General features: G+C 39.2%; 1 protein-coding gene and 1 long non-coding RNA gene across 2 annotated transcripts; one reads left to right on the top strand and one right to left on the bottom strand.

Annotated features, from left to right (window-relative positions):
- Positions 1 to 18,806: 18,806 nt before the first annotated feature.
- On the bottom strand, positions 18,807 to 54,589 carry LOC102695669 (heparan sulfate glucosamine 3-O-sulfotransferase 3A1). Its single transcript, XM_015355898.2, has 2 exons — positions 53,549 to 54,589; positions 18,807 to 20,734 (listed from the first exon to the last, which is right to left on the bottom strand). Exons 1-2 carry the CDS (start codon positions 54,148 to 54,150, stop codon positions 20,089 to 20,091), a joined length of 1,248 nt encoding a protein of 415 aa, XP_015211384.2. The 5' UTR covers positions 54,151 to 54,589; the 3' UTR covers positions 18,807 to 20,088.
- Positions 54,590 to 54,677: 88 nt separating this feature from the next.
- On the top strand, positions 54,678 to 60,314 carry LOC107078437 (uncharacterized). The gene is made up of 2 exons (XR_001479371.2): positions 54,678 to 55,153; positions 60,102 to 60,314. It is a non-coding gene; the product is annotated as an uncharacterized lncRNA (long non-coding RNA).
- Positions 60,315 to 72,089: the final 11,775 nt, after the last annotated feature.

Genomic DNA, 72,089 nt, shown 5'->3' with positions numbered 1-72,089 from the left:
CCTTCAGCTTTTGTATGTGTTTCTTTTTATTTGCTTTTTAAAAAACAATGGAAAAAATGCTAAGCATTAGTACTGGTCAGGTCATTAGATTTTATTCATTTTTAAATGATTTCAAAACCAGATATTTTCAGCCATAAACTGGGGTTAAAGTGACAGCCTCTTTCATTTTATGTAACCTCTTTGCTTGCATAGTCAAACAAGTCTTTTACTTCAAAATAGATTTATTCAATATAAAATCAGTTATGGCTAAAGTATCAAGGTCATTCTGTACTGCAAAGTACAGAGGTGTTTCTTTCCATTGCACAGGACATCACATACATTGCTTCATCTAAAATGCATTGAGGATTTGCAGTTCATGTACTAAAAAATGAAGTGATCGCACGAGAAAACGTCTACTGGTATACTGTCTGGTTTTTGTATCATTCAGTTTGCGTTTTGCTTCTGTAAAGCAGGCAAAAGCACGGCTTTCTATTGAACTTACATGCTAATCCATTCCCCTTATGTTTTGCCAAATACCTGCCATAACTGTGATATCCTGCATGTTTCTTTATTTCCCACACATGTGGCTCGCACACCACCAGGAGCTCAGATTGTTTTCACATTGACTCCCCCCTTTACCCACTTACACATCCACATGTAGAAAAGTGTGTGGGGTGGGCCTAAATGTGTACAAAAATCCAGATGTGATATATGCAAGTGGAGATGGAAACATTCCCTCATGACTTTGTCTGTCTACCAGCGCTAACCACGATTAACTTCTTTGGGCTGCACCAATGCACCCCCCTTGGCTACCAGCCATCTATCTAGTCTGCCTCTGTCTGCACCCCTGTTCATAGCACAAGCACCATTCTGCACCTTACTCTCTGCCTGTTCGGAGTCCTTGTCCAAGCACAATAGACAACAGCCTGGCAGTTTATAGAAATGAAATGCACTTGTTATTTCTGCAAGACTGTTCAGCCTTATGAATAGAAAGAGAGACAACAATAAGGAACTGGGCTGTCGAGACAAGGGCAGTAGCTGGTATGCCAGTCTAATGGCGAACAGCAGTTGTAGAGCTGGAACAGTGTGCAGGCAGGCTGTCGGTTCTCACTGAAGAGATGGAGCATACTGTATACAGGGTAGGGGGGGGGGGGTTTGGCCGGCCATGGCTGACTTCAGTCCGCTTCACTGAGCCCTGGGGCTGCGAGTCCTGAAAATGGAGACGGGGGGCCTTTGACCTGGCGGTCACCAGTTCATCCCCAGCCCTTGCAAGTAGTGCACACTGCCCTTCTCCACTGGGGTCCTGTCACAGGCCTCCGTGGAATGAGTTATAGTCCTCTCACCTCTGTGTATGGCTTGTGTCTGGATCATCAGAAAAAAAACTTGTCAATCGATAGCACCAATTTATACCATGGAGAGCAGATCAATTTGTCTGAGGGAGAGGGGGGTGTATCATAGAGGAGGGAATAAAATTTCTGCACTGTAATTCACCAAATCTGGATCATGTTTGTTTTTCTTTCAATCTGAAAAAAGTGCAGCAAATGATTTCCCATGCAAATTTGTAAGGAAGCAATATACTTTATGAGTGCTCTGTGTAAGCAAAGAGAAAGCTGAAGTATTTACTCAATATGACACAATTCACAGTATTTACCCAGCTCGATCAAAGCTGCCAAGTGTTGGAGAGCTCTCTGGAATTGCAGGTTGACAGATAAATAATCAATCCACACGTATTACACATCTCCTGCTTTGGTGTGGCAGTACCAAAATTAGCTGACAAACCATAGAATCTTACCTTGTATTTTTGGTATGTTGAGACCCACAAACTTGCCACAGAACGCTAAGGTTTTACCATCGCATTCTTCAGATATAAGCCTTGTGTTTATAAGTAGATGCTGACCACTTTGAGCTCACAACTATTAATAAATGGTATCTGCTTATTATAGATCATCTAGTGAAAATTATTAAAATTTGTGATGTTCTCAATTACAAACATGTTTTTTGAAGAATAAATGTTTAGCCTCCAAAACTGGATTTTTAATGTCATGCACATGTTCTTCTGTGATACAAGTACAACGTTTGTACAAGCTTCTTGCTACAAGAGTCTGCCAATTAAGGCATGCAGCACCACAGAAGCTCTAATGTAACTTGGAAGAGAGAGCACTGTGGAACTGTGTTCAATGGACAGTGGAAAACAAAAGGCAATATTAAGCAGAAGTCCTAAACAGCTCACACAATGGGGGTCACCGATGACAAATAGGCATATTGACGAGTCAATAAGAAACATTAACCGCAGAGGGGCTGATGTCATGGGTTCAAGTTTCAGCAGGTGAACTGCGTCTAAGACAGGCAGTTCACTGCCACAGGAAGAAGAGATGTATTCCCCATGACATTTACTCTTGCTAGTTATCAAACCAAAATTAATTTTTGTTTTGTTGTTTTCTAAATACATTCGGAGCAGTCTAGCTTCCTGGAGTCCAACCTTAAAGTTATTGGTTATTCCAATCTGATACATTGTGAAGGTCCTGTTATGGATGTATATCAAATTTTGAAGAGTAACCTTTTCCCTTTTATTTAAAAATACCCCCCCCCCCTGCACATGGCTGCACGACTCTCAGTCAGTTTTGCAAAAGAGAAGCTGGAGAGCAAAATACCCTCCATTCTTTCAAATGGGTTTATTCAGCGCGTCTTCAGAGTACAGCTTCAACAGGGGCAGAGTGTTTATGGAAATGAGCCTGTGTGCTTCAAAGATTACAATGTGTCCCCCGAGTAAAATTTGAGCTGGACTACTGATTGCACTTTGCATAATTTGCAGAGTATCTGGTATGTGTTACTACAAGGGTGATCACATTTAACCTCATCATAACCCGTGTGAAAAAAAGAACCTTCATCCAACACAAATGCCTCATTACCAGGGCTATCACGTTAGATGCAATAAGCATATTTATTTCACAAAGGCGTATTTATTTAAGGTTGTCAATAGGAGCATTATTAACCCTCAGTAACTTATTTAACAGGATGGATGGCTGCAGCTGATTCTCATAACTTTTGAAAGGCTGACACATAAAGCAGATTTAATACAAATCATTTGTGAACTGTTACATGTCATTTCTTAACAAGGCTTATTCAGGGTCAGGAAAAGAACTAATGGAATCTATTTTTTTCCACTGTAATAACAATATTCATAATTATAGTTTAATTCCCATTAAATACAGTAAGTTGTATTATTACCAACCCAAGCCAGCAAAAAGACTTATGGTGTGTGGGATGTAAAAAGTACAAATCAGTCTTCAATTTGCAGTTGAAAATAAAGATAACACTAATTAACTGACACCAGTTTCCACATGAATTTGCCTAACAGCTTTTTTGTGCATGTGCATGTTTGTTAAACTCATTAAACTCAATAAACCCTATTTTAATGTGCAAGCAGAAATGCACTGGGTGAGTTAGCACCAGAATGCCATTTTGTTTCTATTAATAGAATTGCTGGTGACTTGTTCCTATCCCCAGACTAGCTCTGGCTCGAACGCTTACAGAGGAGTTGAAATAAAAATCGGAACTCCTGGGCCAGCTCTTTTGAATGCAGCATATCTGTAGATCATGAGTTTGGGATATTTAAAGACCTTTGGTGTATTTCAGTGCTTTGTCTGAAGAGGGACTGTAGAAGAAATGTGTGGCACCCGAACTTGAGAGACTGTTGGGCGCTGATTTGGAGAGGTCACATGCCAGTAATCTGTAAACAATTTTGGTTTTTAAGCGCAGGCAGAATAGAGAATTCATAATGTGCTCTTAGCTGGAGCAGTGTGGCTCCAGAGTGTTACTCAATATACCAGCAGAGATTTGGCAAATCTGAATCATTCTCTTTAAGATCATTCATGTTCATTGGCTGATGCTTTTATCAATGACAACTCTTAGTCATTAGAGTTATCTATTTTTTTAGATACAAGAACAGGAACATTTATAGAGCTGGGTTTGCTGAACTCTAAGACTAAGACAGTCGAGTCCAGAGCTGAAATCGGTACTCCTCACTGCCACCTTAAGACCTGAACAAACAACTCAGATATAAGTGTATGTTTATTTTTGCTGCTTAAAAAAATTACATTTTGAATCCAAGACATTTACAAATGAATAAGAAGCTTGGCATTTTGATAGTTCTCTCAAGAGTGCACTATATTTTCTTTGCCACAGATTAACATTTCTTTAGTTAGTTACCACAGGTTGTACCATACCTGTCTGTTTTACCACAATTTAACAACTGCAATATAATACAGCAAAGTGTTATAAGGAAAGATAAGATCACTTTATTGTCCATATACAGTTTCTTGTATTAGGAATTTGTCTTATCGCATACCCCCAACTTGCTCTCCATGAGACACACAGACACGGAGAGAAGCTTGGGCTCAGAGCACAGGGTCAGCCATTTATACAGCGTCTCTGGAGCAGTTGGGGTTAAGGGCCTTGCTCAGGGGCCCAACGGAGTAGGATTCCTCTGCCGGCCACGGGATACAAACCTGCAACCTTCCAGCCACAGGCGCAGAGCCAAAGGAAGTGAAAATAAAAACCAAAACCTTCAGCCATGAAGAAAAACCTATTTAAATATCACAATGAGAACACGAAGAAATAGACATCAAAGTACTATAAATCCTTAAAGAACTTATGTACTCAGAGTTCATAGAATATCTTACAGCATTTATTTGCAACCTAAGAAGTATTTGATCAAAGTATTTTTCAGTGTATAAAGACCCTAGCAGCTTTAGATTATACACAAGTGATTATTTCTCCAATGGTAATGGTTTATGTTTCACAGCTTTCTTTCGTGTGCTGAAACCTGTGCCCAGAACTTGGGAGAGGGGATTAATAGAGCAAATCCCCTATAATGGTAATGGGGATCTAGTCAAACTGTAGCTGCTGTTATCCCATGAGCCTTTCAGAACAATGGAAGAGGATTAACTCCAGGACACTTGCTCTGCAAGCTTTTATCACCCACGGAGTACACACTCTTCTGAACTACCTACTAGACCTGGACTGTAGAGAAAAATATTTTAAAAAACAGCCCATGGACAGCTACCTCACGCTGTACAATAGACTGTCAAAGGCAAAGCTGAAGCATTTTAATTTCCATCCGCTGTCTATCCACTTTATCCACTACAGGGTCACAAGTGAGTGAGAGCCAATTCCGGCAAGCAACAGAGGTGTGGATATCCAGGAATGGCTGCCAGCCCATCACAGGGCACACACACTCATGCCACTTTTCCAATTAACCTACCACTATGTGTAGGGATTGTGGGAGAAATCTTGAGCACCTGGAGGAAGCCCACATGAACATGGGGAGAACATATTAACACCACACAAATAGCACCCCAAGAATTGAACTCATGGCCCCAGCACTCTGAGGCAGCAATACCAACCACTGTGCTACTGTGTCGCCACAATTTAATTTTATTTCACCGATAATAAACATAGTTACTACAATGAAGTAACTTGCTTTCACAGGTAGCTGAGGCTCACTTCTGTGGTACAATAAGCAGAGTGATCCCATGAAGGGTGTATGGCCTACTGAAACAAGCAGTAGAGTGCGATACTAGGCACAGAATACAAAGCACTGCAAATGAAGAGCAAAATAATATGATAAGAAAAAACAGTCATGTCTTAGAAATCTGCCAAGTGCGATTTCACTGTGCAAGCATCAAACAATTGCTAAGCTGTTGAAATGAGTGATCTAGTGGGGAAAAAACTAATTAAAGGTACTGTCACTACACATTTTTTCATATTTTCTTGATATTGAAGACGCTTTCTCTAGGATTTTCAGTTTATTGGCTTTAACCTCTTGCCATATGTTTTTAAACCCATCGAACCTTCTTCAGCAGTGGCTTAACAGATTGGTAACCTACAATGGCGCTGCAATTATAATGCACTCCAGCACACTTCGGCTATCTTTTCAATGTTAATCCGCATTTTTGCTGCGGCCTTTTTCATAAATGTACACTGCACAGTAACTGTAATGACTTTAAAGAAGTCAACAGATGTTAATTATTCAATAGCTCCTTGAAAACTTACACACTTCATTAAGTTCTCCTTACATCTGCCGTTAAAAGCCCAAAATCATTTCCAAAGCTGTTTTAAAAAGCTCTGGGCATCTGTTGCTGAACGTTAACATCAGAAGACATGTGTTTTCAAGATACAGCTTGTATATTTCAAAGGCAATGCTCAGTATGTATCTCTTATATGAAAAAAGAGATTGTCAAGGACTTGCTTCCCTTATGCCTAAGCAGCATTTGCTGCCAAGCAGCTCATTTTGTTTCCAAATACATTTCTGATCATCTTGTCCAATGACATTGTGTGTGAAATGAACTGTTTTGAAATTTCATTAAACAATAATGGATTAACGTATACCACCATGTTAGAGAACTGCAATCTCACAATATCCAATGGCCAAAGACTTTCTAGCAAGGTTTTACACTGAAAACTGCAGCCTGGGATCCTGCCTGCAAGAAGAATTGAATTTTACTACTTGAAAAGATGTACAACAATGAGACGTTTTGCTAGATGTTACAAACAGAGACCACACATACAGTACGAAGCCGATGATGTTGGAATGATGGATGGCAAATTTGTGTGCCAAGACTCAGATCCTTCATGGGACTGTTATTGAGAGATCTTTCTGAAAATCATGGAATTCATTTTGTTTTCTGTAGTTTGGGCTACCTGACAGATTTCTCCATAGATGAAAAGGATAGAAGGGCAAATCAATTACAGGTTATGGATGCCAGCAATAAATACATGTAGAAGTCATCATCGGCTGCTCATCCTGTTCTTGTGGAGGTCTGTGAAGCACTAGTGTATCTAAGTGCTCTATTAGCAGTATCACCATTTCAAATATGTCAGGTATTCCCCATCTTTAGAGAATCATCACATTCTGCTGCATCTGTTAACACAAACAGACCAAGAGCAAGAGAGTGAGAGAGTGGTGATTTGCACACCACGGACTCCAGTTGATTTGCTAGTGAAAGCATCCTCAAGCAAATAGACACAGCATTTGTAATTGTTCAGCTTGCAGGTACAGTGAAGTTGTCATTTTTTGACTGACCCTTACAAATGAAGCAGGCATTTAAGGTTTATTTTTAGCATTTTTACATTACTTTCCTCCTAATGCTTTCCTCCTCTCTAGAATCAGGTTTTGAAGCAAATTCTGCAGCAAACTCCATTTGATTTTTGACAAGGAAACAATGAATACAAAGAAATATTCTTATATAGAAGATAAATAAAATAAACTGTAAAGTAAAACCCACATTCAATCATCAGTTAATAGAAAGCATGGTTTGATGTATTAAAGACTGTGCTCCACTGACATTTGCACAAACGGAGAGGTCTTGTGCTGCTGTTCTACAAAAACTCCAAGTTGTATAAATCACAGAGCTGTAATGTGGAAGGAAAGCAAATGTAAAAATTCTCTACCAGCATCAATCAAAAACAAGCTGTCATAAGGTTAAAAGCCACTAAAGCACACAGACACGTATTTCAAGTCTCTAAATAGAATCAGTTCTCCCATAACTCCATTAAAAGCCAATCAGTCCTTGTTTTAATCATTTAGTCTTCAAAATGAAAGGTTGCGTGTGTGCCTGACTGTCTACTCAAGGAGGCAATGGTGAAAGTTCATTTTCCATCCGAAACTCCATTTTCAGGGTGTGCTGTAAAAGACATCGCAGAAACCAGGTAATGAATAGTTGAACGGCTTATAGTTGAACGGCTTGGCTTTTTCTGCATTGTAGCAGAAGGTTTAAAATCTCATTAAGATCAGCTTCAGTTCTTCGGGTCAAACAACATGTAGCAAATGCAGAAAACATACTGTATCATAAAATTTGGTTGGTAGGTTTGTTACTCATGACAGTTTCCACATGCAAATCGCACCCTTTTTAGTGTGATATAGTAAGCTTACATAGCATTTTATTTAGAGTGTGCCAAAAGGCCTTTTTACTATTGAACACTACTAGATTTTAAAAAATGCATTACTAAACTCATGACATATAGTACTTCATTGCTAAACCTGCATCCTGCTAAACCTGTATCCAAAAAACTGTTCAGCCCTGAGTCAGTGACCTAGACCTAGATCCCCACACCAAGCACTGTGAGCATTTCCACGAAAGACTGCTGGACACCAAGGGTGACCCCCAAAGAAATGAGCTCACACTTAACTTGCAAAATGTGCACCATGACTGCAGCCACCCTTCTGCTGAACTGCCTTTCAGCAGCCCCACTGGAGTGTGGACGGTTTTCTTGTAGCAGGAAGTGACCTCAGCTACTGTGTGAATGAGGGAAACCATACAAGCCCAAACCAATGGAGGCCATTTGTTCCTCATTAACAGGAACCTATTGGGTCCAGGCTAGCAAGTCATTTGTCATAGTTGTCACAATCAGGTGATCAGCTGGGGCAGATTGTTGGCAGGGGCTATTCTCTGCTGCTTAGACTGTGCTGATAGAGATCATACTGATGAATACAGACTACAGAGACGTCCACTGGAAAAACAGCAAGTTTCGTTTTTTAGACAAGCTAGTTTGCCGGGCTAGATTGATCACTAAGTAAACACAGCCTTTGCGGACCTCAGCTCTGGGGAGTGTATTTCTCTGCTGTACAGGACTTCAGCTGTGATAGCCTCCCTCAGCTGGTGAATAGTAACTGAAATGTGCTTTGCTTAAGCATTCGGGCACAGCTGGTGGAACTCTTGAAATATATAAAAGTATAATGTAACCGTTAAACAGTGATGCAAGCTACCCTGAAAACCTTCCAAATTCACATATATACAGACTGACTGCTAAATAAATACACAAGCCTAGTTCATTCTAACCTGAAAAGCCCTGGTTAAGAGTTTCTCATTCTAAAAGTGCGGAATGGAAGGGACTAAAAAAACAAAATCTATTTCATCAACACGCACTGCCAAATTTAAAAGAAATGAATGCTTGTGCAGCACTACCAGACAACGCAAGAAAGGAAAACGAACAGTGTTTTCATGTTCAAAAGCTAAAAGAGGAGATCGTTTGCCATGTTCAACAGGGGCCTGTTACGGTCTAAGACGTCCGACATGATGCTACAGACTTTTAAGATCTTCAGTAGTTTGCCTTGAGTCAGGTACCACAATACTCCTTAACATTGCACGGCTCCCAACAGAACTTTCTGTTGACTTAATAGCCTGGTATATCAGGTGGCAGAGACAGAGGAAAGCTGGGGGCTCCTGCTCAAATATGCACAAGTCCTGAGAATGACCCCAGGAGGGTACGGACATCCAGATGGCTCATGAAACCAGATCCACAAAAACACAATAGACACCACTTGCTTAATGAGACTACGAGCTTGGAATTGGGCAACCAGGTAAACCCCCCAGACCCCCCTCCAGGAGGGCAGCTACAGATGACAGCACTCCCTGGGTCACCAGCTCCAGCACAGGTGGCTTGACATTTCAGCTGCTCACATGGGCTGCAGTACTTCAGTGAGTCAAAGTGGCATTCCCTCAAAGTCAGGGTTTTAGTGGGGTCAGAAAGAGAATAAAGACCGCTCCTACTGTAAAATGAAGTTCTGAAATTATAAACATTAACGTTGCTTGTTTGAGGGAAATCTTCTGGGACCCTTGGAACTAACTCAGACTGGGAAAAAGCTAGAAGAGGCACACAAAAAAAAAGTTTGTTTTAAACATTTTGTGCTTTTCCCAAGCCAGATCAGTAGGCCAGTAACCGAGCTAGATCAGTAGAGGCTGGTAAAAGTGGAACAGTCATGCGAATGGAAAAAGACAGTGAACAAGACTGAAAGGTTACAGATGGAAAGAAAATGACCTGCAGGTGCACACCAGACTGAGCACAATTAATGAGCACAGATATTATAGCAATGAAACGAAATAGGTGACTGCCAACCCACTGAAAGTGTTTTCAAGGGTGAAAGTCACTGAAAGGAACTGAAACAGTTCAGTCAAACACTGCAACACCAGAAACTGAATTGTCTGGGACTGTATGAACACGAATAGGCTTCTTTATACAGTACATACAGATTTTAATTACATTGTTTATGCATGAAATGGAAAGCTACACAATGTGTTCAATGTCAGATTTACTGATTATGTGCTACAGAAAAAATATCTTTTAGATTAGTATAAACCACAGATATGTAAAAACCACAACCATTTTCTTTTCTTGGCATTTGAAGTTAAAGCAAAAAGCTCAAGACCAACCCCACATTTTGACAGTACTAAAATAAACTAACAGATGAGATTGTTTACCTGCATGTTACACTGCCATTTGGGTGTGAACTGTTAGATGAGAAAACTATTGTCTGGATGTGAGCTGGGAAAATACATTCCCTTTCGGAAAAAGAAAAAAGTTCCCATATTTATGATACAGATGTAGTGTATGAGGTGCCAACAGTCAAACCTAAAACAGAACTTTAAATACAGCTTCTGGGGAGGGTGGGGGGTTGCATTATAATAAAAAGCATCAAGAGCATTACCTTCCTCTATAAATGTAAAGACACACAAATTGAGATTGCAATGAAAAAGCAGACATTGACATTACATAAACATCAACTTACGTTTTACTGTGTATCAGATTGCTTATGTCAGCCATAACCTGTTGTTACAGAGGCATGGTCACTGTATATTCTTACAGAACCTAGTGCTGTTCATTGATGGAGATAAAACTTGAGCTTGGCAACATTATGGTTTACAGATTCTTGAATTTAGCATTCTGGTCTGGAGTCACTGTAAGTGCCAGCTATGAGTGCTGAAAGCATTTAACTTCTGTGCATGCACTTCACATGGTATCAAATCAGCACTGTATATTTGAACAAACCTGTCAAAGCAACACAAAGTAATATACAAGGACAAATTTTAAATCCATTCCATGTTAAAACACACTACACATGCCACAGGAAAGCATTATCCAGTTGTGAAAAATGGCCCTAGCTCTTATCAGACTGCATGGGCGTTCATCAGTGGTTCTCTGTACTGGTCCTGGAGCTGAAATGATGATGAACAATTTTCTGCAACACACAGTCTCTGTTTTGCATGCTGTGCATCCAAGAAGGCTCTTTATGTACTTAAATGACAATCCGATGGCCTCAATTATTAATAAGCCTCTTTATTGCTTACGCATGCTTGGGTGACCCTGCATTGTACAATTATTGCTCATTATCTTGGGTGGTAATCGAATCTGACAGCACACAAGATGGTGGACCCCGGTAGACCAATAGGCACTGGACAGACAGTGCTAAACAGTGGTCAACCCTGTACATGAAAGACTACACATTCATACAGTATGTACAAGGCAACCCTAAGTCTTCACCATGCACATTAGAGGGAATCACTGTGTTGAGAGACTCAGCTCAACCTTTGTATTACCTAGACTCAGAGTGGGACACTGAACATACAACTCCAGATCAGTGATCTTACAAAAAAATGAAAGACCATAATCTTCTAAATCTGAATACATAAATCATCAATCTATAAAACCACTCCTCGTATTGGAGAAAGCAGTTAGAAAATGTACTGGATAGCCAAAACCACTGCCATGTCATATTGAGTCACAGGAAATTGTACTAGGTCTAAGGAAATTCATGGTGGTGAAATAAACACTTATGATACATCCTGTGGCATTCTTGTACACTGAGTATCCTCACAGTTACTTCTTAATAAATGTGGACAGTGTAGCTGAATCCAGTGTTGAACCGATACAGGACACAAATCTTTCAATGAACAATAATGAAGACAGAGTGCAGAAGTTACTTATTTTGTCTTTATTGGAAGCACTGCAATAAATAAATAAACAGCCCATGAGATGAAAAGGCTTCCTTTTACAAGGGTGCTTGGAAACAGCGCTGTCAGGCTGTGAAGCACTCTGCTTATGTTTGAGCTGTGCTACGAAAGCCACCTGATTTCCAGAGGGAAACCAGAAACAATGACTCACTGTCTCTCAGCTACGGAGTATGCCCCGCTGAAGTCATGTAATCAGGAACAGGTTAATAGAAGGCTCCTTATTTATTTATAAGGCAAATAGAAACTACGCATTGAATAAGAAAAATTGTTGATTATTTATTTAAAGCTATTTGTGTCGGGGACATAAACTCATTTTTTGTTTAAACGAGACAGCTCTCTAATTTCATTACAGTAAGACACCATTCATCACAGCCTCATTAGTTCAAGGTTTAGGAGCTGGTCATGAAAAAGGAACACTAGACGGGTTTGGGCAATGTGCTGAAAAATTAGCTAAAAACAACAAAAAAAAACATTTACATCACATGTGATAGTTTCGAATTTTTGGTTAAACTAATTTTTGGGAAAAAGGAAATATCTCTCAGCACGGAGAAGAATGTTTTTTTCCTGTCAATTTAGACATGGATTTGCCTTCCTGGGTTTGGCCTTGCTGGTGACTTCAATTAAGATGAGCGAGCTAATCGTAACCATGAAAATTGCAAAGATCGGTGAGCAACACACTTTCAGCCTTTTTCTTCATCATCCAGTATCAAAAGAACCGATGCCCGTATGCTTACAGAGACATTTGTCAACAGGATCCAGAAAACATCACAGATAAAACCATTGAAAATGTCATCAACTTCTGATTCCCTCGCTATGCCATAATGGCCACCAAATTAGAGCCATTCAGCTGGAAAAGGTTGCCCCTCTGAGATTAGTAGTTTCTCCATTTAACCCCCTTGAGAGCTATGAATCTCTGATAAAGGTTGCTCTGAGTTTGTGGTTAAGTAGTTTCAAGCTTACAGAGGGGGTTATCAGTTCACCTCTCTGATCACAGTATGTCACAAGTGCAACTTGGGGGCAGGGTTGCTTGATTGATTGAACAATTTCAGCCTCAAATTGATGGAACCTCTTGCAAATTGGATCCAATAGCATTTGCCATTCCTTACAATATATTGCTATTCCACCAGCAACACACAATGAGATTTGGATGTAAAAAAGACTTAAACCAAAAGGCAGAAATCAACCTAATGAACAGAAGTCTTTACTCTGTTCTGGACAATGAAACTGAGAAAAATAACTTACAATTACAATACCAATACAGGTAGAAGAATATCTTTATAACAATGCTTTACCATGAATTTCTGTCAAATCCGTAAGATACATAGATGGATCTTCGGGCATGTGGTAGTGAAAGTAAACAAACAAAAGTAAACATTCTTCTTAAATGTAATTGTAAGATTTTACAGTATGTGTAAGCAGGATCAGGTCATCATTCATATGAAGGTGTTACTTTGTACTGAAAATAAAAGAAACCCATTATTTTGTCTTCTCTCCAGGCCTTAAAGACAGAAGTTAAACTTTCAGAGAAAAGAGGAAACAACATCACCCAGTTTTAAGCACAGTAATTTCCAGTATTTCATGAACTGCAGCAGTCTTGTCAGGACACAGGCCACAAAGCATTTAACTTTGCCCCTAGGGTGTGCTCAATCTATCTATCCCATAGGCCTCTGGGCCCACTTGTTTAGACTCCTGTCACCCTGCTTTTCATCTGAAGGAAAAAAATAGCTTTAAATGAATAAGCCTTTCATCATCTGTCAAGACTAATTAGCACCCTATTAAGAATAAACTGTTCTCTCTCTCTTTAACTGGGTAGGTTATGTCTAGACGAAATCGTCATGCAGAACCTTAAACATTTTGGTGGGAGCCAAGTTTAATCTGACGTTCTAGGTGTATTTTGAGGGGTTCCGCAGCCACTGCCTTCTCCAGTGTCTACGATCAGGAGTTGTGTAGTGAAAGGTCAGGCTCCCTGAATAAAAATTCAGCTGTTTCTGTCCACCTCTGCTTTCACTAATCCCATCTGCAGCTGGTTCAATTCTCCTTTCCTGTGCCACACACTGTACCTCATTTAAGTAGAGGTTTCACAATGACAGCAAAAAGAGGTGGGGGCAGGCTCAAGAGCACGTGGTCCCAGGTTTGAGTCAGGCCTCAGCTGTCTGTCTATGTAGAGTTTGTGAGGTGTCCATGGGGAGACCATCTGTGAGCCCCTCTATCCTGCCTTGTGCCCTATCCTTCCAGAACTGGATCTGACATTGGCTATTTTTTAGCAATTGTATGAAATTTTGCTCTCCCTGATAAGAAACTCTGTGATACGGAGAGGGTGGTATGGTTTTATACAATTGCTTAAAATGCAAAGTCCTTTTGCATCCTGTGACAGAGTGCTTGTTTTTTTTTTCTTTCTTTTGATGAATAAGAAATACTCCAATTTTTCCCTCTACCCTTCTGGTATGTTTGAGAGTGTGTATGTCATGCAAATGAAGTGTGAATGATACTTACCTTTTTTTTGTTTCCCTAAAATCACTGCAGTGTTTTCCCCAGTGGAGTATTGTATTGTGTTGATCAAGATGGCCACCAGTCACCTTTCCTGTTTGTAGTATCCCACAATGCTCCCACAAATGATCTTAAAGGGAAATGTGACTGGTGAGCCATCTATAAATAACAGATGTAAGGTTATTTGTTTTAAGTGGATATATAACTGTTGCATGACTCTGTTAAAATGTATAAGTTTTTATGGATGGTTAAATACTTTATTTTGATCAAATTGCCCATCTCTGTTAAATGTCTGTTAAAGAACGTGACTGAGTCCCTTTAAGAGGATGGTCCTTGGAGAGGAGGGGCTACAAAAGGGACTGGGAGAGCTCAGTATGGAGCTCAGCCTTGGAGGGAAGGTGTGTGGAGAGTACTCCTGTGAGGGTTTTTTTTTTGTTATCCCTATTTTGATGCCAATAAGTCCAGTTTTGTTTGCATTTGAAGACTGCTGTTTGGGAGTTTCTTTACTTTTGAGCCAAACCTGCTCGCTTGGCAGGTGACACATCCCTTTAAAAACATCCTCAGGTTTTAGATACTGTTTTTCTGCCATGCGAAAAGAGATAAACCACATCCTGAAGCTGACACAAGATACATGAGGTTTTGTTCAATATGGGAACGTTTTGGAAGCTGAATACTATGTTCTGTGTTAAAATATTAGGTGTAACTATCCTTTTTTGACAATGAAGGTACAGTAAAATGAAAGTAATCCTTGCTTAAGTGTGTGTTTCAAAAAGCAGCCTTCTAATAAAAAGTCTGTTGTTAGAGAGATATTAGAATTACCCACTCCTATATATAGGCTGACCCTTTTTTGACTGTATGTCAGCCATTGATAAATGAACATTATTATTAGATTTCAGGGCTGGCTCGTTTGTCCCTTTGGCTAAGTCATTGTACTGTAACTGGCGTAGAAACGCATGTTTGTTGCTGATGGGATATGTATCGTTTACATGTTCCGCAACGCCAAGGCTATATGTTTATTGTTGCCACAGTACTACTTCAGTTTAATATAAACCTTCATGCAAGGTGAGGTACAGTATGTAGCTCCTAATTTTCTTAGTTCTCAGTTTAAGCTTTTGTAATTTTCTTTCTGCCTGCTTTGCCAGACAAAAAGGATTAAGTGGTCTTTCTTGACATCCAGGAAAAACAGGTCTTGGGCACTCCAACATCCTGCTACAGCCCAGCTTCTTGGACTACAGAGAGCCCCGGGGTTTGGAAAGCAACACAGTGTGGAAAGACCACCAGCACACAAACATTCAAAGCACTTTTCTGACCCTCATGTCTCAGAGTCGTTATTAGACAGTACATCAGCCCTGGTCCAAGCAGAGTTTTACAAGTAAAATAGTGGTAAAATCAAATCTGATAACTGGGTACCTTAACTCTTTGAAAGGCTCGCAAAGATCTGCTAAAATTCGCAGTTATTTAAGGCTTCAAGGTGGGCAAAATTCATTACACAACTAAAATCTGTTTTTACTCCACCACGTCATTAGCGCAGTTGTTGTTGTTTTTTTAACGCTACAAAATACCTTTTAATTGTGAAGCAGGAAAGTGTTTCAAGAAAAACAACCTCCAACGTACAGGAGCTCGCTTTCTTTCTTTCTTGGGTCGTTTTAAGAACCCTGCCGCGCAGTATACGCTTCGCTTCTTAATAAGATTTCCAGAGGGAGGGATGCGGCGTAATTGCATTCAGGTGACTCGGTAAGGCGCCCTGCTGCTGCTCGCGTAGGGACCGCGGAGAACAGATGGAAAAGAGGAGCCTATATTTTTTAAATCAGGTTTCTACTTTTATTCCAAACACATTTGTTTCGCTCTATCTTTAATGAGCCGTGCCTGAGCACTTCAGCAGCACTGCAAAATCCCCGGGCCCCTTTCCCTTTTGTTTCAAGATCGTCTTCTGCGGTGCTCTCCGTGAAGAAGAAGATCTCGAAGGTGCCGTGCAGAGTAAGACACCTTGGTAAACACCTTCTCTTTTCCCCGACAGTCCTGGCTCACCATCAAAGCCTGTCAGTTTTGTTTTCCCGTAACTCAAAGGGAACTGTTCAAAACAGGGAAGAGGGAAACAACAGGTATTTGCTGTGACAACAGTACTGTGACAAAGCTGTGAACTTCACACACGACAACAGAAATTTCTCTGCTGCAATCCATTGATAAAGCTTCACAAAGTACATTGGAACACACGTAAATGACACCCGAAATGCAGTTGTATGAGCTTTACTGGTTATAGCCCAAACGTTTTTTATCCTAAACTGGCGGCGCGCACGGACGCAGCGGCTAATCCGGGTCCGGAAAAAACGGCGCAAAATGTTGTTCTCCTGCCTGTATTTGCACCGTGGACTAGGGGGAACGATATTCCGTTCCACTGTATACTGTACCTGTATATGGGTGGAATGACAAATAAACGTGAACTTGAACTTGACCTGATTTCATTCCTCTTTATTTGATTTATTTTCCTCGCGAAAGAAAGAGGCATTCACATTTTAACTCAATTCAGCAACTCAGGGTCTATCTAGGCAGGAGGACCTAAAGTGAGTTTAAAATGGTTGATTAGAACAAATCTTGAGTACCATTTAAACAGATGCACTGGAGGAGTTTTTGAAAGACACACTTTGAATTCTTTGCTAATCTCTGGGCATTGCAGGACAGAATGGCCATTGTTAGAAAGATCTTCTGCTAATGAATAGGAATCCTTCTTACAACTAAGGTCTAAAAATGTCAGTATTTCTCTCAGCAACAATTAAAATATGTTTTACAATAACTTAATAGGCTACAATATACAACAAATATTGGCAATTAATTCCACGGGAGTACTCGTGTAAAATTAACTTTAAAAATAATTAAATATTAATATAACTCATGCTTTAGAAAACCATTTAAAAAATACTTATTATGCTTTGGAGATTGTATACTAATTAAATTAAAGTAGAAATGAAAATGTATTTTATGATGTTGTAGTGGCTATGATGGTACATGCTACAGTATGTTTGCAGCAATAGTACTGTTCTCTCTAATTTTGTAATAAACACTCCAAAAACTACCATTATACTCCTTGGCTTTGTTTTAAAGAGTACAAGATCTAAAAATACATTACTGTTCTTATTTTGATACTTCGTGAATATCATTCCTTAAAATGCATTCCTTTAAAGGCACAGTAAGTCTTCGGAAAATTCATTTTCTTATGGTAGAAATACTGATGATTTATGTTAGATTGTGTTAAGAATTTCATGTCTGTAGATGTTTTTAACAAGGGGGTTTAGTTTTTCCCCAAGGTAAGAAGGTACACCTAAATCTGACAGGATTACTTCAGAACAATTAGCATTAAAAAGTGACCACAATGTAAAAGTCTACAATGAAGTGCATGCACAATGAACAATGTGGCAATGCATTGCATCTCTCGTTGAAACTGCTCCAAGATAACACTCTGTAGTGGATAGACTGAAGCTAACTGGTTCCCCTCCATGAAAAGGACTCAAGTCAGCCCTGGAAATTATTTTTCGCCTAAACTGTGGTAGACCTCCTTTCAATCAACTGCACTTGGTCTTTTTCTGGTGCCTTAAATGTTTACATGGGTGCAGTAGTGAAGAAGTGCAGAGCTGCAGAAATTTCTGCTATATGTGAAAACAAACAAAGTTTAGGAGCTGGAAAAAGGCCGTGTGGAAAACCACTTGTGGCAGTCTTCAGCAGAGACGAATAGGTCTGAACAAAGCAAAACTTGGCAATCAGAGGCAGGGAGTACAGTACAAGAAGCCAGTTTCTTTTCGAAAGAATGCCCTGGATCTTCTTGATTCTAATTATTCAGTTCAGACACGATGCCAGAGCTCTATATATAGACTGAGAGTCCATCTGACATGCCTCAGACAGTGTGCTGATGCAGGATTCCCTCTCTCTGCTTTGTTCTAAGCCTGACACACACTTGGATTATCAACACAGCAAACCCAGGGGCAAGCTACAAAAATAGGATGGTACACTTTGATAAGCGCTATGTCTTTTCCATAACTCTCATGCTAAGAATAATAATACAAACAGGAATTTTTCCTCTGAACACATCAAGTACTGTGCCTTGAAGCGCCTTGATTTGATGTATCCTGAGAAATAAATACACAGTATAAAATACTGATTTTTACTATAAATATTGCTACTTCTATATAAATTTATTGCTACTATAAATATTCTACTTCGGTAGATGACTATCTGAAACCACCGTCAACGTCTAGTTTTCTGTTTGAACACCTACAGTCCATAGGCATCAGGCCAGCTCTGATTATTTTGAGTATGGTCTAATATTAGTCAGAAGAAACATACTGTACCAACAGCTTGCATCAAGGCGCTGCGATCCCTACAATCATCCTGGATAACACTTCTTAGCCAGGGAGATCTCTGAGCCCCGTCAGCAATCAGCTACTTCAGAGGCATTTGAAAATGTAAATAAAAATAATCCACAGTAAACATGCTAGGAATACACAGACCTGAGCAGGATCAGTACAAAGTAAGCATAACACAATAGGCCACATGATAATCTGTTCCATTATTTTATTACAAGTGTGCCTAAAAAATAAAACAAACAACCTCTTAAATTAAGTACACCAAACACATAACAGTATAATAGATTGGAAATAGCACCAAACACAATGTGTTTCCCAAACTTGTACCCATAACCAGCTGGAGGCTCAGCTGGTGACGGGGGTCTTCAGGGGCTTGCTCCAAATCAAAGCATAAGGGCTCTTGGGATTTCTACATTGCCAGACCTGCAGCTAATGCACTCAGTTTAATTTGGAAGCATCTAGAAACACAAACACCGTTAAACACGTTGCATATCCTCAGCAGATCTTGACTTGCTGTTACCGAAAAAATACTTCTTCCATTACTTGACAAAAGGCCCTGACAAAATCCTGTTTTACTTAGAACAGTTCTGTAATCTGAAGGTCTTTCTTTAATAACAGTTTGACCTGTTTCAAAGGTGTTGGGTTTGGGAAACAGTTTAAAGAACACTCTTAATTAAAAAAAAGGAAATTCCACAAAACATAACTGTTTATCATAGTTTTTGGTTACAAAAAAGCACAAACAAAAGAAAACATCCACAAGCATTGAAAATCTGTTTGAACGTAAAATGGCAAAACAGTGAAGGCTTATTTAAAATAGTTATATACGTGACATGTAAATTGCTTTAAATAAATAATTTCCAAAAATACATTTCTTTTTATCATTTATTTTTTAAACACAAAGCTTATAAGCAGCTTGGTTGGATTTATAGTAATATCTTCACGCAGGAAGATACATCAAGAACCCAGCCTTCATAAGGGACAATAGACACATCAATAAAAGCATTGCACATTCACTCAGACCTGGTTACCCCCACAAAGAGAAAAAATATTATATTGATGACATTTCTGCATATGATGTCTGCATGGCTTTTTTCCCAGTCCTTGAAAATATTTCAATATTTCAAAGCTACGCTCTCTGGAAACTGAATACTACATTAAAATAAAATAGAATTTTTTCAAGACCCCAAAAAACTGCTTTACAGTTATATTTATCAGATCCCCTAAGTGCACTGAAGCTTTAGTTAAAAAATTCATTGCAGTGTTAATATTTCAAGTCATTTTACAAAACTGGCTAACTCACTTTTCTTCCCAAAGCATATTGCTTTGATTGAATTTTGCTGAACAATGGCGTGGTGTCCCTGAAATTTGTGCCTAAATCCAAAATTCAGATAACTCGATCCCACCTAGACGGAGACTCATTTCAAATCAAAATCATGTCCTTTACTGAAACCCCTGTAGGCTGAGTTCCTCATTGTATTTCACAAATTGAGTGTAATGTCTGTTTCTTCCTCCCAGCCAAATATATGGCCAGTCATCTGATAGAACTTCATGTTGAAGGGTCTGTAAAAGTCCCGAAGTCTCTGCACCACCTCTGGGTCAATATTGGGGTGGGTCCTGCCTTTCGTTTTGCCCAGGCAGTGGGGTTTGCTGCTGCCTTCGGCCTTCTTCAGGCAGGGGAAGCCCTTGGTCTGGTTGAAGTAGAAGTGTTTGTCCGTGATGATCCTCTTGAGGCCCAGGAAGTCCTGGACTCGGCCCAGCTCTCCGGCCGGGTCGCTGATCAGCCGCTCCCCGCTCACGAAGAGGATCTGGCCCATGGGGAAGTACTGCAGCCAGTTCTCCAGGTGCTTGGCATAGATGCCAATCTGGATGGCACTCCAGGAGGTGTCGATCAGACCCGTAGTCCTGTTTTTAAAGGTCAGGCTCTCGAAGGTGGGAATGTCGGGCTTCTTGGATAAAGTCTGGGTGTAGTCGGAGATGGCCCTGGTGACGGGGTCCCGCACCACCACGATCAGCTTGGTGTCCCGGGACATTGCGCAGATCCGAGCCGGAGCCTCCCGGGTCACAAAGTAGCTGGGGGTCTTCTCCATGGTGATCTGGCCCTCCAGGGTCTTAGGCATCAGGTCCCTGAGGAGAATAAGTGACAGCCACTGAACATACAAACACCGAGGTGTCTCCCAACAATCAAAATGACAGATCTGATACACGTGTTGATTAAGAAAGAAACAAGTAATTGTTTTCAAGTGGCCTACAGTAAAGATACTGTATACATCAGAGACTACCCATGCAGATATTCTATTGCCTTTTAACCTGTAACGGTTGGCTGTGTTGACTGACTTGACTGTGTAGCTACAGTATGTCAAACAGCAAACCACTGAGTCCTATGATGTCCACGATCACATCGGCCATAACACTGAGTATTTTAATTAAGAACTTAATCACATTTATCCACAGGCTCATTACTTATCTATATGCTGTCCAATACAGTTACTGTGCAGAAGTGAGAATTCATGGAGTATTCATCCATTAGTTGTGTTACATAACATGTTTGCACTTTTTAACATTAACAGAATGACAACTTTGAAAGTTTCTCAACTACTTCTTTGTATAAAAGGAGATAAGTTTTCAATTAGCTGAAAAGGTTTTGAGAAATTTAAGAAGCCTTATAAAACTGATTAAATAAATAACTCTCAGACCCATGCATTTAAGTTTTCATTTAAATGATATACTGTATATATTTAAGTTAGAAAATGCTCCTGAAACATTTTCCAACTTTATGATTATTAGTGCCACCAAGAAACCTTGAAAAAATGTCAAATTTCGGTTTTCAACACACAAGATTTTTCCCATCAAAATCTGACTTCATTTCAGGTGGTACCAAATTACAGATAACTTGTATAGGCCAGTATACTGTAGGCCATTTCTGAACTGGCCTATACCAGACAAACTTCTTCATTATATTTAATGAGAACACAGCCCACTAATGTATATAAAGTAATCTACAAGTGCAAGATTTATGACAGCTTTGTATCCTCCTGCACAAGTACTGTTGTGCAAAACCTGAAACAAATGTTCCCAGCACAGTAGATCTCAGCTATTAAAAGCTCTCTCAATGAAAATGCCACCATTTCACGGCTCATTATTTCCTCGGTTCTGAACAGGCCCTCAAGGCTGCTGGGGCTATCTGATTATCAAAACAATAGCGTCAATTCAGTACAGTTTGAAAACTGCTCCAAGCTACAGTGCTGATGTCAAAAGATCTTTTTCAGTGTTGTCGTTGTAATTATACATCAAGGACAACAAGATGACAATGGAGGAGAGCGAGATGTTAAGCAAATTGTATTTTTACTCTTCATTAATGAACCACTTAAAAAAGCAAGACTGCAGCAGTGTATCGTGTCATTATGTGTAAATGCAGTATTTTCCTGCAGACTGTCAATTTTACAGTAATAATACAATCCGTAAAAAAACAAATGTTCATCACAAATCCCTGTGGGTCAGATTTACGTTACCTTAGATGCTCATGTTGGAAGTTAGAAAATAAAGGACCTGCTTTTCAAAGCAAAGGGGGTGAAAAATAACAGCCTCACACATGCTTTCAATAAACTATTTCTTTTTTAAGGGGAGAGAATTTACACAAGAGCACGTTCAGAGTTTCTTCTTCTTGTACAGGTCATAAGAAAAGAATAAACGCACAGCACACACACACACGAACGCATACAAACATGTTTCCTCTTCTTTGTGGGGGCTTCCCCATTGAATCCCTTTCTGTTTTTACTTGGTGACTCAGCCTTTAAATCAAGGCTTAAGACCTATGTGTTCAGTCTTTTGTTACTCTTAAGTTATAATCCATTACTGCTGCTGCTACTCAGAACATGTTATTTGATACTTTCTTTTCCACCCTCAGTATTATTTTCAGCCTGGCCAAACTACAGTCTCCAGGTCCTTATCTTTCCACTGCCTGGTCCCCAAGACATCTGGGTCAACCAATGGCAAGGAGAACCTGTGTCCAGGGGACCTGTGACACTAGACCCTAGGATGACAGACCCTTGAACAGAGTGATCCAGGACTGACAGACCCGAGAACATCAGGATCGAATTTATTTCAGACCAGACGAGTTACCAACTGATTTGCAGTACTCCAGATGAAATGCCTAAGGACTACGAATCCACAATCCAGAACCTGATTTTGAACACATCACGAGACTCATTCCCTGGAGGGAAGGCAATCCCTGGGTCTTGCACAACCAGAGGATTATTTTCTCCCTTGAGGAGTTTTATTTTTTCTCTCTGTGCCCAGTGGTCTACTATACCCATACAGAAAACAGGTAAAGACTCATTTGAAGATTGACCATTCTGTACTGCACAAAAATGAAAATTGACAGAAGTTTAAAAAAAAAATATTTTGACACTTAAAAGATTTAAAAGAAGATGCCGCCTGCTATATAAAAAAGTAATGTACCTTGTGGAGGCATCCCCAAACTGTAATGTTGAGAGTTACTGTTTTTGTGGGGATATTTTGGCAGATTTTGTCCCCCTGAACATTCACATATTCACACAAAAACAACCCTGTACTTTAAAACAGGACTGCATTTTAGTTTGCAGCTCGCAGGAGGTGAGAAGAAGGCTAATTTATTCTGTTGTGATCCATTCCTTCAGGACACTGACCTGCATCAAGTGGATAAAAGCAGCTTATTAATGATTTACAGTCATCTTCTGCCATTTAGTCCCTCCACAGACAAGAGCTTTAAAATTCAAAGACTACAGAAAACGCCCTTCAATTATTCATACCTCTGCTGGAACTGCTTAAAGCAGAGAAGTTCTTTCACAAAGTGGCATCCCCTGACAGTACTGTATGTAGGGGTCTGGCACAATGGTCTAAAAGCCTCTGATAAACTCCACTGAAATGTCAGCTATTTTGACTAATATTTTTACTTTTGTAAAAGTTTTACAAATGTATTTATATGCAAATGACTAGATTTTTTAGCCTGTATAGCTTTTAAAGCATGCCGTTTAATGTGTGCACCTGCCCATACATTTGTAACAGCTGTCTCTTGACAATCTCACATTAAAAAAGGCACAAAAGAAAGGTTTGGATGAAAATGATACACAGAACACTGAAGGACTGCTTTGAAATTAGCCCTTATTAATTAATTTCTGTAGCTGGACATGCTCCTTGTGAATGTACATTCAGTCATGTACATTAAATGATTACTTTATCTTGCCAAATCTCTTGAAATGAATAATGCAACTCCCTATACAGAATTTACATAATACAATGTAATATGGGTAAATTTTATAACGTACTAACAAGGGTCCATGCTTTACTCACAAAAAGCTTACTTTTGTTCCTTTTTGCATTGTTTTGGTTTTAGTTTTTACTATTTTAAAACCTGATTTACCAAGGCTGTTACTTGACATCATTACAGAGCATTATGACATTGGGAAACTGTACAGAAGTCAAACATTTGCCTTCCAGTAAGGTATTGCATTCAGAATTGTGGAGTTTTTCCCTAAGGACTTCAAAGATCACCCTCTCAAAACAAGGAAACACAAGGGTCACCAAAGTGCAGACAAAGGGTTACTGAGAGGAAACTGAAGCCTGTGTTGTGGTATGAAGGCTAAAAGACTGACCCCTGCAGAACTATAACACACTCACTGACAGTGTCAAACTGCAGAGACCAGCTTAATGTCAGTTCACAGAGTGTCGTGGCTCATTATCCTTGCTTCAGGACAGCAGAGACTTGGGATCGGCATATTGCTATGCTGATAGTTCAGCACATAGAAAGGCACCAAGGAAATTCTACTACAGAAGGTGTGTCTTACTGAAAAATGAAGAAAAGTAGACCCTGTGACTTGGATGTTCAAGTGAAAAGACAGTTTTTCACTGAACATTACAATACCTTCTTAAAAAATTGATTTTTTAAGATAGTCACAATTAGTCAAGTTAAATACCCCTGGCATAAGAAAGTGATGATTTAAGAAGAATATTTAAGGTGCACCCAAAAATATATTGCAGTAATAGGATCTCTGACGGGAAGCTTCAGGGGTTGTCTTTGTTAAATTATTTTAAAAGGGTAATTTAAACACCGTGGCGCTCTGTTAAATGAAAATTTTTTTTAAAAGTTAAAAATTAAATTTTATTGCAAAAGTACAACTATAAAATCTGGGGGGGAGAGGATTTAACTCAGAAACCTCAACTATTTGCGCATTTTAGGTTTTACTTTTAAATGCCTGGCTCTGATGGGTCATTTGCCTGGTGTACCTGTGTGGCTTTGTACCTGCTGGAAGTTACAAGCAGCTACAAGACAGAGAAGTTTGACCAGATTTGCCTTACTATACAGAGTGCTACCACTCTATAAAGAATCATGGATTTGTTTGAAATGAAACATTTATATTTTATAGCCTACATTTTACTGTCTTTTCCCATACTGTTATACTACTGTACTGTAGCTCATACATGCATGGTGATGCACGCTTCCTGTGAAATGTGCTACTGGTAACACCTTCCTATGGTACAGATTATCATAAATTGTGGATTGGATAAACTCATCTCTCTTTAAATGGATTCTGATAACGATTTAAGCTTTACACCAAGATTTTCTTTTTTCATGGCTACTAGGCCTCTCCATAGCTGAGCCCAGTTTATTTTTATGTATTTGATTTGCTATGCATGTGCTACAAACTAAAAAACTGGAAAGTATAAAGTACAGAAATCACTTCTTTAGCATATTCTGTTAATCACAGAATTGTTTTTTCTGCAAACATCAGGGTAAGACTTCCCAGGATCTCTCTGAACATAAAGTTGGGACTCCCAATTTTCTTTGGTCTTTAAACATGCACTTATGTGCACTAATTTCTATTTTATTTCAGAGGTTCCTTGAGATGCATTGTGGGTGGTATACCAACAAAAAACAACCTTGACTGTATTCCAGAACATCAAACAGGCAGGTACTGTATGTGGTCATGTCTGTGTTTGTGATGATTACTACTCACTACCATTAAGTGAAGCTAAAACTGACACAAAACTGACCCCTGGACACAAACTGACACAATGCCACAATCTCACTTGTGTTTACGTTCTCAGTTTTTACCTCAGGAGGACGGATTTTAGGCAACACAACAAAGCCATCATGTTCAAAATACCAGATACTGACAGAAATATGAAGGATTTTCCAAATACCTTTACCTCTCACATGTATTTACAAATCTCTGTGATGACACTGTATTTTATCACATTAAAAAAGGCACAAAAGAAAGGAAATGTACCTTTTTTCAATGTGTCCCTGAAGTGTGAATAGGATATGCTTTAGCTATCACCATGTCAGCTCCAAAGCAGAATTTCCTCCTTTCCAGATGTTTGGCTTCAAAATCTGTGTTTCACTATGTGGAACATTTAAGAAGGGGGAAAAGCACTGGTAGTTAAATAATGAAATGCCATCCTGGAGACAGAACGGTCTTGTTCAATGGAACTAAACCACTGAAAGGAGTCCTGTGCTTTACTACCACTCACTGTTTCAGTGCAGTCCTCAAAAAAGGGCTTTTTTATATTATAGAACAGATCTATGAAACCTTAATCCAACAGTATCCCAGTCTTTCTGCGGGTTCGTTGGCAGCGAACATTATTGATGCAATGAGTGATACTCTCCAAGTGCCAGGAATTAAGTACTTTTTCACACTGATTTAGATGTCTAAATCTATTATTCAACCCCTTGAATAACATTTAGTTCTAAGAAGTGCAGACGCCCTTATGCAGAATCCAAAAAATGCCCCTAACTCTCCCTCACCCCACAGTGGAATATGCTTTTGCTACTGTAGTTTTGACAAAAAGAGGCAACCCCCCCATGAAACTGTGCAGAACTGTGGAAATATGAGTGGAGCTGACAAAGGTCAGTTTCTGTTCTCCAGAGACCCCTGCTGAGATGGAGAAGGATACCCCAAATTGGTTTAGGAAGGAAAAAGCTGAATGGGGAATTGGTCCCTACATAAACCAGAATCACATTGCGAAAGCAGGTAAAGTGGAAAAGTGAATTATGCCTCTTTACATTACTTTCTAAGTGAAAACACTTGTGCATCATGGTTAGTATATAATTTCACATAACCATCCTTAAGTGTAGGGTTATGCCATATGTCAATGTATGCTTCATCATGCTCTGTTAAAAAAGCCAACAATTGTAACTGGATTTTCATCCAGCTAAATAAAATGATTTAGATTATATTTTTTGATACCACCTGTTCTCCAGATACCACACTGTGATTCATTTCTTTTTTTATCCACTGAAATGCAAAACAATCCACTAAAGGTAAATCTGAAATAATGTCATTTTTATAATCCAAACATAATATGTAGTGGTACTGCACAGGGACAGATTCCATATGCAATAGCCCAGAGAGACAACAGGCAAACCCATTATGTCCCAAGCCATGGAAATAATGGAGAGACGTTATGCTCCCAAGCCATGCTGCTTTTTCTGTGACCAGTAGCCATAAATATTGTAAAAGAGCAATTCTAGGCATTGCAGTGGTCTAATAATCTTTTAATTGGCTCAATATGTCTTCTGAGAGGAAACAGTGTTCCTTCCAGCATCAGGCAACACACTCTTCAGCCATTTTCCAGGTCACTGGCTCACGTTTAGGTCAACAGCCTGTGGGCAGCAGCAATGATTTAGGATAATGGCTTGGGCTGAAATGGCATGCCTGTGTGCTTCCTTTATTGGCTTGTCAGTCTGTGACAAGGCAGTGCTTCACCTGGCTGGGGTCACTCTTGGGTGGCCAATGGCACGAGGTATTACACAGGACACAGGAAGAGCGTGGACAGGCCCCACTCTCACAGGTACGTGAGCAAGGCTGTGATTAATTGCTCTCGCTTCAGAGAGTAAAACAGGTGAACAGGAGTGGGAAAGACACCCCACCCCCAACCACGTCCCCATCTCTGCCTCGGCCACCTCACATCTGCTCGCAAAACTGCCTACCATTCGCTGACCACAACAGGCCAGCGTTCAGGTTTGGAGAATCCCACAGAGCACAGGGCCAACTCTGGCAATTACATGCTTTCAATGGAGGTTTATTACAGTTTATTACTGGTCTGCAGACCTCATTACCATTTCATTTCTTCCAAGAATGTAGGAATCAAATCCGTTCATGCAACCTCTTTCAGAAATTCGTTCTGTGCACTTTTCATTTCTTTTCTAAACACACTTCAAATCACCACCCTCCCTCCCTCAAGCCTGGCTTATAACTCTTAAATACTTTTCTTCAGACCACACACCTGATTAATAAATAATGAACAGTAGATTTAATTTGTTCATTGCTACATCTTTTCCAAGAATGCTGCTATAACACATACTTTCAATATTTTCTTATAACACAATCTATTTTGATTTGTTGTTATGGCAGGTTAAACACAAAAGGGATGATTGTTTCAATACAAAGCTTAATACCCATTAAGTTCTGCAGTCCAATATTCACCAGGTTTGGCCAGGGGATAAGTCATCAGCTGGCCCTGACAATGATTCCACAGGCAGAGTGACTGATCTTGGTGATCAGCAATTCAAATCCCCAAATTGAGTGTACACACAGGTATATGTTTTTCCCATATCCATTTTTAAATATCCATTCAAATACAAGCTATAAGTCATTACATCTCACATGAGCTACATAATTCTGGTATGAATTGTCCACATTCTATCTAAAGAAAGATGTGAGCCAAGCAGAAAGGACACGGCATGCATTGCTGGCCAGGTTACAGAAAGATCCTGTAGTGTCTCGGTTAACGTGGAGCCATATCAGATGCTCAGCGATACTACATAATTCCGTATCTTGAAGATCAGTAGTATCAGCTAGTATTTATGTAATCTAATAAAACCTAATTGATCCATGTTAACAGCTTTCCAATTTACAGCAACTCACTGTTCAAAATGTACCAAAACAAAGCACTTGAGTACAACCATTCAGAACTGGAACTCAACACCACTTAAGGAAAACATTAAGAGTCACATTACATTTTGCAACCCCTTTGCCATGTAGGAAAAAGTAGAGTAGTTCTCCTCCTGGCAGAAATAAAGGTTACATTTGCAATAAATTTAAAAGAAAACTTTCCTCAAAACATATATCCTTTTTTGTTGAAAGGAAACTGATGGCAACCAGGATATGAGAATAATACTCGGTATATTAATAGTACAATTTCAATGTATGCTTTCACATCTCCTATATAAATACATTTCTTCACTACATGTTGTCCTTGGCATTGAATGCCAAGACTTTTTTTTTCCAAACTGGAAAAACTATTGCTGTGTGATTTGCTAAAATTTTTATAGCATTAGCTTTGCAGTATGTTCTTATAAATTTATAAGCAGTATTTTAAGCAAACCACTTTTTCCCAGGCAGAGAGTAAGTCCCTGGCTTATTGCGTAAGGGAAAAAGAAGCTGTATTCCTGCCTGTGAATTATTTACTGCCCATAACTGCATCAGTAGACCAGCTCAAGAGTGGGAGACTGTTGCCACAAGAAGCAGTACACAGGAGCCATCTGAAAAATCATAAACCCTTTTAGACGTTGTTAATGAAAAAGAGATATCTGTGCCTTCACAGTAGGGAAAAAAAAACTGGTCTTAATGTACAATTTTGTTCAACTAAAATCTCTGACCATTTCATGCCAAACCTCATGGGAACCTGAACTCTATATAAGAGGATTTCAGGGGAGTTGCCTGAAGTGATTTAAGATTACTTATTTCGTTTTTCTTTTAAAGCCAACCCCAGGAAGCCAGTAATGATACAAAATTGAATTGTTTAAACTGATATATATCATTTCAAGATCTCAGTGTAGGGGTTGCTTTGCTTGTTTGGCACTGCACACATTACTTTTTAATAGTGCTCTGACCCACTTGTTTTGAGCATCGTAGGGGAGAGAGAAAGGGTGGGGGTACAGACCAGGCAGAGCTGATCCTGTCCGATTTTAGCCATGATGGCTTTTAAGGTCTCAGCAGCTTGGAAGAGGTAAAGCAGCTTCATGTTTGCTAATGCCAGAGCTTATTTTAAAGATGTTCTTGCAGCATCAGCGGAGAGACACTGCCAGCCGATCAAAAGCTGTTGCGTAAACTTCAGAGTGTCTTTCCCAACTCCAGGAAAACTTGCTATTCTAGTGCCCTGAAACCGATTAAAAAAAAGTTAGCACATAGCTTAATATCTGAGCTACTAAGTCATGGATCTGTCTCCTCCCTGACACATTGGAGCTTCATCTAAGCACTGAAAAACTTGAAGCTTTCCGCTTTTTGCAGGCTCAGACACTCATGTGCTTCTGTTGATAAAATATATCACAGAAGTATTAACAGCATACTTATTGAAGCTATAGCATTCTAAATATTATAGCTATAAGACTCGGATGAGATGAGCCTAAATTCTGCTGATCCAGTATTAAATCCTTAAAGGCCTTAGAGATACTTTTTTTTTAAAAATTTAATTCAGCCACCCCAGTGGGCTTAAGATTCTATGTTCTTGAAGAATTTTGTGTTCTTAAGCTTCCTTTTGGATAGTTCCTAAATATGAAAATGAGCACGTCTCTTCAGGAACGTCTGTATAATGGATTCCATCAGTGACTCCAGTCTGCAGCCCTGGGATTGCTGCAGAGGTTAACACATGCAAGGTGAAGGGGGCTGGAGACCAGAGACTAAACCCTGGGCCTCCTGCAGAGGAACATGTTCATTCACATGCAGAATTACCCCAAGCAGAGTTCCACAATGTCACGAAAATTTGTAAAAGGACAGATCGGCCACCTAGCTTGCTTGGTTTTTAGTAGCTAGTTGATCTGACTTTCATAGCCATCCATTTCTTAAAGGAAGCAAATGGTACAGACTTCAACAGAATGGCTGCGCAGCTTGTTCCATACTCCCACAACTCTTCATGCAAAGATGTGCCTTCTCCATTTCACTTGCGCTTCTTTGTAGTTTCCAGCTCGACAAGAATATAGATCTTTCAATTCACTGAGATGGCAGACAATGACATTTACATTTTCTTCAAATGTGTCTGAGACCTCTGAAAAAATGCCTAGTGACATAACACAGGATTTCGAAACGAATGACAACTCTTTTAAGAATTATTTTAAGAAAGATTACTTAGCTTTACAAATTGCCTAAAAACAGAAAAAAAAAACTCCGTAACCAAAGAACCGAGTTGCTCTATTCTGCACATCTTGATCTGGTCTTTAAAATGTCATTTTCAAATCCAAGACTATGTAAGTTGAGATGATTTTTTATTTTAACAACGGAGAGCAAGATGCAAGAAAAGCAATTGGTGTGTATAAAAAGGTAATGCCTCCTAGGTGCATACCAAGCACATTATTTTATTTCTAGCCAGTTTCACCACACAGAGCTGGATGATATTTCTTTTAAGTGTCTTTATGTGCTCTTAAACATTAATCAGCCTCAGTATTCCCACTTTGTGAACCTTGTCAATGTTTAAGAGGAGTGAAGAAATAAAACACCTGCTCATCAGATTAAATTTACTTTTCCCTCCTCCTCTTGCGCGTTTCACTATATTTTCAACTTCTGCTTCCTCTTAAGGTCCATCCTCCACGTTTAATTACTTAATGGGTAAAACGGGGAGGATTTTTATATAAATCCTTGTAAAATCAGAAACGATCACATCAGCATTGATAGTGGGCCAGGAAACGTGGGCAGACTGCTGATCATGTCACACACCGACTTTCCAAAAAGGCAACCAAGTGTAATGCTTTTTGCTAGAGACAGACTCTATACTACATCTAATATGCCTGAGCCATAACAATGACACTAAATACTCTGTCCAGGTGCAGTCTTGCCGAGAGATTCATATATATATTCTATACTGAAACATTACACATGTTTTTTTTTCCCCACTTGGGGTAAGTACATGTATATCAGTCAAGCTGGTCTAGTCGAGGAGGCAGGTGAAAGTTTCCCTCTGTGAATCAATACTCTATTCTTGCAGGTTTACAGTCCTCCTATGGATTTAAATCTTATCTTTATATTTTTACCATGCTTTATCATGCTTTTGATGTGTTTTCAATGTTTTAATCCATAGTTTGCCACACAACAAATCTGGGATGACTGACCATGCCGTTTTTTAGCACACCATGCTTATATGTTCTTCAAACCAGAACAGCCCTTTTTTCTAGTGTCCTTCATATGAGGTCCTGTTTTATTAACACCTTGGAGTGATGCATAGGGTCTTTTTAACTGCCTAGTCTACCTACAATCTGTGGTGATCTGCAATTCTTTCATCTTCCTTCATTGCAATGTAAATTGCATCTGGCTCTCATTAATCCCTGAAACACTGTGTGATAAATGGGGACTTTCCTGACAGGCCCCGCCATGTACACTATTCTAGAAGGTATGGAATACAGATTGCCAGCCTGTTTTCCTCCATTGTAGCTAACAAACAAAGTAAGACCACAAAGAGGTGTTCGGCCATTTCCAGGCAGCTTGCTTAAACACGAATGAAGCAAGCAGGCAACAAAATAACATTCTCCTCCTTTGAATAAATATAATAAAGGATCTAGGAGGATGATGAAATGGATACATTCTATTTTCAGCCTCCCTTAGTTTTAGTCAAGAAAGGGTTATAAATTAGATAGTATTCTGTTCTGCACTTTATCTGTTAGCTGCATATGGGCTTTAGCTCCAGAATAAATACATCCTGTTCAAGTGCCATATGTCAATTTATCACCTCCATTCATCACTTACATCCGCATACTCTGAAATATGAAGTCTGGATTGTAGTTTTTGCCCTACCATACAACACATTACTATTCACACTTTATGGCGCAGTGCTAAAGAAGGATTCAAAGAATGAAATAATTTGCTCAGAGCTCTCAAGCTGGTGTCCTTCATAGCTCCCAGTCTCCTGCTTCAGCAGGTCATAGTGTCTGATCTGCTAAAAGCACTCAAAACCGATAACACTCATCCTGACAATAACTCTTATTGTGGGTCTGACTGTACATTTGAACAACTTGGAAATTAAAAGAAATGGTGCTTTTGTGGAGAGGATTTTAAAACATACTGTATGGTCTCGTTACTCTGGGTTATTATAAGCCATTATATGCCAGCACCTCCAATACAGAAAAGATCAAGTACAGAGGGTTCAGGGAAATTTTATGAAGCCGTGATTGAATTTCAGTCAGGACTACGGGATAATACACATATTCTTACAACACTGGTTTAATGTCTAATCTGAAGGATGCCACTCCCTACAGCACAGCCTCATCGCCATAATGGGTCAATACTTTAGATACTGTGGTCCAGTGGAAAGACCACCTCCTACTGGTTCATCTATATCACTTACAGCAGCAATTTGATTTCATACTGGTTTACCATTCCAGGATGAAACAGACCCAGCCTTGTTCAAGTTCTTAGTCCTGATGAGATCAGTCTACAAATCAAAACACTACTGCCCAGTAGACTATTATATAGAGAAATTGTATAATATTGTAAATACAAACCACAAGTTTAAGTTAGTTTATTTTCCTTTCATAAAATATGAAAAATTTAAAAGCACATATAATATATTTTGTAATCCAATTTCCGTTTCTTTTCATAGCAGTATGAATAACATTTGTGCAGAGCTCCTAAATGAGGTTGAGATATTGTGTGCAGTAGTTTCTTGCAAAGAAAAGAAAGCATCTTGTTAATGGGCAGTTTCCTGCACATATGTAGAAATCCAACATAAAGTAGCTCTTTAAAGTACTTAAAAGGACTTGGACTACAATTTCACAAGGTATTGTCAAGTAAACCAGACAATATATGCATATAAAGAAAGAAGGGGTTTAAAAATAAACTGAGTATATTCTTGTATGTGTAAAAGCACATTGTAAACAAATAAAAGCAGCATTAATATTGATCACAACCATAACTGTTACAAAACAGCATGCTAAAAACTAGAAATATATTAGACAAATTAGAAATGCACCACACTGAAACACAGACTGAAAATGAAAACACATTTTAATAACACAAGTATAACACACCCATCTTATACCCCAAGCAGCGGCTCAGTATGCTAGTACTGTATATACTGTACAGTAGCTGACCTCCTTTAGGAGACATTTTTCTAGAAATGCACATTCAGGTACTGCCTGCTGTGCAAACCGAGCTGCTGGAGTACAGAGCTTAGAAGGAAAGCAAATTGAGAAGCAAGTGAAAACTCACAAATGTAATTAAACTTCAAAAAGTACAGGATCTCCAGCTAGTGAAGGCTGCTCTACCACAGTCTTTAAGCACCCCTGTGCGTGAAATGCAGGAAGAAAAAAAATCCCCTCTCGCTACCACATCAAAATCTCCTGCCAAGCCACAGGAGCAAGCCAGAACCATTACCCTGCTGGTAGAGGTCTTTGAAAAATATTTATAATCCGGGGAAGGTGGGATTAGCATGTTTAAACCTACCGCTTCGCACTCTTTCCTATGTAAACTCGTTATGTAGAGGACAGCCTTTTCCCTTCACATATTTTTGTGAAGCGCAAAAAAACATGCAAAAGAAAATGGCTGCAGAAACGCTTTATATGGCTTTAAATAAATTATTGAGTCATTTTACCTGTGTATTCTCTGATTCCTTACACTTATAAAGCTCTTTTCTGGAATACTCCACTCAAAGCACTTGAGTACAGTACACTCACCACACATCAGCTATCAGTAGGAAGGAGAACAGAGTGATATAGCCAGTTCAGAGATGAGGATTATTGGAAGATCAGGTGGAAATTTGGCTGGGTAACACCCTTACTCTTTAAAAGATAAACCCTGGGATTTTTAATGACCACAGATTAGACCACAGTTTTAGGTCTCATCTAAAGGACAGAGCCTTTTTTACAGTATAGTATCCTCATCACTGTACTGGGGTATTACTGTAGGTCCCACACAGATGTCAGAGTGAGCGCCCCCTTCGGGTCCCACTAACAGCTCTTCCAGCAGCAACCTTAACTTTCCCAGGAGGTCTCCCATCCAGGTACATAGTGTTGAGTGTCAGCAGGTTAGCGTTAGACTGGTATCCAGGGGGAAAGCAGTCTTGTGCTTTTCGTCCTGCCACACACACCCTGTGTTTCCTGGACAGACTTCGCCTCGACTCTACAATCACCAGGACAAGTGGGTCTGCTACATAATACCACACAGAAATGCTGGGGTTACAGAAATGGGTGAGCCTCCACTACAGTCCTTAGATCTATCCGTGAAACTGATCGGCCATTTTTCTCTTTTTAAAGACAGCGAAAGTCCACTGGAAAGGTAAAACCGTCAGTTTCTGGTATACCTTCCCTGAGTTAGTACTGCTGATGTGAAAGGTTGTGATTGTGTGGCTGAGGTCCTGTTTCGCACTGTGAAGTGATGCAGCCTGCCGCCGGGAAGAGGGGAAAGTCCCAAACACACTCACAATCGTGTGGTCTGGCCGCTCGAATGGAAAACATCCCTCAAAGGTAAAAGGGCCTGGCAAAGGGAAACGGAAAAAAAAAATATACAGGGCGTAACGCCATAAATTCCGATGGTCCGTCAACCAATGTGAAGATTTCTTTCTGATGGCATCAGTGTAGAATTCAAGGGAAAATGTTTTTTTTTTTGTCCTGTGCACCAGTGAACCAATGTTTAACCTATACTATACTGACATGATTCAGAGAAAGTGTTTAACATATTGAAGGCAAGCTACTGGGCCCCCACCTGGGGCATGGGTTTGGAAATTTGGTTAGGCTTTATTTCACTGGCTGCATAATGGTTTCAGAATGTCTTTGGAACTGCGACTAGACATCATAATCACATGCATAATGTTTTACAGGGACATACTCAAATGACATCACGTGCGTGTCAGAGGTCATGACATTTGTTTTAGAATCATTTATAGCCCTTTGACATGATGCAATGATAAGTAAATGTCATGACCTTATGCACGCTTTATGTAATTTATGCATGTCCCTGTAATGTATTATGCATGTGATTATGATGTCTAGTGTAGCAGTCATGATTCTGAAGCCAATTTTTCAAATAAAGCCTCACCAGAGAGCAACTTATTGGGCCACCAGCACCACCTGTACGGTAAACTGGTGATCCCTGGAGGTCTTCCGTCCCTGTACTGATCAAGGAAGGCAAGACCTGGTGAGATCAGACAACAGAGAGGCAACACAGCTGTCAAAATCTAGAGTTTGAAACTTCAGATTTCAACATGCAAGAACAAGGGAGATAATGACAAAGAGATCGTCACCCTCCCTCAATCCGTTCTTAGCTGCCTGAAATGAAGAATTTAGGATTTTAACTGCTGGTACTCAAATGGCAGGAGGTGCAATGACTCCAATGGCCATCAGGGGTTTATTGAAGTTCTACAGACTCCTTCCTCTTAAACTCAAAGTCAGATGTAATCACTGGCTGTTCAAAATAAGACACTTAAGAGGCCTGTGGTTTAATAGACTATAGCAAGTTGTTAGAAAATAAACTCCTTAAATCACTCTGAATGAAATTGTTCTATAGGCTTCAAAGGGTTAAAATGCAAGGGCGGGGGGGGGGGGGGACTGACGGATTGAAGGCTTTTAAACATATTAACAGATGTCTGAGCATTCTGATTATCCACATGAAGGATGTCTCCTCGTTCTTTATGAGCAGTCTAGGGTATTTATGAGTCGAATTACACAAGGGCGTCGCTTGCATCTGTTTTCCTGTATTATCTGTCAACTAATGTCCTAATTCTTGAGCCTTGAGCACCATTCAATAATTCAAGCCGTCCGTACCTAGATTTCAAGCAAGAAAATGATTAGAACTAAGCAGCTTCCAACGTACTAAGATGAATGTAAAAGATGATATTGGTGTTTTGGGTGGGTGGAATGATTCATATTAGCAATCAGGATATTATCTTTCACCATGATTTAATGGTCTGAAAATGCATTAGCAATGAAGGAGTGGTCTGATTGAACAGGAGATGTGAATACGGAGGAGGTATTGTCCCCCCCCCCCGCCCACAAAATCTGAATGGCGTATCACACATGCATTAGAAAGATTTAACACCTAGATCGAGTGATTAAAAAATAGAGACTGTAGACAGATAAATGTGGAGGTTTTGGTTATGTACTTTTTATCTAAATGAATATTTATCAGAGGAAAGATGAACTTCAAAGTTAAAAATGATATAGGCCACTTCAATCCATATGAGGAGGTTTTGTCTTGGAAATAAATAAAAAGACCATCCAGTACCATAGTCAATATATGAAAAATATGCATATATGCAAAATGTTTTTGCCTGCAAGAGGCATACACAAACCACATCAATCAGAACTTAAAAAATTATAATAGTGTAAATCGTGATATATTGACATCACCATTTCTCTTTCAGATTAATATTAAAATACTAGACTCCTATTAAATATTACACTGCAGTCAACAACACACATAGACATTGTTGCATCTGTGTGCCATGATGGAAGTAAAACAACGCTCAGACATCCTCACCCTCCAAAAATGAGCATGTCAGTAGCCAGCCACATCAAAATTCATGTTGATTCCAAGATGTTTCCACATCCCTGAGAATTCTCACCAGTAGAGTTTATCTGGGCCAGGTGACAATATGTCCACTTCTCCTATTTGTAGGACAGCGTTTAGCATATTCGTTCAGGTAATCACTGCTTGGAGCTCAACATCGTTTGAGAACAAGTTCCTTGCCTTTTCAGGTTAAATAAAACTCCCCAAGAGTCATGTAAGTTAACTGTCTGAACCAAAGTTTATTAAGGAAAATGTCAACCACAGAAAAACTTTGTGAAAGAAAAGAGTTTCAAATAAGTTCCTCGTACATATACTGTATATTTCAATGTTCATTTTATCGATTTTACAACTCCAGAAATACAGTATTGATTCATCCATTGCTTAGAGAGAAACCTCAATCATTCATTGTGATTCAGAGTACAACTACTTCCTCTTGTTTTCCCATTCTGTCTTGTGGCAATGTTAAGAGCCTTGGTACAAAAAACTATGATAAAACCAAAAATGGATATCAAATTTGCAGACGTGTACTTCAATGTTCAAGTTCAAGAACTACCTTTTAAACCATCGTATATTTTTTTTAGTCTTGGTTTGGACTTCTGGTGGAGTGGTAATGTGTTCTTTTTATCTATTACTATCTTAGGTTATATCACAATTAAAATATTAATAGAAAAGCAATTTAACAAGTCCAAAGATCGCTGAAATGACAATAAGACTTGGAACAATCTTTTGAAAATATAAGATACAATACTTGATCCGTATTATTTTCAGAAATATGTCTTGCATCAAAGCGGCTGTTTTACCCACACAAAAACTTACAACACATACAAACTTGATAAGTAAGCATTATTTTATATAATAGGCATCTGCCTGTATATATTAATTTCACACCACTCCTACAGAAATCCACACAACTACACTCTATAATACGGCTCTGAAAGAACAGCAAAATAAAAACATTTCTTGAGTAAAAACATTTCTTCTATCATTATTTTTAAAAACTAAGCTGTTTTCTGTTTTTGGTGTGAGTATCAGTGACTTTGGAGGGTCTCTGGCAGTTATGTAGAATTTGCGATAATTTTTCTCCTTCACAATCCACTGAAAGGTACACATTACCCTTGCTGTCAGAGAAAAATACTTATCTGAAAGACAAATTGACAGACAAATAATTAGATCCCCCTCCCTCATGCCAGAATCTATTTTTTTCAGCACTAGAAACTCGCTCTGCCCGATTTCCAAGCTTGTGTTGTGGTAAAATGTTAAGGCAGGGGGCTGAACTGTAATTTGTGTTAATAAAACCTTTCTAAATTGTTTATGTAATGGAATTATGGTTGTCAGGGAGGCTTGGGGAACATTAATTATGCAGTTAGCAAATAAAAATCAATCAATCTGATCAAATCTTCTGCCCTCTTTGTACAGTAACGTAGGGAGGAAACAGGAAGTTATTATATTCAGCAATTTGAAGGACAGTAAATCCCAGTGACACACAGCAGTGCTTTTTACGTCCATCTTCTTAGAGACGGCACTGGGAATGCTTTTAATATACAGCTTCCTTGGGAGCTTAATCTGTGTGGCGAATTTAAATTTCACTTCAGAGATGGCTGTTCTCGGGTCGTCTGTACTTAATCCGTTATCGAACACTGACTTGATAATGAGAACATGAAATTAAAAACCAAACCTATAAAGCCTTGGTCAATGTTGCAAGGCTGATGCTATTTCTGTATGTATGCACACATATACTGTACTAAGGCATCTTCAAAATGTTCTCCAAGCCTGCAATAAGCAGCAGTCACATTAGCGTGTGATCTACTTAAGAAGGGCGCTACCTTAGATCCTTACAGAAACACAATTGCTCCTGTGTTAAATGCATACAGACGACAATAGGCTCTGTTCTCCTTTCTCAAGGACACATACTGTACACGTAGACCATCATGAGACTAGTTAGTTTTTACCCGACTGACGAAGTGTTGCTACAATAACATTCCTGCTCGGTTTGGGGGGAATTACAGGTTCAGATATTTGGTATCTCTGCCTGGCTGAGGAGTGCGAAGCTGCCATCTGATGGAATATGATTGAATGGTTTTAAGTCCGAATCCCTTCTAAAAGGATGGATTACTCCAGCAGGGGCGGCGTTTGCCAGCGTGTACTCTCTCTGCATACGGAGGCGATAAGCCCCCCTCAAAAGTGTGCAGAGTAGCCTGCAGGGAAAGCCACACAGAACAGGGTTTTCTTCTTAATGGGTGAGATCACGGCTCACTGTGAATAATGCAGTTGTCCTAATTGGACCAATTAATTATTAACAGAGGGTGGAGCACCATCTACTTTTCAGAAGATTGCTCTCAGATACAGTGGAAAATTGGCCTAAGGAAGGGACCTTAGTAATCCCCCTGTAACGATTAGAGAATCAGTATTTGCCTGCTGCTGGTCTTCAGGGCAAATGGCATCCTTCTCTGCAGATCGCTGAATGGAATGTTACTGTGGAGATTAAGGGACCTGTCCCTCCTCTAAAAGCACTAATGGGCTGATAAAATTCTTCCACACAACTCACAAGTCTAGCTAAATGCTCTTAGTTATGAATGACCAGCTTTAGAAATCTGACCATGCTGTAATGGACAGAACATCTTCTCTAATCCGTGGGTCACTGGAATCCAGTGCCTTTTGCACCACAACATTTTTCTTGTCAAGTAGCTAAAGCTGTGCAAGATGGTTACATGATTTTCCATACAATTTGGGTTCTCTCTGCAACTTTACATCCACCAAAGATGACAGTGAGCACACACAACAGCAGTGCCCAAATACCTCACAATGTGACTGGATCTTCAAGACCAAACAGGATTCTCCCAACTCAAAATAAATCTTTGCATTTGTGACGTGTGGCATTCACTCTGTGAACTCCCAGCAAATAGACATCCACCCACCACAGACTGCAAGGCTGACTTTGATTCCCATCTCACACATCGGAGGAAGGCTTTGTGACCCTTCACTGTGCATGTTTGCTTTTGTGTCTCAAAATACCAAACCAATGAAGCGAAGATGCTTTATGTCAGAAGCACACAAAGAAAGTTTCAACAGTTACACTAGCAACAGAAGATCTGCCCACCTGAAAGAACAGAAGCTAAATGAGCAGAAATTTGAAAACTATGTTGATGTCTGTTGTGATAATCAACATTTGTTATGCCTGCTTGGAATGTGCATGGGATATTGATGAAACAAAAAAAACATACTAAGGCTTATACATACTGTACATATAATGGTGTGGCATTGTGTACGTAATGTCTTTCTTCATCTGTCACGATGACATGATATTTGAAGTATATTGGGTGGGCCTTCTGTTACTCCTGCACACCTTGGACTCTTTTACTATCCCCTCAGGCACCACTGGTTAAGATTTCAAGGGGGTTCACTTCTGTAACAGGTTCAGTGCTACTGGCCCTTTAACACAAGCTGATTAGTTGCAACTGCAACAAAGTGCACAGATTCCCAATAGCTGTCACTACTGTATGCATTTCCTATGTGGCAAAAACAGTAAGGTGACAAAATGGCTCAGATGGCATCCAATAGGCTCCATACTAGAGATAAAACTGCCACGTATTCACGTTTCCTCTCCCTTTAACACACTGGCACACTCAATAAGTTCTAGTCTATGTTATACCTTTTTAAATAAATCACAAAACATTTTTAAAAATGCTAGAAAAAAACATTTCTGGTAATGGGTCTGCTATGCTTTTTGCTTAGCTTGATTTTTCATTGCAATTTTACTCTAATTCTTAAATATTTTGCTTTGAACAAACAGATTAAGAAGAAGCTACACATGCGCACCAGATACACTGCGGTTTGTGGCCCCAAGATCCAGGCCAATTCATTTAACCATAGCCTGAAGACAGAACAACAAAGCAAGGACATGTTCCATCCCACAAGCCAAATATAGCACTGGTCATATCAAAAGCATGACATCACAGCCATATTTCCATTGAGGCCTAGGCATGATGATATTTTTATTAGCTTTCTAATCAGGTACGCGACAGGCCTGCTTTAGTAACCATAATGCACCTTTAATGTAAATGTATTGAAAGACAAGCAGCATTTTAATTCCTTTGGTTTGCTTATAAGTGTTTACATGAGGAACAGGAAGCACTTCAATTTCTGCTTCAGGACTACTACAAGACTTTGATCAAACCAGCAATTACTAAACTATACTTGATTATTTAATTGACCATGATGCTAAACAACATATAGAAGAAAAGATACATAATTAAGGATTAGAAAGAATAAAAACAGCTATCAGTGTAATGGAGCAGAGCACTCAAGGTTGTCTACATGTGGCTCTTCTCAACACAGACTTATAACAATCTCTGAATAGCTGTGCCTGATTGTGCCCATCAAGGAACCGGTACCATCAGACACCCTGGAATCGGAAACTCCCGGAGTCCTATCACTGTAATTTTAAGGAGAAGCAAATGTCTGCAGCACAAAGCGATTAAAGTCAAATGGAATTTAATTCAATTCAATTCATTTTTATATAGCGCCTTTCACAACAAGGTTGCCCCAAGGCACTTAACAATACATTTTGTCAATACAGAACAGAAGACAACAGAGGAGAGGAACCAAAAACTCCTTAGTAAGGAGAGAAAAAACCTTAAGAGGTCCAAGGTCAACTGGTTGCCCAACCCCTTTGGGCATGCTAAAATTATACAATTTAAAAAAGGAAACGATGAGGGTATTAATCCATCCAGCCATCATGTCTTTTGTGTGCAGATCTCTGTAGACAAGTAAATTCCTCCTAAACGATAGCTATATCAACAATGTCCATCTTGGATCTATGGCAGTGATGCAGCATCCAACTCAGATGGTACCCAGCCCGGGCACCATCTGGACATGTGGGGAGGAGAATAGAATTTAGATTCCGGAAAGTGTCCAGGTAAAGAACACCAAATCTTTCTCCATCTTACACTGCTAACCTGAAGACCAGAAACCCTGCATGTTGAAATGAAATCCCTTCCTACAGTGAGTTAATTCTGATTACATTGGCAGACAAACTGTATAACCCCATTAGGGGAATTGTCTCTCCCTGGACCTCATTGTTGATAAATTAGGTGTTGCTTCATTATTTTACCATCTACTTCCACTGACATTTTATTATAAAGACCCAGAACATTAAAGTCAATCATTCTAAACAGCTTTCATTACCATGCAAATCATTGACTTTGGAAATTCAACCCATTAAATAAAAGGAAAACGGTGCAATCCGATTTTTAAAATTTGTATCACCGGTGGGGTAACATCCTTATAATGTTTTTATGACATAATGCACTGAGATTTAAGGTCAGGGACAGTTACAGTTGCATTTCCACATATTGAGCTTTATATTAACTGCATTACTCTTCCGGTACTTCACACTGTGGTCATATTAACCAATTCTCCATCACCCTGAATCACCTTTCTATAACTGCCTAGGACTATTCTACTGCATTAGGAACTCTGTCTACCAACTCCCTGATCCCGTTTTCTCCCGATTCTATTTTCCCATTCTCTGCATGCATACATATTTGAGATTATATTCATACATGTCTTCCAGCCAGGCAATAAATACTCTTTTGTAGTACTCCTTCTGTGTTCGGTAAGGCTCCATCCGACTTAAGCAGGAGCAGTAAGAAAGTTGAGGTCACTGAATGAGCTGTCTGCAAACCTGACTGATGTCCCCACTGTTCCTATGTAACAAGCAGCTGAAATATCACCACATCAGGCGGCCTCAGATCAAAGCTCTTTGCCTTGCAAGTCAATTCAGCCTGTTTGCAGTGGAACTGCTGTGGACAGACTACAGAACATCGTCAGGCTCAGCTTCCTTCTGGGACAGACACTGCCAACACGCTGCAGTAACAATGGAATTTCAGATAGTAGATTGAGGCAAAAATGACTCAGAGTGGCTTTATCACAGTAAAAATATCTGAAAATATAAAGCACTGCAGGAATTATGCTGTACATATTGTTACACCTATTGAAAAGGGCTATTGGGGCGTCAATGGTCAAACACCTAGCTAGTGTCAACATTTGCAGTTCTTGGGAGCTTCAGAGCAAGAAAGGAACATAGGCTTCTGCTGAGTGGTATGGGGGTCCCAGATGCATTGATCAAAGGAATCATCTGGTTCTGGGTAAATATTCAAGGGTGATCAATAGTCAAGGAACAGAGAATAAAAAAGTCAGGTAGGCAAAGACTGAAAAGAGAGGACGCAGGAGAGAGGACTGAGAGAAGGATCAAAGAAGAGAGAAGAGAGAGTACCAGGCAGGATGGCCTTGTTCCAATCAGCTTTTAAAACCAGATTCGAGTTAACTATTTGAATCATAAGAGAACTTACCATTCTCTTGTTTTTAGGAAACTCAGAATTCTTGTATAGAGAATCCCCGGGTTAAAAACAGACTCTCCTGATTATTGGATGCATTTTTAGAACATGGAGATAGATCACAGCATCCAGGTTTACAGAGAGATTTAATGTACAGTAGGTTGTATTCTGTTTATTTTAGATGCAGGTTTATGAGGTCCAAGTTTATTTTTAGTTTGTCAGGACTTGGCCTCCAAGATGCCTTGTTTGTTAACAGAGTAACTTGTATGTTGTGCCGTTTGTTGGTTAGTGTGTATTGCCATTATTAATACATATTGTTTAACCAAGTGTGCCGGATTTATTACTCTTTAGTCAAAGCTGTGCCAGAGAACAAAGAACTCGGGTGCCTCTAATTATACCAACTGCTTGGTATATTTATATCGTTACAATTTGGGGCTTATGATTATTTATCGATCATTCTGCTTAGTTATTTCTGTAATTCTCCATTTTGTAACCCCCCTATAAAGATATTCAGAGGTTGTGCCTTTATATACAAATTCAGGGTGTAATTCTTCTTCTTTAACGGATCACAAGAGTGCAATACAGAGATGTGATCATTTAATAGCTTCTATCAATAACAATAGTACAAGGACCAGAAAAACAAAATAAATAATTTTTAAGGTAAAAGATGTTGCATTCTGGAAATCCTAAATATAATTTCCTTTACTCTTAGAGCTATCTGGGGTCCATTGAAGGAACACAGCCAATGTGTGGATGTTTTATTTTCTTGGCAAACATAAAAGTTTGAAGTTTTTTGTTCAAAGAAAGTATTTTAGATTGATCCACTGCCTCGTAGCTAAGGTAACACAGTTACACATGTCTGAGGGTGCTTTTCTTACAGAACACCCCAAGAGACTGGGTGCTGCAATACAGTCCTACAAAACCAGGATGTATTTTGTATTCCTTCCATATCTGTATAAGGGAGGCAAAAATGAGTGCAGGGCCACATGTGTTGTGCTAGAGCTGATCTAACAGTATTTATAAGTACACATAACCCTGACAGTCTGAGACGGCAGTCATTTAATTTTCTCTCCTCATAATTGACTTTAGCTGCAAGTATCATGCTAAAAGTTGGTAAAACAAATGAGAATTTTTTGGAAAATAAACTAAATGAATGCTTTCTTTAATAATAATAAAGACTGTAGCACACTTATTTGCATGTATTTACACTTCTCTTTTAGAATGAACCCTAATGTCTACACTGAGGATACGTTCACCCTGACAAACCAATTCTTTTTTATTGCTTCACCGCCGAGATCTATTACATGAACATGTTATGCATACTCATAATTCATACAGGTTTTCCCGATTTGAAATCCCAGGTTTTTGGCTCTGGCCCTCCAGGCAAAGCTGTGGGTTTGAATCTGCATCCAGAATCCGATACGGTTTTAGATCACCTCCATAATCAAACCCTGATGTCTGGAGATGGACAGAAACTCTCCTGTGCACAGTCCAAGACACTTAAATTTCATTTTCATTTTAAAAAGGGTAATGCTTTACTGAATAAAACAAAACTTCTAAAAATGACTTTTGCAGATAAAAATTGCATTCAAATAAACGGTGAATAAAATCCCTTGTTGTGGATGTCACTTAATAATTTAGGCAATCATATAACTCGCAATGGCTACTCCAAGATGTCAAAGACTGGGAAAGCTTTGCCAAGAAAATGGAAAAAGGAATTCAGAGGAACGCTTCGAAAGCTGAGTGAAGTTGAGTGAAGAATCTTTCCAGTCATTTATCTTTCATTGTAAACGAGAACATTGAGATTTGACCCCAGACTCACATATCTTTTCTTCACACACCAAGGAGAATCCACAGGCGTTTTGAGATAATTAACAGATACCTGACTCGCTGACATTTTTTTTTTTGGTGATATTTAGTTTTCGACTAAGTCACTAGATTACCATCTAAGGAATGGGTTCAATGGTAGGATTTATTCAGGATCACCAGTGGACAATGAGATGTGGGATTACCTCTCTCCTCTGGTTTGGGATAACAGTCAGTCTAATAATAGCCAATTAGCTTTTCTCCTGCGATAAACCCCAAACTCCCATCAAGGCATTCTGGAGCTCGACTCCCAGGTGCTTAGCATTTATAGAAGAGGCCAATTAGTACCTAGCACCAGAATGAGCACCACATTTTATTTCTGTCCATGACCAGGGGCTGAAACACTAAAATCAGAAGGTGTCACTGGCTGGCATCTAAGAGGACCAAAGAACTCTACACCTGCTTTATCCTCTCGTTCTGCTTGGAGATTCCCAGCATGCCTCCAGGCAGCTGCTGACAGAGCAGACTGCCGATTCAAATGCCGAATCTTGACCGAGGCCTCCTGAGGTCACATGCAGTCAGAGGGCAGTACATTCTTTGAATAGAAGGTGTGGAAGCCTAATGCATCCAGCAGATTCTATTTACAGTAATATCCATGATAATCACTTTCACACTCAAAGGTAACACAGCTCGTGCTCAGGGTATGCATATTGTGTTACTTGTGCGACTCCTCTTGTGCAGGACCCAGATTTCCTTTCTATGGTTATACATCCTGAAACATGACATCCCCCCGCCATGCTGGTCTTGCCGTTTTCCATATGGAGCTGCATTTCAGGGAATGGATGTGCAGAAGCAGCAAAGAGAAATGACACGGAGATTAAATCGGGAATTTAAAATCACAGTTTTCTCCAAACACTGTGAAACCAAGCAACGTTTTTCAAGCCCTGACATTTTTATTTTGTTGTTATCTTAGAGGTTTGGATTCTACTCACTGCGTGCGGTACAGCAGTGGCAGCTAATATCCCAGAACGCCACTGAACAGATCAAAAATCTGCAGTAAATGTTCGGAACAGGAGAGGCACTGATGGACACCAAACCTCGCCGAGCAGTAATCCAGAAGAAGTGATGCAAGTTTCACCCACTGACAGAACTGTCATGCAGCTGTAAAACCCTAAATGTCAGCATCAGCTTTCCATTTGAAATAACACGAAATATAAAACTCCTTGCCAAGGCAGATCAAAAGGGCATCGTTTTCATCCAGCAATCAGTGGTGAAGAAAACAGGGAGCTCTTTGTTTCCTGCCACTCGGTTCGGCACCATGCGTCTCCCTCTACACCAACATTACAACCTGGAGTACACAGCCACAATGCATCAGCCAACCTAGGAGTAATGAAAGAATGGAGTTCTGTGAAGTTAGCCATACTTGTCAGCTGCAAGGAAGAATGACGTCTTTTAGACCAGACGAACAGCTCTAAGCGCAAAGAAAGCTCAGTATGTGTGTCTCTGGGATGTAATCTGTATTAATCATGGATATGTAGTGGAAATTACGCCATGCCCTTTACATTACAGAGCTTGTCAGACTTGTACTGTATTTTCTTGTCATTGGAAAAGCACATCTTTCATACTCTACACACAGATCTGAAGTCCCAGTAAAATCCTGGCATGCAAGAAAGTCATTCATCAGCCTGCAAAATTTGTGCAGGTTTTCCCCTCTCGATATTGTACTGTATGTTTGCGGTTTGTTTCAAGACAACAGCTGCTTTGCAAAAGACTGCTTTTAAGGATCATTAGATGAATATGCTTTTTAAATATGCAAGTACAACTGAGTACCTTCAGACTAAATAATAGACATTTCTAAATAAGCCCAAAAACTCAACTTCAAACTATAGATTCTCAAAAATATTACACTTGCGACTGTGGTTATTTCTCTTACTGCAGAAAAGTGATCCAGAAGTTGAACTTGAGGAATAACCATACAAGTACACATGCATTCCTAGATCTCTTTCTGACAAAAAGATCAAATGTCAAACTGTATTTATTTTATCTATGAAATAAGGGCTTCACTGCAGGACACTGCATGTGTTAAAACAAAACAAAGACAAAACAAACGATAACACAGACCAATTTAGCAAAAGCACTGTTTTCTTCTGAGTCCCAGGGGGTACAGACTACATTACTATGTACACTGATGGTGTCATGACCTAATTTCCATTAAAATACAACCATGGTCTCAAAAGCACAGAAAACCCCAATTTAACAGCATTTTAAAAGAATTTCCACATTTTTTTCCACATAACGCCACAAAACATTAAAGTTTTCTAAAGGAAGCCAAACATCGTGTTAAGTTGCCCCATAGTCTTAATTTCCAAGTGCCACCATTAAACTTTGCATCCGCACAAAAAAATTGGAAGTTCTCGGCACTTCATGATTTCACATCATGGTAAGATTGTGAAATTAGGGTATAGAAGGGATAGGAGCAATCAAACACTTGCACATCCCTCAGCACTGCCAAAGGACCCTAGTACCCTAGAAGTACAGCAATGATGGACAAAGAAAGGAAATGTGCATAAAATGCAAATAATGGCAAATTATTTTCATTTTCTTTGTATATACTGCTGTAAATGGGCCATATCTTGGCTGAGCGTCCAGCATTGTGCAATACAATTGGGTTTTGATTAAGAGAGAGGAATGAGGATAAACTGTAATGTGCTGCAATATTAAAAGAAAAGGGGTCTTGTAGCACAAAGCCATCTTCACTTAGTCGATATAAGATCTTACAAAAGATGCAAGCAGACCGCGTTATGAATAGTTATGGATATGGGGTTACTGTTACATGCAAACTAAAAGGGATATATGAGTCATTCCATAAAACTTATGAAATTGAATGAATGCAATTATAGTCATGTAAATAGACTGTAGACTGGGATATATGCTGGGAGAGGAAACTGCCAGGAAAACATCCAATCTCCACAGTGCCAAGGAAAAGATGATTTTTTATTATATTGTAACAAGGTCCTGCGATGTGCCAACTGCGAGTGGAAGGCTGGGACAAGACCCCTTTCTACACAGGTCACATATGTTTTCATGAGAGCAATTATCCCATTAGATGGTTTCGTCTGGTCTAATCCAGCAGGCCTGACAACTTCAAACAGACATCCTGACCCTCGACAGGTGAGGGGTTGGTTCACTGTAACTTTAGTAGGGTAGAACATAATGTGGAGTGTATAGACCTTTCATTACATCAGTTGAAGTGTTTATGCTGACCAAAGCTCAAATGGTCCAAATATCTGCACAACAAAAGCTCTTTATAGTGAGTAGATATGGCTCAATGCAAGAATGAAATACGTACAGAACAGCTCGGGCTGTTCAAATTTACTTGGAATGGTGTGACTGATAAGGAATGCCAAAAATGAGCATTCAGTAGTCCATTTCTGATTTTTCTTCTAAAAGAATCCATAAATTAATTAAATTTGGTCAAACATTTTATACAATAAGGAAAAATGTTTTATTCATTTTCTTGGCATTAAACAATTTGGGAGAAATAAAGAGCTTTTCACTGAAGGTCCCCCATTTCTGTCCATCAACAACAAACTATAGTACACAGTAAGTGGCTCCTCTGGTCTTAATATCATCTCTTAAGCTAACCTAATGAAAGTCATGTAAAGATGTTGCATAAAACATTAGATGTGTAATGTTAGTGTTTTAAGGTCAGTCTCCTCTCTCTCCTCCAAGTCTAGTTTATTTCTGTCTGTCTGAAGAAACTCTGTTTCAACGTAAGAGAGTCTCAACAAATTGTCTGGGTTTACAGTGTATGACTGGCTCCTAGAGGCAAACAAGGACCTGGCACAAAGTCAGCCATCTTAAAGCTGTGCGAGTCACATCAAGTTTTTCTGGCCCTGACAAACCCATTTAGAAAGAGTGTCTGTGTGCACTGGCGAAGCCTCCCAGTCTTTTCTGTCTCACCCCAGGTGGAGAAACTCCTCCAGAAAACGCGATAGAGCTTGTGTGGCCTCCAATCCCTGCACCACAAAGTTCAAAGGCAAGTGGAAAACCTACTCCCGGGAAGAGTTATTGCCTTCAAGTCAGACAGAGCTGGGTAAGGGTCAGCCACCGCTACCGATCTCCGGCAGGCGGGGGTCCTGTGAGGACCCGGCTGGTCCGCTATCAGTGAGAGCCCGTCACAAGCGGTACTGTCCCGCCGAGAAACCAGATCCTGCGGCTGACGCCACCAGCTCGCCAGAGCTCTGATCTCGCCTCTCAATCACACCGTGAGCCGATCTCCAAGCGTCCAGGGGTGTGGAAGATGGATTAGGTAAATGGAGAGACGAAAAAACATTATTCAAGTCTGGTGTGCGACCAGACACAAGAGGAGGTATATTTATTATTGGTCTCACACTAATTCCCACCCCATTCATACAATAAAAAAGGCAGAGAACAAAGACTCTCTAATATCACGAGACACAGGGTTAAACAACAGATTATTATTCATAGTTTTCAGTTTCTGTGGGTTTTTACTCATCAGAAATGTTTTTCTTGGTTTTTGTACAATGATTTTAAGAGTCTTTGTTAGACAGTGTCCATAATCTCATAAGTAATCAGAAGAAACAGTTTTAATTACTGTAGTTGTAGTTATTTTCCAAACTGGATTCAGAAAGCTTCTTTCATGTGGCTGATGATTAATATAATATCAACACAAACGTTCCTGCAGTCAACACCAACATTAAACCGAAGTGCAGGAGCTCACTCAAGTGAGTTATATTACATTAAACACGAGAAGATTACAGACCGGATGATCTCTTAAAGGAGAACATTTTAGGTGAAAATGTGAAAAGGTGGCCATGACACTGCTATTTTAAAATATTCACATTCTGAAAATCTCACACGGGCAGTCACATACACAATACAATTGCTACTACAGCTTGATAACCACATAGCAAAATATTATTTATAAAATATATTTGTTCTCACTACACAACTTAGTTTACTTTAAAAGTATTTTTGTGCAAATTCTATACTGTATTATGCATACTGTATGGAGAAACTGTATGGTCAAAAGGACAGATTACAACCTTTTGTACTTAATTACAAAACCATTTATCCTTTAAACGTGCAAGTGTGAATTTAGGTAAAAGGTTTTCAGCAAGTGGCTCTAAATTAACGTCATTTCTTGATAGTCATTTTACAGCTGAGTAGATTTTTACAGACAATGTAGCAGAAAATGTTAATGAATTAGAGCTGAGCAGTAACTTGACTAGATGCAGCCATGAGCAAACATTTAATAAGGCACATAAAAAATGAAGAGCTCATTCTCAAATGTACAGCTCAAGGCAACTAAATGAATTACATATTTAATAACTAGACATCCAGTTCCTCAAGTATCTTTTTGACAGAATTATCGTACCCCTTAACTTATCAGTGCTTGAGATTCACAACAAAATTAAATTTCACTTTTCATTTCAGGGTCTCTAGTGTCAGGGAATTCTGGGATTAAATGACAAGACGAGAGAAGATCAAAATGGAACTGTATTTAGTTCTGAACTTTGCTATAAACAAACAAGCGAGTAAATGCAAAAGCAATCACTCAATCGCGGTCCATCAATCTGTCAATTTTACAGGCTGGAAAAAAGACCGATGTGATCGGGGATAACAACAGGGAGTACACTAGTATGACAGAATATACTACAGCATTTCGTATTTTAAAAGTGGAACATTTTTCCCCTCCTACTGTACACTGCTTCGGAGTGTGAGCTGCAGTGTTAAGTTAATCAAAAGGTGAATTATTCCTCCCGAGACACGCAGGTAACCTTTCATTATCGACATAATCCTTCTTAACAACAGGGCTGCGGTGTCAGAAATGCCCCATTACTCCAGGAACTACCGAGAAGGGACCCATTATCCCCCCGAGAGCTCCATGAAATGTGAATGAACACACACAAATCGATCTGAAACTAAATACACAAATCAATCCGCAGGCCCCGCGAGGGAAGGAAAGCGGGAGAAATGGCAGCTCTGAGGAAAATTTTGAAAGACGCAATTATTTATACAGGGTGTGTGTTGGGGAAAGGAGTTGGAGAGGGGGTTAACTTGTGTTTTCGTTTAAGAGCACGACCTCTCTCTCACTCACTCTCTCCCACCAAAGTTTTCCTTAAAGTACTACTTTCCTAGACGTGTTCCGCGAGATGCAATAACGTGGTGCAGTCCCTTTCCTTATTAGTTTCCGCTGAGTAAAATCAAAACAGCAGCTCACTTCAGGCGCTACAATAATGGTACAGGATATAGACTCTAGCCTAGCCAGGTTTGCCAATCACATTTTCTGGTAAAACAAGACAACCTTCGAAAGCTTGTGAAATACGAAGCATGCGAATTGTTAGGTAAAATAAGAGGAATAAAACTATGAACTTTCAGTAGGGGAATGAAAAGGGGCATTTCTTTGAAAAGTGCCAAGTCAAACTTCACACATCTGCTTTTCAAAACGTCATATCACTACGAAACTTTTGCACATAAACGTCAAACAGGACCTTCACTTTGAAAAACTCCTTAAAGAATACTAAAACAAAATAAAAATACATAGATTTGTTCCTAGAGACTGAAAATAATTTATTTCAGTAATAATTAGCTGAAATTCCCCCCAATTTAACAGCTTCGAAGCAACGCAACTTTCCTTATTCAGCCCATTCTTAATTTCATTAAACACATTTAGGACCCATTTAATTTTTTTAATGTTTGTTTTATCATAATTAAATTATTAAAGAAATTCCTATGAAGGTTTAATATAAATTCAAACGTCAATCAGCAGAAAAAATAACAATAATACGATATTTTAAAATATGCAGGTTAACTTATGTTGTTTCTATAAAAAATGAATAATTAATCAAACAAACGTAAGGGATTTTCTTTAAATCAGATTGGAAAAATATACAAAGACTAAACAAATACCAAAGATTTAAAGAATTTGACTATGCAAAATTACATTATACAGAATATTATCCCAAAATACGCTTGGTTTAAACTGGAAGGACGTATTAGATCAAACAGAACATAAAACTAAACTTTTACCAGGATTTTAACTTTGAAACCAACTGACATATTTAATAAGCTTGACCAAGAAAGTACACCATTTAAAGAAACTATTGGGGGAAATAAGCTTATATTAGTATTTAGAAGAGAAATAAATTAACCTCAAAGGAGGAGCAACAGTTTTCAATTTTCAGCAATGCTGAAATACCACCCTAGTAATATTAAACGCTAACACTGTGGAAACAATCACAAAAGAGTAGTAATAATTAGTTATTGGCTTGTAATCTAAACTTCTTCGCACATTACTGTTGAAGTGCTTTATTTCAAAGTTAAATATTTACACTTTGGCAAAGAAGTCAGCTTTCTAGGATAACATTTGCATTCCTTTACGAAATTAACAGATAATCGCCGCTCATTACATCATTGTAACTTACATTGACTGAAGACACCGACTCCAGATATTCGATAATAATAATAATAATAATAATAATAATAATAATAATAATAGGCTGAAAGTAATACAGATTTGGTTTGCAACTTTAAAAAAAGATTTAACTTGATACATAGGAACTTTTCAGTAATTTACAATATGATAAACAGAATGGAGTTTTTTAAAAAAGAGAAACTCGTCTGGAAATGTTTTTTTTTTTGTACATTAATATGCCGAGAAGAGGGAATTTACCAAAGTATTTACGTATGCGTATTTACAAAGAAGCTTAACAAGAAGAGAGGCCGTTTTCACAACTCGGTAAAGTTTTGTGAACCACGTTTTTCCGATGACGAAATACATGTATTCACCGTGATCCCAGTTATTTACACTGTATATACTCGAATTTATAATGAACATACTATTACACATTATTATACCCAATAAGTAACTATTTCGATTGTTTTTCCGCCTGCGTGGAAAACGCCAACTCGTCATTTACGTACAAATACTTGGCAAAACAACAACAAAAAAATATGTTTTGCTGGCGGACTATCATAGATAAAATAAATTATGTTATAATACAATATTGCAACAAACCGTAACGTCCCTTGTGCAGTTTTAACCATATTAATGCAAATGCCTTATACCGATACAATACAGCGCATTACTGTATATGCTGCAATGTGATATTTGTTACCAGTAAGAGGCACTAGCGAAGCACAGATGAAAGCACAGCAGTCACTACGTCTGACGCTCTCCTTCTCTCTTCAGAGCAGAGCAAGGAAAAAAACTAAAAACGAACCCTATGCGAATCGTCTCTCTCCACAAGAAAAAACCCGGTCAGGTCACACAGCAAACAGCGACAATGACAGTAATTCTCTACCTGTACCAGCCCAGCCCGTTGTCAAAGTTCCTGTCGAAGAAGTGCGGCTCCGCTCCCACAGCTCTGATGTCGGGGTGCACCCGGAGAAACTCGAGGAGGGCGCGGGTGCCTCCCTTCTTCACCCCGATGATGATCGCCTGGGGCAGCTTCTTGGTGCCTTCGCCCAGCTGGCTCAGTTTACTCGCACCCGAGCTCCCGCCCGCGGCCGACAGCACCGACATCCCCGCCAGGGCGGCCAAGTTCACCGAGCCGGAGAGTCGCAGGTCGGATCTCAGGTGCTCCGGGTCAGACCAACCTCTCGCACGGAGGCCGCCGCCGCGACTGGCATCGGACCCGGCGTTGCGCCCAGCCGTCTCGTACACGGGGCCGCTGGTGCGTTTCTGCAGAAGCCTTTTTCTTCTGAGCGGGGTCCAGTCTCCCAGGGCCGAGCCCAGGTAGGTCGGGGCTGGGTCGGACGCTCTGACGGGGTGCGGCGCGGTGCCGCAGCGCTCGGTCAGGCAGTGGAGAAAGTACAGGGAGGTGAGCAGGGAGCACAGCATGACCACGAATTTCTTAAAGGTGCTCCTGGACAGAGGGTCCGAGAAGAGAAAGCTAAATGCCATAACGGTCCGCGGGTCGTCGGTGACACAGCCACGGCCATGCTAAGCAGGCATTCGTGAGTCTTGCCATCGAGAAAAATAGACCTCCAAGTAAGACTGCATCGGTTGTGAACTAGACGCGCTCCGCACAACGCTGTTGTTTCAATACACCGTGGCTGAGCCGAATAATTCCTTAATCTGGGTCTGTGGTAGAATGAATGATTATTATTCGTGACAATGCAATCGCCTAGCTAATATGCCCCGCATCTTCTAGATCCGCTAGAAAGCAGGAATGTAAAAAAGCATGTGAAAAAAATAATTGTAAAAACGAAATCGTGTTAAACCTTGTTAATTCAACACGGAGTTAAACACGTAAACAGAAGCTCTAATACAGCTAGCCTAAGCAGCAGCCTATATGAACACTTTATTCAAATTGGCTACCTCCATAATTAGTTTTCAAAGTTAAAAACAGCTATCATTCGTAGCTATAACCGAACTTCTAAAATAAATAAATATTTTTTTTCTTTCGAGGAAAGATTTTTTTTAAAGAGGTCTGCAACCTGTTCCCATCGCCTTGACAAACTTTTACTATTCTGTCCCTTCCACACGTGTGTTCCTTGTATCAAACTTCTGCATGACATCACGGGAGGTAATTGGCGTTTCCTCGTCCAATAGGAGCCCGCAGAATTATGACGGACGGTTGTGAGAAGCGTGGCAGGCAGACAAGCACCAATGGGATAGAAATGGGGCGGGCACAAAGCCATAAACCCGCCACGCCCCTTGTTGCGCTGTCAAGCCGGGCGGAATACCAATAGCATTTTCACACGCTTCGTGAGAAAGGGATGACTTTGCAGAGCAGCGCTCTAATTATCCATCTATTTCCGATAACCGGTTTACTCTTGAGTATTTCAGGCACAGGGCGCAAATCAGGACCAGACTCCTGTCGATCACGTTGTGATCTAAAGACGCTGCTTGTACAACAGGTTTCAGGACTGTCGGAGGATCCTGGACACAGAAAGCAACCTAAGTAAGGAATCCAGTTGCGGTTTATGCAACTCCACGGTGAAGTTTTACATTTACCTTTGCTTTTGTGTCGTGTAAACTCAACTTGCACCGTCGTCTTGGTGGGCTTCCTGTGCAAGATCTGATGGGATTCAAGGAACGTACTACACCTAGTAATCAATAGACAGCTCTCAAACACAAACGGGATAAAACAACCACACATAACCGAAGTTTTTTAAAGTTTTTAAGGAGCCATTTTAACTTGCATATTTTTGTTTATTTAAAATGACAGTATCGCCCTCCTTTCTCTTAAACATCCAGTATATATTTAAAAAGTTAAAGGACTGTGACCAGCAGTTGTACTTTTCCGCCTACGTTCCGCAGTGCGGAGTGAGACGGTGCCACAATATACAGTATATCCGACCTGAAGCTAAAATCAAACGACATGAGCACGAATTAATTGTTTGCACATCTGCTACAGATCGATTTCAGGAGGATGCCTCTCGTTTCCATGACAACAAAGTGAAAGCCTCGGTTCATTTCTGATATCGCCAAACAGTAATGACAAATTAATAAGGAATGTATTTTACAACAAAGAAGGCAACCATGTACAAACCAGATTGAAAGTAATTCATCCGACATATGTTTTCACGCTCGGATTCCCAAAACGACCATGAATTATCATTTCTGGCAGAACTAGGCGCTGTGCATAGTGGAGTCCCATTTAACGCGTTCTTCTTTTAAATAAACCGACAGTATGTCCACAGGCGTCAATCATGTCCGTACTGTGTATCTTATACTTGGCTGTGATTGACTAATCATGACTAAAACCTGGAGGTTTTTCCAAAGAAAATGTTATGGATGGAGAAAGAATATAAATAATTTAACAAATAAATCATACTCAAAGGTAACTTTCAGTGCACATAATAATACGAAATGCTTCCTTTTACTATTTTCTGTCAGTATGAACCTATAAAAAAATAGCACTGACAAGTTATTTCTAATAGGAAGTACTTTATTATTTGGTTGCAGTCAGTAATACTAAATCAAATACAGTAGCTAAATCCAAAGCAATGATCAACTTTATGTAGCCATGTGTCATCATGCAAATAAGCAATATTTAACCAAACCCCTTAGAAACCTTGTCCCCCAGTAGAGAAATTAATAAGAGGTAAAATGGACATTCAGCTGTAAGAAAGTTTATAAACGCATCGGTCATCCATGTCCACTTCAGGATAAGTCATTTTATTTCCAAAGTATGTCTACTTTTGTGAAAAACGTATCACATCCCTTGATACTGTACAAGAGTAGACAAGATACATTGAAAGAACACAAGTCCATGTATAAAGCTTAAATCCAGATCGCTTCATTAAAATATTTTAGCGTACCAATACATTTCAGATTAATGATGCCTTAATTGGAGCAGCAGAAGTTGCTTATTCTTCCCCAGTTTTCTTAGCAGTTTACCGAACCCTTGAACACCTGGGTCTGCGTTCATCCACTTACCAGAATCGCGCTGGCACTGTTGAATATAAAGTTCATCACACCCCAGGCCACCAAGGAAGATCGCTATTATGGTAAACTTTCTTTTCAGGAGGGGGTGAAAAAATAATAATAATGGCGCATTATTTCTTTACAAGTGAACAAGAACAGAACCAAATGTTTCACATCTGCTCTTATATTTCTGGAATTAGCATGAAAAAGCAGGGCCAGTGTTTCAATGCTGCACAGCTCACTGGGTGAGAATGGAGACACAGCCCTTAATCAGAGGGCTTCCTGCTTGTGCCAGATGTCCTCATGTTGGGGGCACAATGGAGAGAGCACCCAGTGTTTAACAAATCACACCCCTTTTCTCTAGAACTAAGAGATGTTGGGGTGTAGCACACTACTCCTTTGACTCCCTCCAGACTGCAGGGTCAAATATTTTCACATCATCATTATGAAAGGAAAGCAAAGGAATTTGACTTGCACACCATAACAACAGATCCACGCTGTCCCTGCGTTTGGGCTCCTCCTTGTGAACTGCTAGACAGCCTCTTCCTTACAGCCCTCAGTGCTGGTTTGTTATCTCAGACAAGGAACTTTTTCAAGACTCTTCATCTGTCTGTGCACTAAATGCACAACAGAAAGCATCTGTAGCTACACAACCAACCGATTCTAAAAAAACCCAGTAAGTTAAAAACTAACACACAAGAGTCTTAAACATTAGCTGTTGTGCTAAATCTTTGAATTAGACTGTAGAGGGGTGTTTAAACTTGAATTGTCTGCATTTTCTGCAAAACAGGTTTATGTGCCTGCATGTCAGATATGTGGGTAATCAGGTCAACTTTATTGCCACTATCATGAATGTGTTTAACTGCAGGTGATTTTGATTTTTCTTCCTCAAGAATGACCATACTGTAAGTGTTCAAAAACACAATTAACGTGCTACACCTACTGTACATTCATCAAAGTAAAAAAAAAAAGGATAATGGAGAGGAATATATTGGTCTCTCCTCAGATAAAAACAGGAAAAAAAACTGATCCGAGAATCTCATCTAGCTGTTTCTTGAAAGAAGCCAGAGTATCGGCTTCAACAAACTCTACAGTCCCACAACTCCATACATTAAGATGTGTCTCCTGTTCTAATTTTTCATTTCACTTCCATGTAGTTTCCAGTTGTGTCCTCTTGTATGCGTGTTCACTGTTTATTCTACAAAAAGTCTATTGAATTGAATTTCTGAATACTTGACTCAGGTCTCCTCATAGTCAAGGATTAACAATCAGTTCATTTAGCTTGTCAGTTAAGGATGTTCCTTTGGTCCCACAAAGGCATTTATTTTAACATATATTCATTCATACCTGAACCACTTTCAAAGTATCTTATTTGTATGGTGGCGACCAAAATTGTAGTTGTGGTTTGTTGATTTATGTCAACTGCTTTATTGTAAATGAAAAGCATTTCTGAATGAGGTCCTGGAACTACATTGCATTATTCGAATTTAAGTATATGTTAAGTCTGCATTGACTACATTAAATATCACCTGTCAAGTCTTTGTTTTGCAGCATTTACTAATGTTCTTTCAAGCTTCAGAAGTTTGCTAGCGATACCAGAATCTTGATCATGGGTATAAATCAGTAAAAGCAGTTCCAATACTGATCCCTGTGGTACTCCACTACTCTGATCTGACCATTCATCCCTTATCTGCACCCTCTGACTCATGTCCATCAGCCAATTCTTAATTTGATTACATGCATTACCTTCAATGGTGCCCACCATCTGCTATTTGAGAAATTCATCTTGTAAATTTATCAAAACCCTTCTGAAAAATCTAAATATACTAGATCCCATTACTGCTGTTGCTTCTTCAGAGAATCAAGTTAGTTTATTAAGACCTACCTTTTCTAAATTAATGTTGACTATCTACTACAGTCATGTTGTTATACCGATGCACCTCTAGTTAAATTCTAATAATTGTTTCTTTAACTTTTTATGTAATAGAAGTAAAACATACTGTATTGGTTTCTAAGTGTTCCTCTCTGGAGAAATAAGCTTTGTTGACATGTGAATTATCTACAGCATACAAGTTAATTAGAAAAAGCATGAAAGATTTGTTATTTCTCAAAATTATCACTTTCAAAAGCAAAACATTCTTAAGTCCAATTCAATATCAGTTGCTTAGCCGGCAAAGCAAATGATTCTGTCTCAGAGAGATTCTGTACCACAAAGTACTAAACCACTGTTCTGTGTTCTAGGAACAAAACCTTTTCAGGTAATTATAATCAATATATGGGTTAAGTAATGCATTTTTAATTGTACACCTTTATGGATTTAAATAGCTAATCTTTCATGAAGGCTTGAAATACCCTGAGGACTGCACAGTGCAATACAAATTCACATACTTCTTTTTCCTAGACATGAGCTTTTATGTGCTAGGGAAACAGAAGTGTATTATATTGTATATACACAGCTGTGTTCAGTTGATTTCAAAGTAGGATGGTTTGGTTGTGGTAGTGTTTTCTTTCTTTTATATTTTGAGAGGGACGTTAGTCTTCATCAATGTCTTAACTGTGTTTTTTAGTCTTTCATCTTTCCATTCAAGAGTCTCTAATAAGACTGAAGATGAATCTATAATTTCATTGCTGAAAAACATTTAAAGTGAAAAGACCAGCACTTTAAAAATACATTTTTTTTGCTCAAAAGCTACATTCTGCCAATTAATGCATCAGTGTTTTACTATAATGTGATTGGAAAAAAAATATTGTGCTTTGTGTTTTGAGAGTTTACAAGCACAATAAAATCCTCCCATTTTGTTCTGTCTCGGGATTAAAGGGTGTGAGAAAACTTGTGACTATCAACTCATAAAAAGTGTCAGATTTCACTGCGAGCTGGTCTCATACGTGAGAGAATGACAATACATCAGTCTTTGTCCTTTCATGGGGAGCTACAGATTTTCATTTTTAAATCTTTTTTTCCCCCCCAACCTGTCACTTGAGCCATTCTTAAAACAAATTAAGTAAAGATATTGACAGGGATTTTCTCCTCACCATTTATTTAGATTTGGATTTTTTTCCAATGATAAGATTCCCAATGGAAGCACATGTTGCAAGCTGAATGTCTGAAAAATAAAATAAATATATTTAATTTTCCAGGTATTTTGAATCACAAATCTCATCATGTGTAAAATGCTTCCCACCAACTCCCTAATGGATCCATTCTTTATTATGATAAGAATGCCTGGAGTGGTTCAAGTTCCATTATCAGTTGTGCTTATTATTATGATAACTAAATTAAATGAATTAGTTGGAACTGTTCAAATAATTTCTTAAATTAAAGTTTTACCGTTTATCTAAGAATAAAACAAGTAACAAAAACCCATTTTCTTGTGCTGTAAGTGCAATACACTTTCTTTTGTTTCGCTAGATTGCTAAGCAAATAATTGAAGTGGTTTCAGTTTTGGGGGCCTGCATAAGCAGATACGTTTTGTGCTCAGCTCTTTCAGTACTGAAGAGACCTTCGCATGTAAATGTTTACTGCATTCCTTCCTGTAAGAGGCAGCAAGAGCCAGCTCATCCACTCAGAAACTGATCTGCCTGAAGTCTTACGTCTCTCCAGCGAAAAGCCCAGACATAGCACACAGTTGCAAATGTAAAGAACATTGCGTTTTTCTCACAATAAAGCAGGCAAAATGTTTTTTTAATGCCAAGTTTGTAATTTAGTGAAGAAAACTTCATTGTGACAGTTGGTTTGCAGTGGATGCAGAATAAATGAACACAGCGAACATATAAGCACTTTGTGAAATGTTAACCTTTGCAAAAACAATGCTAGATGTAGAGGAAAATAGTGCTGTATTTAAGTCCCTACTAACCCAAGAATGTTAGAAAATGAACTGGCATCCTGCTTGTTTTTCTGATTTTCCAGACATTGTTGTATTTGTACTATTAAACTCTAAGAGAAGAAGCTGCGTTGTTTAATTAATCAGTATTACATGCCTTTGACCAAAGGAATGTGATAGGTCATATTTATAAAAGCTGGTAGTGCCATTAGATTAGCTGGTAATTCTATATAGAAAAGTGGCAGCAGACCTCACCTTTTGACCTGGCTTATTTGCTCCTTTTGAAAACCTAGTATCTCCCACCACCACACCAAAAAATCAGATTAATGCTGAAATGAAGACAACTGAATTTGGTAGTGAGACACATATCAGCCTTGGAAATAAGCTGGATTTCAGTGTTTATTAAAAAGCAATAAGAGGAGATTTAATCTTAGAACTAGATTACAATCTTTTCATACATGAAAAGGATATCATTTTTTTCCAGCATGATTTGTGAGGGCTGAATTATCTCATTTAGAAAGATCAACGTGACTCTTTGTGATCAGTTTTAACAGACAATATCCATTACAGCATACCGTTTTCCCCCCTTCATTTGTCTTTAACCATTACACCTCTGGCGTTCAGATGAAATCCAGAAATTATTTTGTGTTTGCCATCTAACCTTTCAATGACTGGAGAAATAGCTAATTGTAATAAATGCTAATGAAAATAAATCCAAAAGCATTCAGCAGCATTTCACATCCATTATAAAAAAAAAAAAACGTCAACAGTTTTAAAGATGCAGTTGAATACTTTTGAAATAAAATGTATGCGGTCACGTTGAATCATACATGTTGTTTTTTGCTTTTCACCGGATTCCAGCAATTCTTGAAGCTCTGGTGTCAGACTCAATATGCGTTCAGTGTTCTAGTTAGTTTTATGCTGCTTTCTTTTACAAAAACATTGACCAGATCTAGAAGCAAACTTCCCAAGTTGTTGATGGACACTTGAGAGCAAAGACACGTTCCAAGTTCCACGCATTTTTTCGACAGTCTAAATATTGGTTTTAAATCGAGCCCAGGGAAATCAGAGGAATATTTATTAGCTTTCAGAGAAAGTGTGTAGATGTTGCTGCCAAGCTTTAGACCTGGAAGTGTCAAGTGTGATATATGGCAGGTTGGGAAAGGAAGGTCTGGTGTTTGTAGGATCACCCGCCTCTGTTCATTTGTTCTTCCAAGGGTACGTCAGCAAACGCCCAGAATTATATGCAGGACACACATATGTGGAGCGAATGAGATCAAACTGAGCAGAGACATTTCAGAAGGGACCTTGAAACTGGAACAGCCATGACTCTGACAACAGCCCGACATATTGGAGAAAGGAATAAAAAAAACAAATACGCCGAATACTCGGAATGAGCATCCAGGGAATGCTCTGGAAGGAGTCTTTGCAGGCTGCTTACTGTTCAAAGGGGCCTGATTGTACCCCCAAAAAACCTTTTAGGTTAATGAATATAGTGACAGCATATTAAGAGCAATGCCTGTGCAATGCATCGCTTTATGAACTCCCTGACACCTCCAGATGCTTTGAGAACAAGCCATGCTCAGTCCTCCTAAGGTGCCTCTGGAGACTTACAACACCATCTGCACAACAAACCCGCTGTCACTACACACCATGCAATCCTCAGCCTTTTCCCCCACAACACACCTCAATGTTGTCTATGCCAAAACAAAAATAGACGAGGGCCGTGAGAATCTCTTGCCTCACTTAACACCGGAGATTGTTTTTGAGAAAAGGGCAACATAAATAGCACCCTTCTTTTTGATTTTTCTGACACCACTCCACAGCCACTTGTGCTAAGAATCATGCAGTCCCTTCTAACGCATGCAGTTCTGCTGGAGGTGACCAGTTTCACTGGGGGAAATTTGGAAGGTGCAAGATGTGAGCGGTCTCTAAAAACAATCTGTTGCATGGCATTTGAACTTCACCAGCTGCTACAGAGGGCCTTTGATTCAAGTCCCATCTCCTACCATGCTTGAGCGTTTGCTGGGGAACTTCAGAGGAGCATCTTGCTGGTTTGTGGCATCCCACAATCCCTTGCAGCCAAGGGCAAGGAAAATGTAAGTCAGTGTAGCCAATAGGCCTCTCCTCCTGATTGGGTACATTTAGTGACTGAAGGACTTATCTTTGTAGAAAGATGGAAAAGACACCTATTGATCACTCCTCTCCTAAAATCAGACCTTGGTTGATGCAGTTCGAAGTGAGAAATTGCACTGCAGTACTTCAGTGAAAATTAAGATGGATGGCCTGAAGACTGTATCCTGCAAAAATCACGGTTCACTTTCTCGGTAAGAAAAAAGAACAGTCATAGCACGTGCACCTGTTATTAGTATGTGGAAGCTTTACTTTCTTTGATTTCACTAGTTACAAAAAAACATGCTTACAAGGAAACCTGGTAAAGACGAGAAGAAACTCCAGAAGAGAACAGTGCTGAATGACATCCCTGCTGCAAGTAAAGCTCTAAGGCTGCACCCTAAAATGGACAATTGGTAGATATGAAAGAGGGGGAAAGAAATTCAGTTCGCCCGGCAATTTATCATTGTCAGATGAGCGATAAAAATTACCATCTTTCATCAGTGATAAGCTGCTTTACTCCTGACTGCATGCCATCTTTCATCTTAAAAACTGAAATGATTCAAATAAAATTACTGAAGTCCCTCAATATTTACATCAGAGATCAGGCCTGGTCAGTCGGAAAATAAGTAATGAACATCATTTGTTAACGTCACTGTGGCTTGATGTATTTTTCATGGCTGCGCACACAGGGAGCACATTCCCCGTTTATACAGTTTGTTTTTGAACCTGGTGGTCTAATTAAATTTCTGCTCCGAACGTGCTGTTAATATCAGCCAAGCATGAAAGATACCTTGTTAGCTGTGCCATGTAATGAAAGCAGTAGACAAATTGTTCCAGTCTTGCGGCTATGTAAGGTCAAATATACTATCAGCGCTGGACAAACCTGCCGCTTTTTCTGTGTCCAGACTTCAGCTATGATCTGTCAGTCCGTGCGAGAGCTTTGATGCAAAAAATAATCCCAGCAAATTGCTACCAGATACAAATTCATGCATGGCATTGCCATTTTATATTACAGTGGAGTAAATATCAGGAGATCTCTGCTAGACACATGGAATAATTAAAGGTCTTTCTGCAACAGAAGTGTTGAGTCATGCAGAGAAATTTACTTTTTAAGCCACATTGGTTCTTGAAAAGTTTTACGTATTTTTAAAGAGATACACGGATACATAATGCTGGCGAAAAGTACAAAGACCCCAAGAATGACTTCTACATCAAAAGCATGTAGTGTTACTACTGTGCCAGATTCTGTCATTTCTGTCATTAAGAAACACATGAAAAACACTTACAGTATGTATACATGTTAAATGTTTTTTTTATGCAGCATATCATTGTATCATTGCAATGATACCTTATCACATTCCAGTATAAATCACACATGCAGGAAAATGATAATTTAATCTTTTTCAGTTCCGTATTAGGATTCCAAATAAATGTACAGTACCATGTATTATGTGAGTAACCTTGTCAGGTGGTGTGCAATTGTGTTTGTGTAAATTACTTTGTGTTGGAGGGATGTTGTGAAAAATGCTGAATAACCAAAGAACAAAATCCTTTCTTTTTCAGGGTATTTAAAAGGCATTTCCAAACCCCAACGTGAGGTACAGCAACTGTCAGTCAGTCACCAACACGTCACTACTCCTTCATTTAAGGCTCAGTAGTTTTACTTCGGCCAATCAGAGAGAATTAAACCACTGTTGACCAGACCGATTGCTATGACTATAGTACTTCAGCCGCTTGCCTCTCATATTCCTGTGTACAAGTACAGTACCTATACTTTTTTGTAGTGACATACTGTAAATATTTAAAGATTGCTGCCTGGGTATTTGGGTTTTGTCAGCGAATTGGCAAAGGTATTTTTTACAGCTCACCGCATTTCTGGTGACTATATTTGACTCATTTCTATCTAGGATGTGGTGGTATATTCCAAAAATTGTATTTCCTTTTTAAATACTTGTAATAGTAATGCCCTATCACAGAAGGGCTCGCTTATTTTCAATTCACACGGCCAGCAATTACGTTAGATGCGTGATTCTGCCAGTGGCAGATTCGATGACGATTAGTAATGAGTTCCTTACAGTTAATTGTAAGCACATTTTACAATTACAAACTACCGTAACTACAGTTTTTACGGGGTACGATAAATGCCTTTTACAAACAAAACCTAACATTCCAATACAAAACCCACCCCCACCTATCTAGATTTATGTATTTGATATTTGGAGTTGTACGAGTAACATTTACAATTGGCAAGGCTCTGTAAAAAGCGAATACATCAGCCAGAAGCATTCAGAGTTAAATTCAAACGACACCAATGTTTCAGAGAAATGCGCTTTATTATCCTGTGCTGATGTAGCATCGTGATAAAAAACTAATTGAACACAGCTTCTAGTTGTTAAATGCTGACGGTCACGCCTGGAAATAAATGTTGGATTGTAACATTTTCTGAAATCTTAAAACCTGCTTTACAATCGCTTTAAAAAACGTGTTCTATAAATCTAACCTCAAGCGTGCAGGATTTCGAATTTCTCTCTAGTCCTCGATGCTGTTGTCATCAGTCATAGAGACTTCTCTCCGAGCAGCTGCTGAAGGAACACCCAGACACCTTCATTAGTTGATTATAAACACCGACACTGGGATGCAATGAGTGACACGACGATAAATGATGAATTGGGCGGTCAGGACTCATTAACTTTTCTTCCTGAATCTTTTCTGACGAAGCTCATAAATGAAAAGACTTCCAGGCATGGTGGTTTTCAACAGTACGTTTCGTTCTGCTGCAGTACTCTGAATTTTATTTGATATTTTTGGAAATGAAAACTTCATTCCGAGCCTAGGTCCAATTTAAATGTCTTTACTTAATCTGCTTTCATTTTGCTGAATTAAACAATGTCGAATATTCAGATTTCCCAAGAGAACTGCGTGCGCGCCTGTTGGGAAAGAGTCCACAGAGGATTAAATTGGGTTTCTGTGAGCCAGCCCTGTCATTTAATTTTATTGCCCCAGAAAGAGAAAAGCAATTTGGGGGGAAATTAAAAAAAATGAATTTTGCGAGTGTGTTATGTTTTCTAAAATACCTATTTCTTCTGTTGTGCATTTTATCGCTCTCGGACAACAGTAGGAGTAGTATATCCCCACACTGCTCACTCTCGTCGACAGCCCCTGCGGTCAGGAAGCTTAGCATTTAATTAGCGTCCTCTTTTGCTCAAATTGGGTGTGACATCATCCTCTTCTTTGCAATTATCGCTTCAAACAAATATGGAAAATCAATTTTCGTCAATGTTGCTGTATTGGAAGGAAAAACACTTCCTAAGTCCATTTAGCGACCGATTTAATGTTTTGGTCAGTAGAACTGTTTGGTGTGGCCATTAAATTCAGAATTAATACGTCATTACTGAAGAAGAATTTGACTATTTTATCGCCTTTTGACACGTGTTATACAGATGCTTTCTAGCTATTCATAATTTGCTACAGGGATAAGAGCCCTTCGGCAGTGCAGGGCTTGTAATCAATTTCAAATTAATGCATGGCAGCTCATACGCTGAAATAATTTCACAACGAATAACAACACCCAAGAATTAGATGCGTTTGAGTATTTTTGTTTTAATATTTAGGTATGGCTTAACACACGCATCTGAGCCTTGGCCCCCTGGCTGCAGGAGAAGCAGGCTGAGACCCCCATGCAGACTGAGGGGTGACCAAGGGGAGCTGTTATGGTGGGGATGGGGTGGAGGAAGGATGCAGGGGTTGGAAATGAAAAGAGAGAGTATTTGTGTATTTGTATGATATACACAGCTTTGAGAAATGCCGCCATGACTAATAATGATTTAGAACAGCCCGACAAAACTGGCTTATCTGTCATTATTCCCTCCCAGACCTAAGTGAAGAACAGCCATTTATAATGATCATCGCCACAAAAGTGTACTTGCAAGAAGTTATGAAGTTGTTTGGATGACACAAGCTAAAAGTATGGTTGACATCATTCTTTAAATTATTGTGTATAGTTCATGCATCAGATGCATTATGTACTGTACACCTTAAGAAACTATACTTCATCTTTAATTAAAGGATTACAAGGATGTAGTGTTTGATTACTTAAAATGTTGGATATTTGCCATTAACCTGAAGATAGTTTTGTGATACATGTGGTTCTTCAATCTTTATGTTGTACAATTTATTGTAAATCTTCACGTATTTTGTGAAAAGGTAAGAGGCATTTTCGAACACATACAGATCTGTTGACTCACCAAGTTCAAGGGCCAGTCAATTTCCCAGGAATTCCTAACAGCTCCTTATCCAATAAATGTGGGATCGGAAATTACTTTAAAACATCCCATTGGCAAAGCGAATGATGCAGAGAACAAATGGAATAATTATGTCATATCCATTTAGTGAGTGTTCTGCTCAACTTAAACGAAACGCATTTCCTTTGTGTGAAAAGAAAGAAGCATCGGAAAAACAACGACAAGACAAAATACACTGTAGCCGTCCCATGGGCAAAATATCCTCAAAGAGCTGGGCTTTGCAGGCAAATATTTTTTTTTTGCGAAATATTATATTAATCGTACTTCACCATACAATGCAGCCTGAAGCAGAAATAAATCAATGATATGCCTGTTAAAAACATTATAGATGGGTGTTCCCCACTTTAGGAGTCATCCAAAAAGCACATGCTCAGTTCCGCTGACCTCAAGAGCCCATACAGATGTGCCTTGATTACAGAACCTCACACACATCTGGGCTGTCGCTAGGTGTGAAGACCCTCAAGACCCAGCACCAATGGTTATCCAATCAGACCTGGAAGCATTTGGATACTACTTCTGTAAAAATCGACTGTCTACTGTGTGTTCAAAGTGTTCAATTCTGCACACATTTAACCACAGTCTCTTACATGCATTTAACATATTGAAAGTTAGGAGTCCTTTTTCACCAAATGAAAATAAGTTTCAAAAGTGCAACCCTAAGTGTATGAAACAAAAACAATCTAGGATGTAGGAATGAAAGTAATGAATTTGTCTGCATATACTGTATACATAAAAACGCACAGCAGTTCTACAATACCATTAAATTATAGAATAATTAAATTCTTTCAAATATAGTCTTATCCATCCATCTGTTTTCAGTTTGCTTATTCTGGTGAGGGCTGTGGTGTAAGTTTAAGCAAATAAATAAAGATACAGAAGGAGTAAATCCTTTATGCTTTTTTTGGAGATCTGCTTCGAAGGGTGATTAAATACTGTATGTCCTGCCTTGAAAAAAAAAAGATTTTTTTAAAGACCTGTTTGTTAGTTAAGACCTGTTTTTGTTCTGATTTCTTCACTGTTGTGTTTTCATACAGGGTGGCGACTCTCATTTCGGTGGCTCTGATGAGATACAGCCAGGCTCTGGTCATGAAGTTTTACATAATTCATTCACACCCAGCCTTTCATGACACACAGAATGTATTACTCCACCAAGGCATGACAATAACAGAAAAACATCGATCAAACACGTCTTTTGCAGGCATGTGTAATAAACGTTATCTCTGGTTTCCACAGTCTGTCTGAGTCTACTGGAAAGAAATCTACATCCAGGTTTCTATTCGGCTGGTTTAGCAGAGCATAAATATACCATTTAATAGTCAATGACATTTTAATAAGCTGCATCTGACAGCTCGGCCTGCACACAAACACCTAGTTGTTCCAAGCCTCGCTGGAAAATTGTGATACACACTAATAGTTCTGTTTTAAGAAAAGAGACATTGTTTCTCTAACACACATACTGTAGCACACCCCATTATAGTCTGTTACCCCGTAAAATTAATTCATTTATTTTTTCTCCAGTCAGAGAAAGCTGCCCTTTCTTTCTTACCTGTGTTAAAGACTACAGTATGTTAGGTGTTCGTATTGTTCTGGATTGTTATTTCCTTTTTGTGTTTGTGAGCTCCTGGAATCTTACATATAGAGGTCCTCATTGTGTGATGAATGTGACATTGCTGCCAGTTGCACCTGGTTGTCCAAATTACTCATCACTTTCAAAGGCCCTGTATTTGCTCAAACGTTCTCTTGGAAGTGTAGCAGTGGTGCATCTGGGCGTGTTGCAGGGAAGGTGGAAAAATACTGCTGATCCTCTTGCACATTATGTGGCCGCACAGAAATAACAATGTGCTACAAAAACAACAAGCTCCAGCCACCCCTCTTCAGTAGAGGTTGCCAGACATGTTGAACTGTCTGCACAAACACTGGGGGATAAGCAGGGTACTTTCGCTCATTTTGCACTCGTTCGGTGAAATGATTTTGGCAAAAAGAAAAACAAAACCTCCCAGAACGAAAACAAATCGAGGCGAAGACTTAATTATTTCCGCAGCACATCTGCTGCATTTTCTCTGAACGCTTTCGCTTTTTTATTGGAAGCCACGACCCAGTGCAGCAAAATAAAGACACTGGGTAGTGATTGTCCATGTAATCTAGGTGTGTGTATCTCAAAAATGGATAGATGGCATGAAAAATTCATGTGCAATTCTCAATGCAATTCTCGGAGGTTAGTTTGACAGACCTGATGGATCGGTCCTCTCATGACTTACTTAATACTTACACTGTAGCTCTCTTAGAATTCCAAAGTCACTGATAGGCCACAATAGGAACACATTCCCGTTGTTTGCTGGCAAAAGCCTGGTGAACAAAATAGCCACTATGGGTCATCTCTAAGGCTGATAGAGTGAACAATCCATTGCTTAAGAAAGAATAGTTGGTTAGAGTGTCATCTGAGGTATGCTGGACTCATACATCCAAAACAAGGAGAATGAAAGGGCTGATGTACTGTAGAAATTGTTTGTGGTCTGGCTCATGTGCTAGGTGTCTGGAGTGTAGAGTAGTCAAATGTGCATTTCACATAGAGAAGATTTAAAATAGCTGAAAAGGAAAGAAAAACATTCTGGCCATGCCTTTGGTTATTTAGATTAAATTCTCTCCAATTCTCCTTGGTACTGATTGAGATCAATGGTTTCTGCCGAATAAGTCTTTTAAAGTCCAATTCTAAAAGGCCATCAGCAATGCAATATATATGTCAGAAGCCCTCTTTTGTTTTCAGACTCTAATTGCATGATCAAATCTGAAGAAATCAGTATTAAAAGAAAAAATCAAGTCCTTCTGTTTACGTTGGGACCACAAGCAAAAACGAACTCAAAGTGGAATTTTACTGAGCATGAAACACAATTCCTTATGGAAAGAAAAGAATTGCCATTAACAGTGATAGACTACAATGATACTTGGACCACTGTGTTCCATTGTTTCTGTGCCATGCAAGCATAGTTTGTCTTAATAATAGATATGACGTCTGTAATGAAAAATCACGATCGTTAAAAAGATGGGAGAAAGTGCAGGAAACCATGACATTAGACATGTAACCTCATTTGACTGTAATGTCATAGCAAATAGAGAAGGAGTTCTTGCAGAAAGGCATGTAAGTGTTCTCCAACATTTTCTTTCCTTATGCAGTGCTTTTTGGAGACTGGCTTTATAACTCTGCTGTGTGTGCTGGATTATCATCCCTATTGAAACTGTTTATACACAGCACCAAATCAGGCCCTTTTGCAAGAAAAATGTGCTGTGTCTCACAGTGTGTCAGCCCTCCCCCAGACACTGCCTAAAGCCTCACACTGAAGGTGCTGTGGTTTACCTCCTGCTCTCTTACTGCCATTAAGGCTTTTTCAGCACTTTAACTGAAGGTTGTATTTATATTTACAGCAGAAGAGAAAGTGCATGCATTTGTTTAGTAGTGTAGGGTGGGTTTTTAGTGTGGAGGTTTTAAATATAAGAACAACAACATTACTACCCACCGTAACTGGAAAACTCAGGTAGTTTTTCTTATTTGGCAAAACATACAAGTATAACGTTTTCTCATGATCTACGAGTGATTATAAAGCACAAGGGCCCAGGAGTAACAAGCATTTTAAGTATTTTAATTTATAAGGTGCATTTTAAACACTCAGGCTGCCGCTAGTTACTGCAAACCTATATACAGCAGTCTGGCGTGATTCACAGCTCATATTGACATGAACAGCACATTGACTGTAACTCGGATACAAAGAGCACGACTGTACTTAGCTGTCTGGAGATCCCAAATGGGTCTTCAAATTTGGCCAATCAACATGAATTTATTTGCAGTCAGGGACCACACACTCCTGAAGCACTCTCGAGAAATGGCTTTTAGAGGCAGAGTTGCCTGTGGTACTCAGCTGCACTTTGCCATCGTTTACTGCTGATGGTATTGAAGGCCTTTGCTGAAATCTGTAAAATTGCCAATGCAAAACTTTCATAAGCACATCTTCCAAAGGACAAGATGGCAATAAGGAACCTCTTGAACCTTTTTACTAAGTATCGTGAGCTCCCATTTATGTCTGTGTGTTCAGAAAGATTAAAATACAGAAAGATCTAAAGCACCAATTTAATTTCAAATTTATTCCCTACTACAGGATTTGCATGGCTAATTAGTGGCAGTTCATTTTTTTCTATTGCCTAGCTTTGTACTGCCAAAAAGGGAATGAGGTATGTACATTCTGAATGGAGCTTATTTACTGAAATTAAGTTCAATGTATCTTAATGCTGCTGTAGCTTTTATGGGTCTTTCTCAATGTCAGACTCAGTTTCATGGCCTCTTAATATGTTTTATAATTAAAGCTGGAATTCGTTAATGGCAGAAGTGTCTGGTTTAATAACCAAAGTGCTTTCATTCTTAGGCAGCCTTTTGGGTCCTGGGATAAGGTCCTTCTATTACACTCAGGCCCGGAGAGCTTGTGACTATTTTTTCCTGCATACCACTATGGGATTAGGAATTATCTGTGGAAAGCATTATCATGAAAAATGGCTTTCTGCCTCTTATCCCTGCCATGTACTTTGAACATTTCTGCCTTCAAATAAGTAAAAGAATAGATCTATTAGAGCAGAAACTCATGTAAATAAGGTAGTCCTTCATACAGGAGAAAACTCTTTTAAGGATTATGATCTTCAGTTCTAACAAAAAATAACTAGGGCACAGTGCACAATAATGTGGAAAAAGACTGTTAACACCCCAGTAAAACCCAAGTAATGGTGACTAATAATTATCATAAAAGGATTTTAAAGAACATTACAGGGCTGACGTCAGTCAAACATTGTAGTTAACACTGATTAAAAGTTCTCTTTAAATAAGTAAAGGTTTTGTCCAGTGTACTTATATAAAGTATAAACCCCTACAGTGCCCATATATGGTATATGTACTGTAATACTACTCTGTTATTTTAAGATTCACAAATAAAAGAATGAGTTTGTCAGCACAGTAGTATTATGGCAAAGTTTTGAGTACAAAAGATAACTCGAACCAAACAAGAACTAAATGAGTCAATTAATTTCAGGCTGGTTTAACAAAAGGGAGAGAAATCCTAGGGCAACCCTTCATGGAGTCTCTCTGCACAGTGGGATTGCAATGAAAGCTTTCGCACATCAGTGACTGTCCCAGCACAGGAGACCTGCAGTCACTCCTCACATCTCAGATTCATCTACAAGAAAAGCATAAAAC

This window comes from Lepisosteus oculatus, chromosome 9 (assembly GCF_040954835.1).
Source record: "Lepisosteus oculatus isolate fLepOcu1 chromosome 9, fLepOcu1.hap2, whole genome shotgun sequence".
NCBI classification, from domain to species: Eukaryota; Metazoa; Chordata; class Actinopteri; order Semionotiformes; family Lepisosteidae; genus Lepisosteus; species Lepisosteus oculatus.
This window is presented reverse-complemented; position numbering and strand designations above follow the sequence as displayed.

Excerpts from the sequence above, each read along its gene's own strand:
- LOC102695669 (XM_015355898.2), bottom strand. The coding sequence starts at position 54,150 with ATGGCATTTAGCTTTCTCTTCTCGGACCCTCTGTCCAGGAGCACCTTT. Across the intron at positions 20,735-53,548 it reads AACGGGCTGGGCTGGTACAG|GGACCTGATGCCTAAGACCC; the intron begins GTAGAGAATTAC and ends TATTCTCCTCAG.